Here is a 64,418-nt window from a genome sequence, read left to right as displayed (position 1 = left end):
GGAATGCAAACGATTTTGATAATCAACTATGGGAATACTAAATCTTGTGGTTCAAAAACAACGTTTACAAATACACCTATGATTTCACCAACGTTTTTCGTTGACAGTTTTCTATATGTTTCTCAGGTTCATACTTGGCTATTTGATACATGCTTCCGCGTACACTCATACTTGCTTGGGGTCAAGCATACATGCATACACTCTGATTATTTGCTTGGAGTCAAGATACATACATACATACGCTAGTGATAGCACCTTTGGATTCAAACATATTGTTTACATACTTACGCTATTTATAGCAACGGTGTTTTTCAACTTATATTATGTCGCAAGTTATTTCATTTATACTTTATGACTTTTGTAAACTAAACTTGCAAGTCTTGTACCTTTCAAATGAATGCGACATAATTTTGGTCAAACGAGTCTCATATAGGGACTACGACCACGCAACGGGACCTAAGTTAACGGCGCCGTCAATAACGGTTTTGGTCGGGTCGTTACATGTTCTTCGTGCTCTTGATCATTCTTTGAGTAAATAAGTATGTCATCGATGAAAACAATGACAAACTTGTCAAGATATGGCCCACACACTCGGTTCATAAGGTCCATGAACACAGCTGGTGCGTTAGTCAATCCAAACGGCATAACCATAAACTCGTAATGACCATAACGCGTCCTAAAAGCAGTTTTTGGAATATCATCCTCCTTTACTCGCATTTGATGATATCCAGAACGTAAATCGATTTTCGAATAAACCGACGAGCCTTGTAGTTGATCAAATAAGTCGTCAATTCTCGGCAGTGGATAACGGTTTTTGATGGTAAGTTTATTCAACTCTCTGTAGTCAATACACAATCTAAATGTACCATCCTTCTTCTTGACAAACAAAACAGGAGCTCCCCATGGTGATGTGCTTGGTCTAATGAAACCACGTTCTAATAGTTCTTGCAGTTGGCTTTGCAGTTCTTTCATCTCGCTGGGTGCGAGTCTGTAAGGAGCACGAGCTATTGGTGCAGCTCCTGGTACAAGATCTATTTGAAATTCAGCAGATCGATGTGGAGGTAGTCCCGGTAATTCTTTCGGAAATACATCGGGAAATTCTTTTGCCACGGGAATATCATTGATGCTCTTTTCTTCAGTTTGTACTTTCTCGACGTGTGCTAGAACAGCATAGCAACCTTTTCTTATTAGTTTTTGTGCCTTCAAATTACTAATAAGATGTAGCTTCGTATTGCCCTTTTCTCCGTACACCATTAAGGGTTCTCCTTCTTCTCGTACAATGTGAATTGCATTTTTATAACATACGATCTCTGCTTTCATCTCCTTCAGCCAGTCCATGCCAACTATTACATCAAAACTCCCTAACTCTACTGGTATCAAATCAATCTTAAATATTTAGCTACCCAGTTTAATTTCTCGATTCCGGCATATATAATCTGCTGAAATTAATTTACCGTTTGCTAATTCGAGTAAAAATTTACTATCCAACGGCATCAATGGACAACTTAATTTAGCACAAAAATCTCTACTCATATAGCTTCTATGCGCACCCGAATCAAATAAAACGTAAGCAGATTTATTGTCAATAAGAAACGTACCCGTAACAAGCTCCGGGTCTTCCTGTTCCTCTGTTGCATTAATATTGAAAACTCTTCCGCGGCCTTGTCCATTCGTGTTCTCCTGGTTCGGGCAATTTATAATAATGTGGCCCAGTTTTCCACATTTATAACAAACTACATTGGCATAACTTGCTCCGACACTACTTGCTCCGCCATTACTCGTTCCTACACCATTTGTTCCTTTCGTTCTGTTAACCCCTAGTCCGTAGACCTCACACTTCATCGCGTTATGACCATTTCTTTTACACTTGTTGCAAAATTTGGTGCAGAACCCCGAGTGATACTTTTCACACCTTTGGCATAGCTGCTTCTGATTGTTGTTGTTGTTGTTGCGGTTGTTATTGTTGTTGGGATGATTGTTGTAGTTGTTGTTGTGCCGTTTGTTGTAGTTGCGATTGATGTTGTGATTGTTGGGATAGTTGTTGTTGTTTTGGTGACTCTTATCACCGTTTTCCTCCCACTTTCTTTTGACTAGCTTCACGTTGGCCTCTTCGGCCGCCTGTTCTTTAGTTCTTCCCTCAATCTGGTTCACTAGTTTATGAGCCATTCTACATGCCTTTTGTATGGAGGCAGGCTCGTGTGAACTTATATCTTCTTGGATTCTCTCCGGTAACCCTTTCACAAACGCGTCGATCTTCTCTTCCTCATCTTCGAACGCTCTCGGACACAATAGGCACAATTCTGTGAATCATCTTTCGTACGAAGTAATATTGAATCCCTGTGTTCGTAACCCTCTAAGTTCTGACTTGAGCTTATTGACCTCGGTTCTGGGACGGTACTTCTCGTTCATCAAGTGCTTGAATGCTGACCACAGTAGTGCGTAAGCAGCATCTTGTCCCACTTGCTCTAGATAGGTATTCCACCATGTTAACGCAATACCTGTGAAGGTATGCGTAGCGTACTTCACTTTGTCTCCTTCAGCACATTTACTTATGGCAAACACCGATTCAACTTTCTCAGTCCACCGTTTCAATCCAATTGGTCCTTCGATCCCATCAAATTCTGAAGGTTTGCAGGTAGTGAATTCCTTGTAGGAGCATCCTACACGATTTCTTGCGCCGTTAGCTGTATTGCTAGATTCAGAGTTATTGTTGGTATGTAGCGCGGCCTGTACTGCGGCTATGTTTGAAGCAAGAAAGGCACGAAATTCCTCTTCGCTCATATTCAAGGTGTGTCGAGTAGTCGGTGCCATTTCCTTCAAAATAGTCAAATGAAACAAGTTAATCATACAGAATATTAAGAGTAGTCAATAGTATCTCGTAGCATAATATGAACTCATTTATAAAAGCTTTTTCTTCATATTAGCGTTTTATAAGTTTAAATTCGGGTACTACCTACCCGTTAAGTTCATACTTAGCAGCTAATATACAATTCAACTACTACAATTCCATATGAAAAACTGATTATAATAATATATCACATACAAATATTCTTCAAACTTACAACTTCGCTATATTACATATAACATGAAATATAGTACACTATCATACAGGACAGTTTTGAATATAAATCTAGTTAATACGCAAGTTTTTCAGCAAAGGAAATAAAGACACGTAATTCATAAGTCCAGAAATAAGTCATGCATTCCGGTTTTACTAAGACGACTTCCCATCCTTGGTCTTGTGGAAAATAACCGTTATGACCATTTGCTAGGCAGCATGTTGTAATGTCGTCAAAAGGACGAGGGTTTCGTAATGTCCAACAGCCCCGTAATAATCTAAAAACCTTGTTTCTCACCCCAAATACTGAATCCGTCACTTGTGGAAAGTTTTATTTAAAAGCTGCAATCCAATGTTCTTTTTCTCACTTTGGTAAGAAGCGAACATCACTAACCCGTAAGCATAACATGCTTCTTTATGTTGCATGTTAGAAGCTCTTTCTAATTCACGAAATCCTATGTTGGGATATGTTGAGTCAAAATAGGTTCTTAACCCGTAGCGTAAAATTGCATTTGGGTTCCCCGCATTTAATACTTTAAAGAAAACACGGCGTAACTTACGGTCTCCCCAATGTGATATACCCCACCTATCAAAGGAAAGCCTTTTATAAACTAAGGCATTTCTGGAAAGTCTTTCAAATGTTTGACAAGTTAATTTTGCCATAACTAAATGTGCTGATGAATTCTGACCGACTCTAGACAAGATTTCCTCAATCATATCCTCTGGTAGGTCTTCTAAAATATTCGGTTGTCTACCCTTAACGTCCATTTTGTTTTTATACTGTAAAATAGACAAGGATTAGATTCGTAATAACAAACAATACAAGCAATTTTTACATAGAACATAAAAGTACAAGCACATTACAATACATTTATTACACAACATGCTCACACCCCTCTAATATGAATTACTGGTTTCTTCTTCTTCGAACTTGGTTCTTTTTTCTAATCTTCTAGGGATATATGATGTTCCTCTAATACAAGTCATCGTTTTGCACATTGGTTTAGAAAAACCTGGTGGTTTAGAGGTTCCCGGGTTATTGTCACGATATTGAAAATACGGGTGTTGACGGTACATATAAAGTTCATCGGGGTCGGAATCAGATTTCTCTATTTTGATGCCTTTTCCCTTATTATTTTCTTTTGCCTCATTAAATTGGGTCGGGGTAATTTCTATAACATCATCGGAATCCTCATCAGGATCCGATTCATCGAAAAATTGGTAATTTTCCCAATATTTTGCTTCCTTAGCGGAAACACCATTGACCATTATTAACTTTGGTCCATTGGTTGAGGATTTTTTTTTATTTGACCGGTTTTCTGTGGTTCCTACTATTCCCCCCTCCGGAACCTCTTCTTCTTCCGGTTCCACTTCTTCTGGTTCCTCTTCTTCCGGTTCCGTTTCCTCTTCTTCCGGTTCTTCGGGAACTTGTGAATCTTGCCAATATATATTCGACTCTTCGTTATTATTAGGTGAGTCAATGGGATTTGTGCTAGAGGTAGACATCTATCACACAATATCAAACATGTTAAGAGATTAATATATCACATAATATTTACATGTTAATAATATATAGTTTCCAACAAAAATGTTAAGCAATCATTTTTAAAGAAAACACGGTCGAAGTCCAGACTCACTAATGCATCCTAACAAACTCGATAAGACACACTAATGCAAATTTTATGGTTCTCTAAGACCAACGCTCGGATACCAACTGAAATGTCCCGTTCATATTGATTATAAACGTTCCATATTAATTGATTTCGTTGCGAGGTTTTGACCTCTATATGAGATGTTTTTCAAAGACTGCATTCATTTTTAAAACAACCATAACCTTTATTTTATCAATAAAGGTTTTAAAAACATTACGTAGATTATCAAATAATGATAATCTAAAATATACTGTTTACACACGACCATTACATAATGGTTTACAATAGAAATATATTACATCGACATATGTTTCTTGAATGCAGTTTTTACACAATATCATACAAACATGGACTCCAAATCTTGTCCTTATTTTAGTATGCAACAGCGGAAGCTCTTAGTATTCACCTGAGAATAAACATGCTTTAAACGTCAACAAAAATGTTAGTGAGTTATAGGTTTAACTTATATATATCAAATCGTAACAATAGACCACAAGATTTCATATTTCAATACACATCCCATACATAGAGATAAAAATCATTCATATGGTGAACACCTGGTAACCGACATTAACAAGATGCATATATAAGAATATCCCCATCATTTCAGGACACCCTTCGGATATGATATAAATTTCGAGGTACTAAAGCATTCGGTACTTTGGTTGGGGTTTGTTAAGCCCAATAGATCTATCTTTAGGATTCGCGTCAATTAGGGTGTCTGTTCCCTAATTCTTAGATTACCAGACTTAATAAAAAGGGGCATATTCGATTTCGATAATTCAACCATAGAATGTAGTTTCACGTACTTGTGTCTATTTTGTAAATCATTTATAAAACCTGCATGTATTCTCATCCCAAAAATATTAGATTTTAAAAGTGGGACTATAACTCACTTTCACAGATATTTCCTTCCTCGAAAATAAGACTTGGCCACGGATCGATTCAATAACCTATACAAATATGTACATATATATCAAAGTATGATCAAAATATAATTATAATCATTTTTATTATGTTTTAAAGATTTGAGTGTATTAGGTCAGCTGTCCTCGTTAGTAACCTACAACTAGTTGTCCACAGTTAGATGTACATAAATAAATCGATATATATTATCTTGAATCAATCCACGACCCAGTGTATACACGTCTCAGGCTAGATCACAACTCAAAGTATATATATTTTTGGAATCAACCTCAACCCTGTATAGCTAACTCCAACATTACTGCCTATAGAGTGTCTATGGTTGTTCCAAATAATATATATAGATGGGTCGATATGATATGTCAAAACATTTGCATACGTGTCTATGGTATCCCAAGATTACATAATATATTAGAATACATGTATAATACAATATAAGTTAGCTAAGATATGATTTGTATAGATTTGTTACCAATTTTCACGTAGCTACAACAAGTAAAAATATCCAATCTTGTTTTACCCATAACTTCTTCGTTTTAAATCCGTTTTGAGTGAATCCAATTGCTATGGTTTCATATTGAACTTAAGTTTATGAATATATACATAAAAAGTATAAGTTTATAGTCGGAAATACAGGTTACAAGTCATTTTTTGTAAAGGTAGTCATTTCAGTCGAAAGAACGACGTCTAGATGACCATTTTGGAAAACATACTTCCACTTTGAGTTTAATCATGATTTTTGGATATAGTTTCATGTTCATAAGAAAAATCATTTTCCCAGAAGAACAACTTTTAAATCAAAGGTTATCATAGTTTTTAATTAACTAACCCAAAACAGCTCGCGGTGTTACTACGACGGCGTATATCCAGTTTTACGGTATTTTTCGTGTTTTCATGTTTTAAATCATTAAGTTAGCATATCATATAGATATAGAACATGTGTTTAGTTTATTTTAAAAGTCTAGTTAGAAGGATTAACTTTTGTTTGCGAACAAGTTTAGAATTAACTAAACTATGTTCTAGTGATTACAAGTTTAAACCTCCGAATAAGATAGCTTTACATGTAAGAATCGAATGATGTTATGAACATCATTACTACCTCAAGTTTTCTGGATAAACCTACTGGAAAAGAGAAAAATGGATCTAGCTTCAAAGGATCCTTGGATGGCTTGAAAGTTCTTGAAGCAGAATCATGACACGAAAACAAATTCAAGTAAGATTTCTACTCGAAATAAGATTGTTATAGTTATAGAAATTGAACCAAAGTTTGAATATGAGTATTACCTTGATTTAGAAAGATAACCTACTGTAAATAACAAAGGTTTCTTGATCTTGGATGATTAATTGGATTGGATTAGAAAGCTTGGAAGTAAACTTGCAAACTTGAAAGTATTCTTGATTTTATGAAACTAGAACTTATGTAATTTATGAAGAACACTTAGAACTTGAAGATAGAACTTGAGAGAGATCAATTAGATGAAGAAAATTGATGAATTAAAGTGTTTGTAGGTGTTTTTGGTCATTGGTGTATGGATTAGATATAAAGGATGTGTAATTTTGTTTACATGTAAATAAGTCATGAATGATTACTAATATTTTTGTAATTTTATGAGATATTTCATGCTAGTTGCCAAATGATAGTTCCTACATGTGTTAGGTGACTCACATGAACTGCTAATAGCTGATCATTGGAGTATATATACCAATAGTACATACATCTAAAAGCTGTGTATTGTACGAGTACGAATACGGGTGCATACGAGTAGAATTGTTGATGAAACTGAATGAGGATGTAATTGTAAGCATTTTTGTTAAGTAGAAGTATTTTGATAAGTGTCTTGAAGTCTTTCAAAAGTGTATAAATACATATTAAAACACTACATGTATATACATTTTAACTGAGTCGTTAAGTCATCGTTAGTCGTTACATGTAAATGTTGTTTTGAAGCCTTTAGGTTAACGATCCTGTTAAGTGTTGTTAACCCATTGTTTATTATATCAAATGAGATGTTAAATTATTATATTATCATGATATTATAATATATTAATATATCATAATATGATATATATATATATATATATATATATATATATATATATATATATATATATATATATATATATACAATTAAATGTCGTTACAACGATAATCGTTACATATATGTCTCGTTTCGAAATCATTAAGTTAGTAGTCTTGTTTTTACATATGTAGTTCATTGTTAATATACTTAATGATATGTTTACTTATCATAATACCATGTTAACTATATATATATATATATATATATATATGACATCATATAGTTTTTACAAGTTTTAACGTTCGTGAATCACCGGTCAACTTGGGTGGTCAATTGTCTATATAAAACCTATTTCAATTAATCAAGTCTTAACAAGTTTGATTGCTTAACATGTTGGAAACACTTAATCATATAAATATCAATTTCATTTAATATATATAAACATGGAAAAGTTCGGGTCACTACATACTCTATATTAAGTTAAAATGAATTACACAATACTTCACCATCATAAATCAAAATATGTAGAGGCATGACAAATTTCGCTAAATCTCGATAACTTATATCAGCTTTTATGTACAAACTTGCGAAATCGTTGGTTATAAACTAGTTGTAAGTATAATTAAGGGTAAAATAGATAATTAGATGTACATGAATCAAAAAGTGGTGTGTGAAGATCACCTCCCAAAGATACTTGGATTATCTTTTAACTTTAAAATATATAGTATCACCCTATTTATTTGACTATATAACCCATACTAGTTAAAGACCCGCGATTTCGCGGGATTTTTAAAAGGCGAAATCATTTATTAATACCATATTATATTGTATTTGTTATTTTCCTTTGAATTTGGTTATCCAAATAATCTAACAATAGAAGATGATCAATATGAAGTTGATGTTTCCATAAGAATCATATTTATAACATATTTATATTGGCAATTTTTTTAATATACAAAAGACTAAGATTATACAAACATAAGATCATACATATTAACTGTTAATTGCAACTCGTGTTTAATGATAAGATCTGTAGCAATTAAGCCAGATGCAGTTGATGCTTATTAAGAAAAGCTACCAGTCACCTAACCTGCCCATCTTGCTACCTATAGTTATTAGCGAGATTCGACTGATTTTTCCTATATATATGTTAACATCACTAAATTATGATTGATTGTACATGCTACTGATTTAAAGAGTGTGTTATGCTTACACATCGAGTAACCACATCGATCCATGCATTGATGTTTTCTATATGGTGATCAGTACGAAGTTGAGAAATTAACTCGTCACTTAGTTTCTAATCCAGCATTGAAAATTATAGTTGTTAGGAGTTCAATCAACGCCCGTGAGAAAGTTATCCAACCATCGAACAAGCGACTCTGAAATCTCTCCACAACACTAATCATTATGCTTCTATTTGAGTAAGATATTAAAAAAATAAGTATAATACAACATAAGCATCGTTCGTTCACTATAAATGAAACACAAAAAACAAAATATTAACTTTGTATCTAGACTTCCCTACTGTAGAGAAGATCTAAAACATGGTTCACCTTGATAACCCAAATTAGGTTATGTTTTTATCTAATATGGGTTGCTTGGAGAAGGTTTAATCTTAAATTAGTTTAATGGGTCAATTGGATCATAAGGGTAAAAAACATGAATCAAATGGGTCCAAAGATAACCCAAATTGTACTTTAACTTACAGCTTCATCATCATATCTCGCTCCCTAAACACTAAACACCAAACCCTAAACCTAAACCCTAAATCTAAACCTTAAACCCTAAAACCTAATCCCTATAACCTAAACCCTAAATCATAAATTCTAAAATCTAAAACCTAAACCCTAACCTGTGAACCATAAACCCTAAACACGAAATCATAAACACTATACACTAAACTCAAAACCCTGAACCATATATCTAAACCCTAAACTCTAAAACCTAAACCAACCCTAAACCACCAACGATATACCCTACATACTAAACCCTAAACTCTAAACCCTAAACCCTAAATTGTAAACCCTAAACCTTAAATTTTTAAATCTAAACCCTAAACTATAAGCCTTAAACACTAAACCATATACCCTATACACTAAACCATAAACTCTAAACCTAAACCCTAAATCCTATACACTAAACCCTAAACCCTATATCTATACTCTAAACCATAAATTGTAAAAACAAAACCCGAAACCCTATATCATAAACCTTAAATTCTAAATTCTAAAATCTAAAGCTTAAACCTTAAAGTGTAAACTATAAACCCTAAACACTAAACCCTAAACCCAAAACCCTATACACTAAACTCTAAACCCTAAATCAACCCTAAACCCTAAACCATCAACCCTTAAACTTACACACTAAACCCTAAACCTTAAACCTCAATCTCTTTTAGAAAAATGTGGCTTAACTAACGAAATAAAAAATTGACCCAGATACATTTTTACCTAAACTTTAAACCTTAAACCCAAAACCATATACCCTAAACCCTACACACTAAACCATAAATCCTATACCTAAACCCTAAACCCTAAACACTATATTTATACTCTAAACCATAAATTGTATAAACAAAACCCTAAGCCCTAAACCTTATATCCTAAACCTTAAACCATACATTCTAAATTCTAAACCTTAAACCTTAAAGTCTAAACCATAAACCCTAAAACCTATACACTAAACTCTAAACCCATAAACCCTGTATCTAAACCCTAAATCAACCCTAAACCATTAACCACCAACCCTTAACCTTACACACTAAACCGTAAACCCGAAACTCTAAACTCTAAACTCTAAACCCTAAACCCTAAAACATATACCCTATACACTAAACCCGTAAACCCTAAACCATAAACCATAAAACCCTAAACCCTAAACTCTATACCATAAATTCTAAAAACTAAACCTTAAACTCTAAAGCCTAAACTATAAACCCTAAACCATAAACCCTTAACCCTACACCTTAAACCCTAAACACTAAACTGTAAACCCTATACACTAAATCCTAAATCCTAAACACACAATTAGTTTTCAGTTTCATTTTATAATATTACAACTGTTTTCTAGGATAAAAATATTTTGCAAAGAATAGATTATATAGGTACTTTTGCATCTGTCTACTTCCATAGCAAACTTATCTGTAAAACACAACAATCTCTCATTATTATAATCATATTAATGAGCATAACATAGATATATGAGGATCAATAGTGAAGAGATGGTCAAAGTGATTATTACAATTAACATCAACAACTCCACAAGAATCAAAACTTACCGCTAAACATAGCACACATCAACCCGATCAAAACTTATAGATCAATCTTGATTATTTTTCAGAACATGGCTCATTGTAGAATGCCTTCTAGCTGGGATGTGAGACAAAGAATAGCAGCCAGAGTCATTCTAGGATGCTTTTCATCTTCAATCCGCCTCTGTTTAGATACTCAACAAATGTAAAATATATATCTAAATCATAAATAATGTGGAAAACTTTTCAAATGGAAAAGTTAATCAAACATACATGTAAATCTCAATGACATGGTCTCCTGAAAAGTGAAATGTAGCCAATTGAGCCAGATTTAGTTGATGCTTATTAAGAAAAGCTACCAGTCACCTAACCTGCCCATCTTGCTACCTATAGCTATTAGCGAGATTCAACTTATTTTTCCTAACCCTTAACCTATAAACCATAAACCCTAAACACTAAATCATAAACACTATACACTAAACTCTAAACTAAACCCTATATCTCTAAAACCTAAACCACCAACGATATACCCTACAAGCTAAACCCTAAACGCTAAACCCTAAACTCTTAACCTTAAATTCTAAAATCTAAACCATAAACTATAAACCCTAAACCCTAAACACTAAACTATATACCCGAAACCCTATAAGCTAAACCATAAACCATAAACCCTAAACCTAAACTCTAAATCCTATCTACTAAACCCTACATCTATACTCTAAACCATAAGTTGTAAAAAACAAAACCTTAAACCCGAATCCCTATATCATAAACCTTAAATCATAAATTTTAAAATCTAAATTGTATCACGTGTGTATGATGTATTTTTCATATATATTATATTATTTTACTTACAAATATTGTTGCTACACCCTACACACTAAACCCTAAACTCTAAACCCTAAACCCTAAACCTTAAATTCTAAAATCTAAACCCTAAACCCTAAACACTTAACCATATACCCGAAACCCTATAAACTAAACCATAAACCCTAAATCCTATACACTAAACCCTATATCTATACTCTAAACCATAAATTGTAAAAATAAAACCCTAAATCTTATGTCACAAACCTTAAATCATAAATTCTAAATTCTAAATTGTATCACGTGTGTATGATGTATTTTTCATATATATTATATTATATTACTTACAAATTCAGCCGTTGTATTCAACCAGGTTACACTTTTATTCAACAGTTTGGTGAGTTATGTTTCGAACAAGACAAGCTTTATGTTCCACATCCTGTCTCGAACTCTAATTGTTGCTCTTACACTGTGTTATTTGAATAGAAGTTAGGTGTTATGGTGAGATGATATGACTGTACATCACGACTCAATATACATAAATAAGTTGTGTGGTTTAGTAGTAATTTAGTGTACCTAGGCACTTCTTTGATAGTATAGCAGTTGGCACAGTCAAAGGACGGTTCTTTATCATCCACACACCACTTTGGTACGCATTTGGTGTTGCATCTTTTGGATCGATATCCAAACCAACCATCCTCCTCCATGAACAAGTAAACTGCCTCATACAACACATATTACATCCCGAGTAGAAAAAAATCATACAATACATGATTTACTATGAAGAAAAATTATTAAATCTTGCATATAAACTGCCGATGTTGATAGAGTGTGGTAAATGGATTATACCGACAACCTTTTCCTCAGACTTTTCTATATCACGAAGTTCAGAAAGAGTATAAGCAACTCCAACAGTGAATTTGGAGGCAGTGGTTGACACATTGTTCTCCAACTTGATATTTGCTAGCGGCTTTTCAGGTACCTCATGTGGTAGTATATCTCCTGACAGCCTGGGTACAATGACAATAAAAACACAGTATATAATTAGAGATGTAATTCACAATTTGTATCCTATCAACGAATTTGATTGTTTTGTAGAGATTAAACACAATATAGTCAATAATCACTACATGAATATATAATACACTATAGTAAAAAATTTAGAATAACAGCAAGTGAGAGAAGTTATTCACAATTTGTATCCTATCAATGAATTTGATTGTTTTGTGGAGATTAAACACAATATAGTCAATAATCACTACATGAATATATAATACAGTACACTAAAAATTTCAGAATAACAGCAAGTGATGCTGATCTTTCAGATTCTTGCTTGCTTCTGCTGTTCGCTCATGTACAAGAAACACCTTTGAAAACCAAAGAAGATTGGAAAATAGGAGAAGGTGTATCCAGTTGCATGGTATGATATGTGGGATTTTGTATATTCATTCTATGAGCATATTCAACCAGAATAGACTTGCACAAAGCTTTATCCTGAACAATGACATGATTCTATAGAAAAATACTACCTTAAAAAGAGACTTATATACTTAAAAGTTGTAATCAAGAATGACATATGCACCAAACCTCACAGACAATATGCGATGCTTCATTTTTTAACTTTTACAATGAACTAAATAATGCTACCCGAGAAACATCCATTTCATCCATCTTACAACGCTGCAAAATACCCATAGTAATAAGTTCAAACTATTACAATAAATTGTTCATAAATATCCAAAAGTAAACTTCAATAAACATGTTTCTGCTAACCTATTTAGCAACAAAAAACAAGCAATCATGCCTATCTTCGCCCCCTCATCCTGACTTCAGGGATAGTCATATAGTCTATCCCATACAAACAAATTCATAAATACGTTGAATTTTAAGAAGTTTTGAGTAAGAAAAAGTGGTAAACACAAAAAGCGGCTACCAAATTGGTCCACGTAAACCTAAATGAATATCTTTAGATAGTACAAGCATTTTTTGTTAATGCTTTTCATAACTCAACAACCGCTCAGAGTTTAAGATAAATTTGGATGTACTTTTTGTAACTAACAGAATAAACTAAAATTAATACACTGCATTCATACTAAACTAATTATACAAAAACATAACTTTCTTTGAGGTAATGGAATTGTTCCACAATAAGAGATGATGTGCGTAGATGTGTATATAAAATAGTTATAATTTTTATAAAGAAATACTATTAAATATGATACAATTTTACACAAGATATTTATTTATTTATAGAATTGATATACCTAAACCTTGCTACAACACTTATAGGCAGTGTACCTAATCGTACAGTAGTGTAGTTTTTAGTAAGTCCGGTTCGTCCACTGGGAACTCTTAAACAAGCTTAACGCTATAATTTTAAAAACTATATTTGTAAAAATATAAAAATAAATATAAGTAATATTATTATTATAAAAGGGGGGTTTTTTACCGTTTAATGACCGGTTTGTCGATTTTAAAACTTTAGTCGCAGTTAAAACCTAATGTAAAATATTAAATAAATAAAAGACTTAATTTAAAGAGTAAAGTAAATAACGATAATGAAATTGCGATAAATAAAAATGCGATAAATAAAAAGTACGACAATTAAAGAGTACGATAATTAAAAGTGCAATTAAATACAATGACAATAAATAAAAGTGCGATAATTAAAAGTGAAATTAAATATAAAATAAAGGAAATTAAATATAAAATAAAGGAATTATGCTTATTTAAACTTCCGTAATCATGATGGTTGACGTGTTGATTTCTAGTTTATTCCCATGGGTTAATTGTCCTTTGTCCTGGATTATTCGATATGTCCATACGGATTTGTCCATAATAGTCCATCAGTCATAAATATAAAGTGCGAAAGTCTTCGTCAAATTATTCTTATTCCCGAAGTCAAATATTCCAACTAATTGGGGATTCGAATTGTAACAAGGTCTTAATACTTTGTTTAATGAATACACCAGGTTATCGACTGCGTGTAAACCAAGGTTTTACTACTTTGTTAACAATTACACCAATTACCCTTGAATGTAATCCACCCCTGTTTCAAAAAGTCTATTAACTATTAATCCAGTTCCGTGTCCGGTAAAATGAACAATTATTGGTAATTATAGATATCCCGCCCACCGTACCCAGTCAAGCGTATGTGGTTATATATAAATACGTAAAATTATAAGTCTATATATTAATTTAACGAGGTATCATTTAGTTAATATAAAACCCATTAATAGCCCATAGTCTAATTTCCACAAGTGTCGTTCTTTTATTCAAACCCCAATTATGGTCCAAAACCCAATTACCCAATTTTAATATTCAGCCCAACATCATGATTACTTCGGCATTAAATAAGCATAATAATAACTTAGCTACGAGACATTAATTTAAAAATAACATTAACCATAAATTACAGTGATTAAAAATAGCGTAGCGTTACACGGACAGTATTTCGACTTACACCCTTACAACATTCGCTAACATACCCTTATTATTAGAATTTAAAATTAAAATTAAAATTAAAATATAAATATATATATATATATATATATATATATATATATATATATATATATATATATATATATATATATATACATATACGTTTATAGATAGAGAGATGGATGGATATATGGTTCGTGCAAAGCCTGTCTTTTATAGGCATGTGGCCAGAAAAAGGCCTCCATGCGATCACATGGAAAATATGCCTACAGGCCATGCGATCGCATGGTGGTAGGTAACAGCTCACAATTCTTTGTTTTCTTGTTTGTCGACGTTTTAATAAATAAATATAATATATAAATAATTATAAGAATTATTTAAATATTATATTATATTTATGTGCATAGTTGACTTGTAATTTTTAGTCCATTGCGTCGAGCGTTGAGAGTTGACTTTGGTCCTGGTTCCGGATTTTCGAACGTCCTTGCGTACAATTTAATATCTCGTATTTTGCGTTTCGCTTCTTGTACTCTTGTAATTTTGAGACGTTTCTCATCAATAATTGGAACCACTTTGATTGTACTTTGTACTTTTGAGTTTTTTGGTTGTTTGCGTCTTCAATTTGTCGAATCTGTCTTTTGTCTTCACATTTTATTATTTAAACGAATATCACTTGTAAATAGAACAATTGCAACTAAAAGCTTGTCTTTCTTGAGGGATAATGCTATGAAATATATGTTCTTTTTTAGCATATCAAATATTCCCACACTTGAGCGTTGCTTGTCCTCAAGCAATATAGTCTTGAAATACAAATACTAGAATCACTTCTTTATTTTTCACACTTTGTACATCAGTGATTTCTATACGGCGGTATAAACAATGATAGTAACGATGTGGTTTACAGTCCCACATGACTATAAAAATTTAGATCCTTAAGGAAATTGGATCTTTATGAAAACATTTGATCTTTTGAAAATACAATCTAGTTTTTACCCTAGATAAGTTTTCTAGAATAACCCTTCACCGGTGTTTGCAAATTATTTTTGTGGGTTTAGTGGGTTTCAGATTTGAAAATTTTAGCTCAAAACATGCGGTTTTGTGTCACCCACTTGCTAACCTTGTATTAGGAAAGCAACACGTCCAGAATACTTGCTCCGTATATTACCTTTCGATAAACTACCGTCCGGTTGTAAAGGAAAGCGCTGAACAAGCAACTGTTGAGGCAATGTCCCCTGACATGCTTTTAATTATGGTCTATAACGTGTCGGATGCAATTACTATCCTTTGTAGAAGCAATAGTAAAGCTCACCCTATAGTTTTTCGGTCTGGCACAAGGTCCTGTCTTTGACCATGCTATGCAACCACCGTTCTTACGGTTGACACCCGATTTGGTTCAGGTGACCTAATGAATTTCAGGTGAATTCTTAGGATTTTACGTTCAATGGTAATGAACGCATTAAAAATGGGCTTTTCAGAAAACAAATCGGTTTGTAATTTTGATCAAAATATTTTCTCGTTCAAGCTCGAGTTTAGATATCATTGAATTCCATGAGTTTGTAATTCTCAATCTTTAAGGTCAATCTCAAGGATTGAGTAATATCAGGCTTAAAGGCTGATTTTTGATCTTTAAGGAGATTATCCTTTTCTGAGAATCTGATTCATTACTCTTATCCAGCTAATTTGCACGGCATCCTCCCCATTTTACGAGACAGATCCTTTCATGGTTAGGATAAGTCTGACCACTTGGCGACCCTGTTTGATGCTGAGGTCCGTAGATTTCCTGCTGATTTTAGAGATGACTTTTCTAGGTTTTTCGTCAACCTACAGCTGGTCTGGACGACAACTTCCTGACCTAAATCAAGAAGCGCGTTTCTTTTTCGGAAGACTTTATTTCCTTTTAATGATGGAATTGATTCATCGTGTTGCTCCATCTTTCTTTCAAATATATTACAGTAAATCGGGTGAAACTGATTAGTTTAGTCTAAAGCAAAAGTATCTTCAGTTATTTGTACAAAAATATGTGATATATGTTTTAAATAACTTGGTAAATTTTCCCACACTTGGCTTTTATTTTCCTTTTTATTGTTCTCTATTCCATTTTAAATGAATTCTAACATTTTAGTTTGTTTCTCAATTTATGTCCTTTCCGAGGTAACAATAATTTCGGTGTTAACACCTAGTTTTATCGTTCATAAATATGTATAAACATGATTTTGAGTTCATTTAATTGAAAATTTTGAAAATTTTTACTAGAATTGGGTAGTCAGTATATATGACTAGGGCTGTTCTTTATTATCAGAGAGCACTAGATTCTAATACAACTACTGCGTTACTAGTATTTCTAATGGTAACCGAGTGTTTAAATTTAAAATTTTAAAAATCCGAAAGAATTTAACCCATTCCCACACTTAAGATCTTGAAATGCCCTCATTTGCAAGAAATCAGTAATAATCTAAATTATTGAGGGTGATTAGCGTAGAAAAATGAATAAATGTTACCAAAGTTTCCAAACATATTGGCGTTTGTTTGCTGAATGATAAATGGTGCACATCATTTGTTCATTCCGTCTTGTTGTTACATCACATTTGTTTTTCGTTTTGTCGTCAAAAGTACTAGTTTTTCCTGAACTTAATGCCAGTCTTTGAAAATGCGCTGTTTTACCATGTTGTGTACATGAAATAAAATACATACAATACAAATATAAACATGCATGGTTATTTGAAATGGGACTTAAAATCCCACTTTCAAATCAAATATGAAACATTAGTACAACAATTAAAAATATTAAATATTACAATAAAAGTATCATAATATATTATGTTTAAACATAAATAAACAGAAATAATAAAAATTAAAAATCATATAAATTACCAACCGGAACTAAATCAATCTGGATAGGGGTTCCAGTTCATGTCGTCGTCCGGGTTCCATGGTTGGTGATAGGTGTACTGGTATGCCTGGTTAGGGTCGTAGAGAGTATAAGGTGGTTTCATCTCGGGCTGGTGTTGAGGATAGTAAGCGGGTCGGGTCGGGACATAGTGATCCTGAGGTGACAGCCGGCTCATAATCTGACGCTGATGATAGTCCCATCTATCATGCTGTCATTGCCTGGAATGCTCGTAATCATTCCGGGCTTGCCACTGCTCCATCCGACGAAATCTCTCCGCGTTTGTCATATCTACCTCATCTACACACTGGTAGACATCAGTCATAGCCTCCCGAATGACATCCCTAATGTCACTCGCTTCCTCCATCTCCTCATCTGAGCCTCTCTCTACCTGAGGATGACTACTTTCATAGGGTATTGCCTGGTTGCGTCTACTCTTTAATACCTTAGCACCCGCATAAACCCTCAATCCTAAAAGCTCAACATGCTCCCTACATTCCAAAAGTGGACCCCCTTGGTTCTTATCTACACCTAAATACTCTTCAATGAGAGTAACAAAAATACCTCCTCCTATAATCCCCCCTTCCTGTATTCCTTCAACCATCTTAGATAAATAAAAACCAACACAGTAGGGGATATTAACAAAGCCTCTTGGGTCTCGAATACACTTTAGGTAAAATAAATCATGTAAGGTCAATTTTTCCTTGTTGTGACCTCTCTGTGTAATCGAGTTAGCCAAAAATCTATGAATTATACGAAGCTCGGCTCTGTTAATATGTAAGTAGGTATGTGTTCCTCCCCGCCCAAAAATATTATAATCTGACATACGCCTCCAGACGGTGTTCGCATCAAAATTTCTATCTACCCTTTCACCACGATAAATCAAATTCATACAATCGGGTAGTAGTAATTCAGCGGGCGTATATATCTGCAAAGCCCTGGCCATGTCCAGCATGGACATCCTGTACATCCTACGACCAAGTATAAACCTAAGAAAACTTCTATCATCTAATCTATCTACATCTACATTTAACGCTATAGTACTCATCAGCTCAACACACCATTCCTTATATACACGTCTACGAATGGTGAATAAGCGTTCCCAATCAGTAAAAGAAGAACTGCCATACCTTTGGATCAAATGCTCCCTAACACGGTCAGCAAGTTGAACCCTTTCCAAAGGATTCCAATCAATTACCCTAGGCACCTCTGCATCTTTCGTTATTAATTTGAATTTATTACTTTGATATGCCGGGTAATCTCTCCAGCTTCTATCGAATCTCAGATTAGGATGCAATGTGTGTTCAGGAATCGTTGGGTATTCTAGTGGCGGATGCATCGGTACTACTATGAATTCATTATCAAACTGTAGCGGATCATAGTAAGGTACGTGTTGATCAGGCTGATGTTGTTGTTCCTGTTGTGGTTCTTGTTCGGGTTCTGGCTCGTATTGCGGCTCATATTCTGGTTCAGGCTCCTGTTGTGGTTGTCTAGGTGACGATGAAGCACCAGCAGTATCGGTTTTCTGCAAAACACATTAAACACAAAATTTGTGCATCCAAATATGCATTAGTGTTAGCAAAATAACAACTTAAATTAACCACAATAACATGTTCAATCAAAATTAAACTTATACACATTTTCTCAATTTTTACAATTCTACACTTTTTCAAATAAGCACATATAAAAATGTATACAAAGTTCATAAGCATTTAACTCAAATAACATGTCAAAATAGTCATTACTAGCAATTAAACAAGTCTCAAATGGCAATTATATCAAATTAATCAAGTTCATGAATTTTATACTTAAAAAGTCTACTTTAATCTCCAAAAATCATGTTTAGGATCAATGTTTGGATCATTTAACTACCTAAACATGTTACACTACTTAATTTAGCAACAATTCATGACAAAAATTGGCCATAACCTGTTTATATCAAAAAGCCCCAAATTGCTCAAGAACACAAACCCTAGATTTCTAAAAATTTTGAAGTTTTTGGCTTCAAATCATGTTAAATAGCATCAATCTAGGTTATACATGCATAAAATACTAACAATTTAACACTAATTACACTAGAAATTAACAAAATTGCATTAGGTAAAATATTGGTAATTATCACAAAAACTAGGAAATTTTAGAGTTTAGGGGTGTAATTTTTACCTTTTTGTTGAAGAATCCGAATCTAGGCATGATTAGAGCAAGAAATTTGACGAATTACGGTGGAAAAATGATGAAATTTGAGAGAGTTTTGAGAGATTTTCCTGTATTGTGTGTGTGGTGGTGTGAAGAACACAGCTCTCTGAGCTATTTGTTTTGGCCCGTTTTTCAGCTCCATGCGATCGCATGGAGTTGAAGTTCAAAACCCATGCGATCGCATGGGTTTGGTATTTTTTTTTTTATAAAACCTTATAACTTATAAAACATATAATTAATAAAATTTTAAAAATTTGTTTCTTTTTAGGATGAGGGCGTTTCGGATCGTTGTCCTAGTCCGTCCCTCAACAAAATTTTAAAATTTGTCAATTCAAAGCGCGGTTTTAAAAGTAAAGATTTTTGGGTTTTTTAAATGTTTTTAGCATACTTTAATTCAATAAGATTAAAAATAATGATAATAAAAGTTCTCGTCCCTCCCTTGGGTAGACCAATTTCGGTTTAACGACCTAGTCTTCAACTCACGACGAATTTTTAGAAATCAATTTTTTTAACTTAACGAAATAAAGTAAATTTTTATTTTTAAATTCACACCAAACTTAAATTTAAAATGCAAAAAATTAAAAATTCATATTATTAAAATTTACACCAAACTTAAATTTTATTTTTGTTTTTAAAACATACAAACTTATATTAAAAATATTAATTTTTCAAATATTTACAAACTTAAATATATTGATTTAAAAAAATTACATTAATAATTTAATATTAATTTTAAAAACAAAATAAAAAAAAATCTTTTTGGTCTTTTATCCCACTTTAATCAATCAAATATTATCAAAAATATACGCGCCTCTTTTCGGTAAAGTAATTTCGGCTATTTTACCTATTTTTACTCCTGACGAATTTCTGAAATATTTTGGGTTGATTGATTAAAGATATTTATACCTTAAGAATAAACGGTAAATTTCGCAGTGATGTAATAAATTTTTGTATGATATCAATAATTTCGGTCGCAAAATCTAATTTTATTGAATACCAATTTAATACTTTATAGCGAACAATTTAGCGTTTATTATCAAAAGGTTAAAAATAAAAATAAAAATAAAAACTGAAAACTGTACAAACATACCTGTGAAATATAATTCTTAGTGACCTTCTTTAGCCCACTCATAAGATAGTCGGATGTGACAACCCGGAAATTTTTGACCAAATTTAAACTTTATCTTTAAATGATTTAACGTTTCCGACACGATAAGCAAAGTCTATGAAGTTGAATCTCAAAATTTTAGAACTGTTTCATTACATTTGACTGCTCTCGACGATTCATGAACAATTATATGTATGTATATATATATATGTACAAGTAAAAATGACTTTCCTACAGTAAAACACTATTTGCTACAGTAAAATAACTTGCTACAGTAACACACTATTTGCTACAGTGAAACCGTATTTTGCTACAGCGAAACGACTTTGCTACAGTGATTTGCTACAGTAAACACTCTTTGCTACAGTAAACACTATTTTGCTACATTAAACACTATTTGCTACAGTAAAACACTATTTGATGTCGACGAACTAGCAAACAAAAACGGATAAGGCGGCCATGCGATCGCATGGCAAAAACACTAAAAACTCATGCGATCGCATGAGGTACTGTAGCAGGCCACATACTATAAAAGCTCGATTCATTCCTACGTATTATTATTTTTATTATTATTATTATTATTATTATTATTATTATTATTATTAAGATTAATATTATTATTATTAATCTTATTATAATATTATTATTAGTAGTATATATACCTAAAATACTACGACGAGGTTATGAGCGTGTCACCTTCAAAATGGGTTTTTGAGCGGGATAGAGCTAAGGAAATTATGGGTTATTGCCAAGGAGGTTATGGGTAATGTTCGAGGGTATATTTGTGAATCAAATCTAGTGTTTATCATCTCTGTTGCGTCTACGTACTTTCCTACAATATTGAATCTCAATATTGATACGTAAGCACTCATATTTTATCTTTTATACATTAATTGTGTATCCATGTCTAGTACTCGAGTATATATATTTATGCATGCTTGTATGCTAAATTTTGTCGTTAAACAGTTATGATGAATCACGAAGTAAATACATATATTACTGATAAAAGGTATATGATATGCATGTTTTTGGAAAGCTGGCGAAAAATCAATAGCTTTTCATTTAGAAATCGCGTAATTTCGGTGAACGAATTAAAAGATATGATCAACTGAATTATGATTGACATTGATTGAAATTGCTTTTGAAACTTGTTTGTAAGAATGATAAATTGGATTTTTGAATATTACCAGCCAAGTAAATGAATCCATATATAAGGCACGTCTCGTTTTGTTGAATTATTGTCAAAATTGACTTTTTGAAACGACTTTGGATAACTTTTGTATGTCGATCTCGAGCATTAGGATTGTGATACACTATGACCTGATCTAGCTTGATAGACATTTATTGACCAACATATGTTCTCTAGGTTGAGATCTACGATTATTTGATATTCCAAGTTTCGGTCACATTACGATGAACAACTTTATATGATGCTAAGGTGAGTTTCATTTGCTCCCTTTTTAATTGCTTTTGCAATCTATATTTTTGGGCTGAGAATACATGCACTTTATTTTAAACGCAATGGATACAAGTACATACTAAATTCTACACTGAGTTTGTACCGAAAATCCCTTAGCTTTGGTAACCAGTAACTGCCAGATATAAGAACTGGTGGGCGCGAGTAGTAGTATATGGATCCATAGGGCTTGATATCCCAGTCCGAGCTAGAGCACTAGCCTTTTAACGGACGTATGCTATTTGAGAAGCGTACACGTTGGTTTGCGTGTATTATTAAGATGATTATACAAAGGGTATAAATTATATATACGTTAAGTTTAGTTACCAGGGTGCTCAATTTCGTAGAATATTTTGATAAACGTTTCTGGATGAAACAACTGAAATCTTGTGATCCACCTTTATGTACAGGTTATGCAAAACATTAAAACTATGAACTCACCAACCTTTGTGTTGACACTTTTTAGCATGTTTATTCTCAGGTTTCCTAGAAGTCTTCCGCTGTTTGCTTATATGTTAGACAAGCTATGTGCATGGAGTCTTACATGGCATATTTTTCAAGAAAACGTTGCATTCACCAAATCATCACCATGTATCTTATTTTGACTGCATTGTCAATGAAAGTACTATTGTAAACTATTATTTACGGTGATTGTCTATATGTAGAAATCATCAGATGTCGAAAACCTTTGATTTAAATATTCATTTATGGTGTGCCTTTTCAAAAGAATGCAATGTTTACAAAACGTATCATATAGAGGTCAAATACCTCGCAATGAAATCGATGAATGACGTGTTCGTCCATATGGATTTGGAGCGATCGTCACATCGGACTAATTGGTTTTCCATAGCTACATAGGCGTAACCTCGAGCATTCAATGTTTTTTCTTCGAAACATATGAACGGTCCATCTCTGCATAAAGTAACGAATTCGGTATTGGAATATGTCTGATTCGTCGAACATTTTCCTTCGTGTGACCATTTTTCGCATTTGTGACATCTTTCAAGGTGTCGAGCTCTCCTTTTCGCTGCGGATTTTGATTTTCCTTTACGAAACTGTAACTTATTATTTTCGTTCCTGGATTCTTTTCTTACTCCGTCCAATTTACCTCTGATTAATGATACTATTTCACTTGGAAGGGTGTCATTATTACGTTTAGTGATCAAAGCGTGTAGCATTAGACCATGGTTTAGTTCACAGGAAGTCTTCATCTCGTAAAACCTAAAAAAAAATAAAAATTCAGAATGGGGGGAGAAGACTAGTTCTTTAGGGTCTGCTAGGGAAAGACCATTCGGATTCCATTCTCGAGAACTACACGAAAACAGAATATCTAACTCTAACAGAAATACATATTACCCTAAAAAGATTCGAACCTCCCCACACTTAGTTAGCTGTGGTGTTGAAATTGTGATTAACTTCGTTTTTAATTGGACTATCAACAACTTGTATATCTTTGACTTTTGCTTCAAGCCAATTGTTGATTTCCTCCGTAACTTTCACAAATTCAACTAACCTTGCCTTTTCTTTTGGCGATAAATTGGATATTAATCGGTTACATAACTTAAAGTTTCCCTTAATCTTAGCATCGTGAATCCGTTTATAAAGTTTCTTCGTTGAACTGTTAAAAACGTGTTCATCTAATTTCTTATCATCAACGGGGTTCTTTGTGATCGGATCATCATTAAGTGTTTCTTCATCTTCCACACACTTATGCGTTTTTATTGGTTTAACAGTTTTGGTTGGTGGAGATCTAAACTTTCAGTTCACAAAGGAGATCGATGTATCACCATCCCTAAGTGTCATTCTACCTTCTCTTACATCAATGAATGCCTCGGTGGTTGCTAAAAATGGGCGACCTAAAATTAGAGGAATATCAAGGTTTTCCTCCATATTAATCACTATGAAGTTTGCAACAAAGGTCAAACTTCCCACGTTAACAAGTAAATTATTTGCTATTCCAACCGGGTGTTTAATGGTTAGGTCAAATGATTGAACACCTATTTTGGTTGGTTTTAATTTACCCATACCTAATCTTCTGTATAACGAAAGAGGCATAATATTTGCACTTGCTCCTAAATCTGCGAGTCCATTATATACAGCACCATCATTAAGCAAGCAAGAAATGATAAATTCACCCGGATCTCCTGCTTTAGTAAGTCGAGTTGGTTTGTAAACCTTTTTCGGGTGTTCTTTTCTTGGTTCTTTCACTTCTATTTGAACTTCTTGTTCACATTTTTCTTCGTTTCTTGGAATGGGAGGTTTGTATAAGAATTCTTCTTCATCACTCCAATTTGAATCCTCCCTATTTTCCAATTTCGATTTTTCATATGTTGTTGATAACATATTTATGTTTTCATTTTGAAGGTTTTCTTGGGTGGTGAAATACATATTACCCTTGTTCTTCGACTGTGAACTGCTTTGATCTTGTTCTTCTTTCAATCTGTAGCAGTTCTTCTTCATATGTCCCTCTAATCCACAATGATGACATTTATATGTTGGTTTTCTGCCATCAGCTGACCTGCCCCTGCTCTTGCTTCTGCCTCTCCATTTATTTTTGCTACTCATTCGCTGTCTCCCCCGATTCTCTGTGACAAAGGCATGGATCTGATCTGTGCCCATGTCCTTTCTCCTTGCCTCTTCACTGAATAGGGCATCCTTGATCATTGACATGGTAAGTTTGCCATTCGGAGCTGAGTTGCTGAGTGTTACGACCAGCGTTTCCCAGCTATCGGGAAGAGAACTAAGTAGCAATAGCGCCTGAACTTCATCGCCAAGAGGCATCTCTACAGACGATAACTGGTTGACCAAGCTCTGAAACTCACTGGTATGCTCGGCAACTGAAGTTCCACTTTTGAGCTTCATGTTGACTAAACGCCTCATCAACAAGGCTTTATTCCGAGCAGTCTTGGCCTGGTACATGTCCTCCAACTTTTTCCAGAGGGCATATGCATCTGTCTCTTGTGCAACATGGTGAAAGACACTATGATCAATCAATTGACGGATCTGACCAATAGTTTTTCGGTTTGATTTCTTCCAATCTATCTCTTTGGCGGAATCAGGGTTTATACCCTTCAATTCAATAGGATCGAACAAATCTTTACAGCTGAGGAGATCTTCCATCCGAGGTTTCCACAGCGTGTAGTTTGTGGCTGTGAGCATAATCATAGCTCCGAAAGATGATATTGACTCTTCTGTGGACATTATCACCTTACAAATGATTTTTCAACACTAACGGGGTTGAATTTTAGAAAACAGATATCAGCGTTACGTCCGGAACGGTTGAAAATGGTGGAATAGACACTTCGCGGCTCAAATTTCACTTACGGGGCAAAATTATAATTTGTTATAAACTTCAAGGACCAAAAATGAAATTCTGAAAAATTTCAGGGACCAAACTGTAAAATTTCAGAATTGCTACAGTACTACAGGAACTTGCTACAGTACTGCTACAGGAACTTGCTACAGTGCCGCCAGCTGCTACAGTGGATTGCTACAGGACTGCTACAGTGAATTGTTACATGACTTTCTTCTCCGGCGAAAATTCCGGCACCGGTCGTCTTCTCCGGCGAGATTCCGGCGAGTTGACCAAACTTTGACCGCGTTTTCTGGGCTCGTTATAACTCCGTTTAAGTCGCCGTTTTTTGCGTTGGACTCGGTTCGATGAGACGAATCCAATGGTACACTCAAAATTGAATTTTGAGAAAACTTCAGAAGACCCAAAAACTCAACCAACGTCTCTAATCAAGCTCTTGATACCACTTGTTAGGAAGAGAGGATCGCCTGGACGTTGGGAGATACAAATTTGAGAGAAAAACAACTCTATTACTCACAAGAATAGATTTACAGAGTATTACAAAACTCTTACAAAAAAAACTCTCAAACTCACACACTCTCAAGGTTGTGATTACACTTCTCTGAGTGATTTTGGGATGATTTACATCTGAGGTTTGCACCTCTATTTATAGCTAAGATCTTATAGCGGTAGATAGGTGTGGACGAGGAAGGTTGGCGGAAGTTGGCGGCCGTCATCGTGTTCAAGTTTGCTTCTTCTTCATGAGTTGTTCAAAGATGTCTTACTTTGAACATCTAGAAAGATTAGGCTGGAAACCACTGAAAACCATCATGGTATAGGCTCTGTGTTCTTTTGAGTCCTTGGGTAAATTCTTCAATGTACAATAGTTTGGTGATTGATGATGAATAAAATATGTCTCAACTTTTTTCATAAAAAATTCCTTTTTTATTATTATTTAATAAGTTGGAGGATGTACTTGAGTTGAGTTATGGATATATATTTAAAGATGCATCAGTTTGGTAAATATATTTTACAAAGACATGTATCTAGTCAAAAACTTCTAAGGCAGGGATTGATTTGGGACTTATTTTGGCAATTAAGGATGTATTATGCAGTTTTATGAACACATGGATGATTTGGGTAAAAGTACATAAACACATGAACGATTTTAGCAATTTTGTCAAAAAAAAAAAAAAAACAAGATCGGACATTCCATGAGTTAAAGTTTTTCTAAACAGCTAGATGTCATGGTGCAGCCAAACTTTTTATTTTTAACGACAAAATTATATTAAAAAAGAAAGAAACTCTCTAGCAAGAACTAGAGAAATTACAAAGGCTTTAAAAGCTTTGAATACCAAACTAAAAACAATGTTGCCTCTAAACTTAAGTCAAGAAAAAGAATACGATCTAATTAAATAAATAAATAAATAAAAAAACACATTTCTTCACTGAGGTATGATACAACTAACCTTTTGCTCCCAAACCTCTATATTTCGGAAGCCGGCTAGCTACAAGTGGATCAACAATCCCTTGTGAGTCTCTCCCGAGACCCGTCCCTTCAATATACCCCATTTTCGACATCATCTTTGACCCAAACCCTTTTGTATGCTTTTCAGACGCCCAAAAATGTGCATGACCCGTTTTACCCCTACAACTTTGTCCGGTTGACCCGTTTGACCGTTGTGGTGCGGTCGTATCTATAGGCTCTGTTTCGGGAGCCATGGCTCCTAATCCGAGTGATTTGGGCCGTTGTATCGCTTGAATGGGCTCTGCTATTCCTTTACCATCTTTACCCAATCCACCTCCATCTACATATCCCATTTTTGCCAACATTTTCGAACCGAATCCCGTTGTATGCATCTCAAAAGCACAATAACTTGATGAGCTGGCAGTTTGGTCTCTTGGTTTTAATTCATTGTTTGTAGCGTCGGGTTCAGATTCCATAATACCACATGAGATGAATGACATGGGCTGCATAGCATAAGTGCCGGTTACGTCTTTATCTCTCGCTTTCTTCTTGCTTGAATCATCATTAGTCTTGCATTTGGTCGATCTCGGGTCTAATGGGCTCAAGCCCGAGGTACCATTTGAAGCCTTTTTACTTCTAGTTGAAGCCATTTTTCCTGATGGTGTGTCATTTACTCTAATATCATCTTCTTCGTTGTTGACTCCTAAAAGCTGAAAATTTACACAGCTAAAGTTAATCTTTATAAGTAAAACGAAGCAATTTGGTGTACTTAATCATATAAATGGAATCCGTAGCATGATGGGTAACAGATTCGACCCATCGACTTATAAATGGGTCGACATTATGTCTTATCTTTAACAGACAAATAACCCGTAAGATATAAGTTAAGAAGGACGCGGGTCACATGGGTTACTATAACGCGATAATGAATGATTTGCTTACAAAATGCTTTTTACACAATGAGTTGGCACCATTGAAATAAAGAAGAAAAATCAACCAATCTAATGTTGACATATCATTTTGTAAACATTTGTTTATAACTATAGAATCCTCTTATAATGCATAAAACTTCCAACATATAAAAAGTACTTAAAATAACTTTGGAATATATATTACTCCGTATATATTATCAGCATATTAGACACTAAACTATCTTAATGAAGTTGTGAGTAGAAAGTGTTCCCCATACGCCCAACCCGATCCATGATAAAGTCGCCCGTTTTGATTTGTTACCCACCCCATTTGCTAATGTAACATGTATTTTACTTGCCTTTTCAAGCCGAATTCTATCATTTGATGATGGCATTCGAGTGTGTACTGTTTGAGTCACAGTTACAAACCTGAAGAACATAACATCTAATTAAAAAAACTTGCACTTTTCGAATTAATTAATCTCTATACTAAATAGTGTAAATATAAACATACATGATTGGCTAACAATTGTCATATAGTATGAAACTAATAATAGTAATAAAAGCTAAACTAGATCACTTGGTCATCGTTATAACTTGCGTTGGATTAGATGGGGGGTTCAAACCCCTTTACAATTTTTTTTATTTATGCATTTTTTTAGTTTTACAATTTCCATCCTAATTTTCATTCTCAAGCTTTTTGTTTTCAATTTTTTAATTTCAACACTAAACTTTTTTCCCTTGCCCCAACAACGGGGGCGACCACATACCTAGTTTTCATCAAAATGAAAAATTGCTTAAACAAACAAAAAAATAAAACCCAGAATAAATATCTGAAATTAAATTGAGTAAAAAAAAAAACTTACCAGGCTTGGAGTCTTAAAAAAATATATAGATATTGATCAAGCATCATATGATAGAAGAGGAGTTTTTTTTTAGGCGTCAACGACATTAACCTCCGGTTCGTAAACCGTGGATAACCCTAGCCGAGATGATGATCTCGAGAGGGTGGTTAACGCTTAGCCCGGGCCGATCAACGTGATCGATCAACGGCAACGGGAAAAACCCTACGAGGATCCGTAGGTAAAAACCCTATCACGATAGTAGTCCCATCGAGTTGAGATGATCCAATCGTAAGGAAGCACAAGCTGAAGTGAGCCTTTGATGTTGGTTTTTAGCCCATATTTATAGATGGGAATTAGGGTTTAAGTGACTTGCAAGGCAAGTCAACTTACAAGCCCTAATTGAAAAACCAGGCGTCATCAAATATGATGATATAGAAGCATAAACTACCTTCTCTTGCCTGATCCTTGACTTGAACTACGTAACCGATAGATTGATGCCAATTTCTGAACCTGAAATATCATACAACAAGGTAAAACATAAGTTTGAACAAGACAAGAGTTTATAACCTTATATATAAGGTTTTTATGTGTGAAAAAATACATGTTATCTTTGTTTCTTAATCATTTTTTTTGTAGGTGGGTCCAAAGGGATACCTGTGAACAATCTTTAGAGTGCATCGGTTGAAACGACATAATATCTTCCTCATTCTGTAGCATCTGCTCTAGTTTCTGCATTTCATAACCCAACAAACGTTCATAAATGGGTCAAAACTGTAACTATAGTATGGGTCAAAAACTGTAACTATAGTATGGGTCAAAAACGGGGTTACCATATTTATTTCCTCAAGATCAACACATCGATATGCCAATCGCTCCCTACGTTTCAAAGCAATTGTATCTTGACGTTCCTTCTTCTTCTCACCTGTAAGGATAGACTGAGTATACACAACATAATTCAAGAAAAACAGTTATATTCTGTTAATCAGTATCCTATTTTACATGCAAATTCCAGGCTTCAAGTTAATCTGCACTAACCGTCACTAAATAAAGTTGTAAAGATAATTTTAGTAACTACTTAAACTACTTACCAGGAACTCGGCTAGAACGGTTACTTTTTTCAGCATGCTTCTTTTTTTGTGCATAAAAAATTTGGGGATCCTTTACAAACATAAAATTCTCCATGGCGACCCAATCATCTGTTTCACCTCCAAATTTGATTGACTTTGTTTGACTTTGACTTTTCTTTCTTGACTGAGGTTTCTGCATGCCATACTCCATTGATGCATCAAAAAGTGCAATCCCTCCTATTCTCCTTACAGTATCATCAACATCGACAGCATGAATATCGCCATTTTCTTTACAATTCCCACCAATTCCTTTAATATAATCTTTTGCAATATCATCATCTATATCAGAACAGGAGTCACTATCAGACGAACTAGGTGTATTTTCAGACTCAGATGACTCCAACATTTCTTCATCATTCTCTTTATCATCATCATCATCATCATATGATGAATTTTTCTCTGGAGAAGATATATCGGTTTCTATTTCCTCTGATAATGATGAATCAGAATTGGATCTATCTTCCTTTTCTATAAACGTATCGTCTTCTTCTTCATAACAGAAACCTAATCCTCTATGAAAACCAACACCAACTTCCGAAGTTGAACCATAATCGTATGTATATTCTATAGCTTCTGATTCTTCAACTTTTGTTTGGTCATTGCAAGCACCAATCTTGCTTTCTTTGGTATCAACCAAAACAACAGGTTCTGTTTTTTTGTCCAACTTGTTTTGTTCATCATTACCTCCTTTTAACAGAGGATCGATCTAAAAAAACATCAAATTAGTTTAATCAGCTAAATAATTGGTTGATCTAAGTCATCATTCCACACTCGATGATGGTATCATGTCAACTTAAAGGCTATTTTTTAAGTAGGTTTAATAAAAGAAGCTAACTTTACAACCCGAAAGTGGCAGATTCATTTGCTATACAAGCCCAACGAATCAGATAGGGATTAGCAAAAATCCCGAACAGAAACGAAACCGGTAGTGGTACCGAAAACCGTACCTATAGGGATTCGGTTTCAGTATCGGTTCTTGATATTGAGAAATTTCGGATTTGGTATTTTAGGTATCGGTATCGGTATCGGTATCGGTACCGGTTCGGTACAGGGAACCCGATTTTGGAAACCGAATCTTGGAATACATGGTTTTTAACGAAATTGATGTAACGTTTAGACATTTTGATAACATAACTTTTTAAACCATGAATAGTCCGACGGATCTAAGAATTCAGACCATCGTACTTCCATTATAAATAATAACAATAACAAATAAAGTTTTACAAAGAACGCACCAAAAATATTTTAGTTTTAAGGCTTATAAACTACAAAATAAAGAGTTAGCTTTGTTCTAGACCAGGAGATGCAAATATGCAATACTTATGCATAGCACAATTGATCACTGGTTACATCGGTACAGATGAATGGGTCTATAAACAAGAATTTGTTTCAGGGTCTTGTAGATATATATTACTCTTTCACAATCAAATGTACCCCCATACGATATTACATAATCATGTTTTGTTATTTAATATGGAAAAAGGAACAATAATGACGTCAAGATAGCAGATGAATGTGACCCGCATTTTTAGAACACCAAGCACTCGCACACTTTGGTGCACTAGTTTACCAGGGACAATTTGGTCTACAAATCAGTCCTATACCGAAAATACCGGTACCGCTTTGTTAGTTCGGTACGGTATTCGCTTCTCGATTTTGGACAATTTCGGTTTCAGTACTTTCGGACCAAATAAGGAGCATAAGCACATCACATACATGATAACAATTATCATACAATATTATGCACATTTCTAGCACCACTATCATGCCACACGTTCTTTTCATAGTCAACAACACAACTTGCTCAACAGAGACAAACTAATCATCGCCACATCAGTGGGCGGAAAAAGATAGTGATCGAATGTGTTTCTGCTGTTTAAATTTGTGATAATCAAAACAACCAATTCACAAAAAAAAAAAAAAAAATGTTCCAATTCTTCAATGTATGAGTATCTCTTTCATTTTACAACAAAAAAAAAAAACAAAAAGAGGGTAAATTTGCATAACAGTTCAACTTTACAGAAAAAAAAAAGAATTTTTTTTAACGACTCTTCGTAAGGCCCCGTTTGGCTCACGGAATCCAATGAGATTCCGGCGGAATTGGAATTGAATTTAGACACGCATTTAGACACGCATTGTGTATAAATTCAATTCCAATTCCGCCGGAATCCCATTGAATTAAACGAGACCCAATGCTATTATGTTGTATAGAGCTTAATTTTTTGAATGAAATCCCTCTTCGTTAACAATCAAACACATTTCCCTTTTCCCTTAATCATAACATATAAATATTGTAGATAGAATTCTGAAGGAAAAAAAAAAAAAAAAAAAAAAAAAAAAAAACATTACTTGAGGATAAGTGTAAGCGACCGCATTCAATTTAGGTTTCTTCTGATTATTTTTACCTTTTAATCTCCCACCAAATTTATCCTTCCCTGCACAAATTCCACCAAATTAAAACAACAATAATAACAACAATGATGACCTCAAGATGATAAATGTATTACCTTTTGAAGGAGGTGAATAATCGGATAACAAACCACCATCTATAAATACAGATTGTTTTTGATTTTTTGATTTTTTGTTTTTTTGCTTTTTATTACCGATTCCCGCCATTGCTGTTGTCGTTGATTGAATTGGAGATGCTAACAAAATAAAATAAAATAAAATAAATAATGATTAATGATTTAATTAATTTGGGGATTTCGATCGAAAATTGGGAAAATGCGGTCTGTAACGCGGTGCATCTGTAATCGTGGGATTGTGTGTTTGTGATGACATACGTGGCACTATTCGCTGCTTCGATGAGTCGTTCCGCAGGGATTTAAAAAAAAAAAAAAAAAAAAAAAAAAATACACCTAATTCATAATAAAAGCTTTATAACAACGACCATCGTTAGAAAAATTCTTTAAAAAATATCAGAAATTTAACAAATATAACAAGTATTACAGTTTTAGAGAAACAAATACGGAGTATAACTTACCTTGAAACCTACTGCTTTGCTTTCAGCCGATTATAGCTCAGGCGGTAGCTTTATTCCACAAGAAGGTAGTCCGTACATGACCGGTATATGTTTATACTCGATGCTAAATGAAGCCCAACTAGGTCCGCAAGGCAAGCCCAACTTGGTCGCCAAGGCAAACCCAACTTGGTCACCAAGTAGAGCGAGTATTTTTTTATTGACACGTATCGCATTTATATTGACCCAAAATTAAAACTAGAACGGTCTTTTTTATTATTTTTTTACGGGTTTAACGAAAAATTTATATTTATATTATAAAATTAAATTACATTACATTACAATTACAAATATATTCATGTTGTAAATTTAGTAGTTAAATATGGATGGTAATTAGTCAAATATGGATAGTAAAATTTGTACTATATATATGTGCATAATGTAAGTTACAAAAACACACATATACATTAAATACATCACACCTCTTCAACCTCTTTCTCTCCTATATCTTCTACAACACATCTCTCTTTTATTGGTTCTTTCAATTTGAATATATTGAACCAGGCCACTAAAGGTAGTTATAAGCCTACTGAAATATAACACGTTATCAGCACGAAGTGCTCCGTATAATCAAGGTTTATCTAAGCAAGCACACGTCACTAATCAAGGTAAGAAATTATCTAACTTTTATTAACTTCACTAACATTTATATTTATGTTATTTAAGTTATATATGGTCGGTTATACCGCCTGAATTATATTTCTGTAATCTAACTTTTATTAACTTCACTAACATTTATATTTATGTTATTTAAGTTATATATGGTCGGTTATACCGCCTGAATTATATTTCTGTAATCTAACTTTTATTAACTTCACTAACATTTATATTTATGTTATTTAAGTTATATATGGTCGGTTATACCGCCTGAATTATATTTTCTGTTATCTAACTCTTATTAACTTCACTAACATTTATATTTATGTTAATAAGACCTCATGATTGTACGCAACACGTCATTTGACAGCACGGTACTTTATGTACGCAACACGTCATTTGACAACACGGTACCATGGGTCGAGATTAATTCCGATCAATACGAATACGATGGGGTCTTTATATGTTATCTAACATTTATGATTACTTATGCAATTAATCATTATTTATTTCATGCATACTAATGTTTATTCTTAAAAGTAAATCTTAAAAGTTAAAATAAGAAAAAGTAGTTTGTATTTTTATTAAAAGTAAATCTTAAAAGTTAAAATAAGAAAAAGTAGTTTGTATTTTTATTAAAAGTAAATCTTAAAAGTTAAAATAAGAAAAAATAGTTTGTATTTTTATTAAAAGTAAATCTTAAAAGTTAAAATAAGAAAAAGTAGTTTGTATTTTTATTAAAAGTAAATCTTAAAAGTTAAAATAAGAAAAGTAGTTTGTATTTTTATTAAAAGTAAAACTTAAAAGTTAATAATAAGAAAAAGTAGTTTGTATTTTTATTAAAAGTAAATCTTAAAAGTTAAAATAAGAAGAAAAAAAATCTTGTCCTTTATATTACTCATACGCGTTTTGATATAGTGACTTTATTCGTTAACGTCAACTAACGACGTTACAACGGTCATATATACATAACGGTTGTTAACGTCAACTGACGACGTTGCAACAACTATATTTTTCAAATATAAAATAAACATCTCCGTTTTCACATTTTCACAAATCAATCTTCATTTTTCAGATTACTACTCTCAAAAAGTTTTTGTAAAAATGATTCACACAAGGATGATTTTTCCTATTGTATTGGTCATATTAACTATCATCATTGTTGCTAATATACCACCGGGTGAACCTATATTCTATCCTGCCCTTGTGGTTTTATTATTTGTAATCATACCATTATTCTGTTGTTTGCTACTTATGAATTTAAAATGATTCTAATTTCATTTTATTATTTGTCTATGAATAGAAGTTGATTATGATTATGATTTATGTTATTCATCTTTTTGATAATAGAAAATGTCGAATTTAAAAAGGCTTAAATTTGCTCATTTAGAACAAGTGGGAACAACTACTTAACATGGGTTATGAATGTAGAAAAACATCTCGAATCAAACGGTATTTTAGAAACCCTGAATGAAAATAACAATTATTCCGAACAAGAGAAAGCAATAGTAAGTATTTTTCTTAGCAAACATATTGACGAGTCCTTAGAATCTACATATTATATGATCGAAAATCCAAGTGTATTATGGAAAATACTCAAAGATAGATACGATATTAATTATCAAAAAAAATAATAATAATAATAATAACGGTGATCCATGAAAGAATAAAATTAAATATATTAGTAGACGCTCTTATAAGAATTTCGGAGATTCTTATTAATGATCTGGTAACGTGGATCATCAGTCTAGTATTTCTTGAATACATGAACATCTTGTTTAGCTCTACAAATAAGTCCCAAAAGAAAAGAAAACGAGAGTGAATCTGTTGACAAATCTTGATTAAATTAACCCTGAGCTACCTTGAGACTTGAATGGTTTGAATTTTCTAAGATGCCTAGTTTTTTTATGTATCACTCATAAATAAATGGTTTTAGACCATAACGCATATGTTTTATTAAGTGTTATCTTTTATGTACTTCAGATTATAACTTGTTTGCAGGTAATATAATTTGATTATCTTGCTGAAATATAACTCATTATTTGCTTATCTTATTTGAAGTTTTAGTATGAATCCTGCTGAAATACAACATCAATTAAATGGTAAAGACCTATGTATTGCAGATAGTAGTAACATACACACTATGATCAAATCTAAGAAATATTTCAGTGATTTAAATCAAATGAAGGAATTATAAATACTATATCAGCTCTTGCAAACTTGATATAAGGAACGAAAAAGGCAAAATTTCATATTACCAAATGGTACGAATTTTTTGGTAAACAATGTCTTGTTTTCTCCCAAATCAAAGAGAAATTTGTTAAGTTTCTCTGATATATATCATAATGGATATGATTATCAGTCAATGATAATCGAAAATGAGAAATATCTATGTAGCACCGAAAAGCGCATATGATAAAAAGCGCATATGATGAAAAGCGCAGCGCATAGGATTAAAAGCGCATATGATAAAAAGCGCATATGATGAAAAGCGCAGCACATATGATTAAAAGCGCATATGGTGAAAATGATATATGATGAAAAGCACATATGGTGATTAATGAAAATCACATATGGTGATTAATGAAAAACACATATAGTGATTAATGAAAAGCACATATAGTGATTAACGAAAAACACATATGGTGATTAATGAAAAGCACATATGGCGATTAATGAAAAGCACATTGAGAAATAATCACCAATGTTTCTTGAAAGAATTCAAGGGTATATATATGAACCAATTCATCCATCATGTGGACCATTTTTCTAATAGACGCATCTAACGCATGGTCTCATGTTTGTGTGTTATCAAGCCGTAATATGGCATTTGCAAAGTTTCTTGCACAAATTATTAAATTAAGAACACATTATTCTGATTACACCATTAAAAGGATGAGACTTGATAATGCTGGTGATTTAACATCTCAAGCTTTTAATGATTATTATATGTCTACAAGGATTGTTGTTGAACATCCAGTTGCTCATGTGCATACACAAAATTGGTTTAGCTGAATCAATAGATAAACGCTTACAGCTAATAACAAGACAATTAGAAATGAGTACAAAACTCTCAATATTTATATGAGGACATGTAAATTTACATGATGTGACATTAATTCGCATGAAATCAAGTGCAAGTTATAAATATTCTCTATTACCAACTTAATTTTGGTGGAGACCGAATATTTTCCATCTTAGAACATTTGGTTGTGCAGTGTATTTTTAATTGAACAATCACAACAAATGGTTCCTCAAAGAATGATTGAAATATATGTTAGATATGAAACATCTTCAATCATAAGATATATTGAACCCATGACGGGTGATGTTTTTACAGCAAGTTTTGTCGATTGTCACTTTAATGAAACATTGTTCCCTATATTAGGGGGAGAAATGAAATATAAATAAAATGGTGTTTCATGGTGTGAATATCAATTAAGGAATATTGATCATCGCACAAAAGAATGCGAAAAGAAAGTTCAAATATAATGCATATGCAAGAACTTGCAAATTAATTACTTTATGCATTTAAAGATACAAAAAATAAGTGACTAAATCATATATACCAGCAGTAAATGCTTCAGCTAGAATTGAAATTACAAAAGCTGGCAATAATGTCACTTATGAGTCTTTGCTACGGCAGAAACGTGGGAGACCAATTGGTTCCAAAGATAAAAATGCTCGAAAAAGAAAATCAGCTGATAATGAGGTAAAAGAAAGTGTTCAAGAAGAACCACAAATCAATACTCCTTCTGCAGAGGATATTGATAAATGTAAATACATAAATTGCAATAAATTATGCAATATTATGAAACTGAAATGAAATGAAAAATCTTGATGAGATATTTTCATATAATGTTACAATGACATCATGAATAAAGATGATGATCTGGAACCAAAATCTGTCATTGAATATCAAAATAGACGTGATTGAACTCAACGGAAAGGAGCAATACGAGCTGAATTAGAATCGCTCAATAAAAGAAAAGTTTTTGGATCAATCGTTATCACTTTTAAAGATGTGAAACAATGGGATACAAATGAATTTTTATCCGAAAAGAAATGTGCAAATGAAGTTACAAGGCAAAACTTGACTTGTAACTCAAGATTTCCCACAAAGACCAGAAATGAATTAGGAGAAAAACTTATCCTCCTATAATGAATACAATTACTTATTAGATACTTAATCAACCTGGTAGTTATTTAAATGCATCTCATGGATGTTGTTACTACTTATCTGTATGGATCACTTAATAATGATATATATATATGAATATACCTGAAGGGTTAAGGTATCATAAGCATCTAATGCAAAACCCAATGGAATATATTCTATTAAATCACAAAGATTTCTAAATGGGTTTATACAATCGGGACGTATGTGGTATAATCGATTAAATTACTACTTGATAAGAAAAGGGTATACATATAAACTTATTTGCACGTGTGTTTTATAAAAACAATGTTCGGATATGTGATCATAGCTGTTTATATCAATTATCTTAAATAAAGAAATCTATGAAGACATTCAACTTCTAAAGAAAGATTTTAAAATAAAAAAAAATCAAGTATTACGTTGATTTACATATTGAGCATATAACTAATGACTTACTTATACATCAAACAACTTATACCGAAAAGATTTTAAAATATTTTAATATGGACAAGACAAAAACCATTAAGTACTCATATGGTTGTTAGATCTTAATATTGATACTAATCCATTTCATCCTCTAGAAGATCATGAAGATCTTCTTGGTTCAGAAGTTCCATATTTTAGTGCAATTGGGGCTCTTATGTATCTTACAAATTATACAAGATCTGACATTTCTTTTGCAGTTAATTTGTTGACAAGGTTCAGCTCAGCCCCTACCAAAAGACATTGGAATGGGATCAAACAAATAGTTTGATACCTTCGGGGAACTACTGATTTATAATTATTTTATTCTAACAACTCGAAACAAGATTTGTTTGGTTATACAGATGCAGATTATTTATCTGATCTACATAAAGCTAAATCTCAAACTGGATATGTATTCCTAAATGGAGGCACCGCAATATCATGACGTTCTCAAAACAAACACTTGTTGCAACATCATCAAATCATGCCGAAGTGATTGCATTACATGAAGCTACTCGGGAATGATTTTAGTTAAGATCAATGATACAAATCATTATTGATTCTTGTGGACTAGAACGCTATAAAAGCCCAACAACTATCTATGAAGATAATACAGCTTACATAGTACAAATGAAAGAAGAGTATCAAAAATGACAGAACAAAACATAAATGCTGACGAGGCGCTAAAGCTATAAACGGTCTTAACGGTCATAAGTTTGATGGAAAAGAATGGTATATTGGTAAGGCTCAGAAAAAGACTGAAGGGAATAGGAATTGAAACAACAGTTTGAGCAAACCATGAAGGAGACTGTAGACAAATCACATGGGTCAAACTTGTACATAAAAGATTTAGATGATACAGTTTCAGATGAAAACCTCAGATTCTTCTCATATACTCAAGATCTCGTAAAAGACAACCAGATTAAAATGAGATACGTTCAATCAACAACTCTGCTGATCTTTATACCAAAGCACTGCCAATCGCTGTTTTCAAAACATACGTTCACAATATTGGCATGAGGCATGTTCAAAAGATGTGACGACTCAGCGTTGTCTACTTGAGGGGGAGTCAACTCTATGCTGCACTCTTTTTTCCTTAGCTAAAGTTTTATCCCACTGGGTTTTCTTTAGCAAGGTTTTTAACGAGGCAGTATTAATTGCTCTTTAAAAAAATTACCATCCAAGGGTGAGTGTTGTAAATTTAGTAGTTAAATATAGATGGTAATTAGTCAAATATGGATAGTAAAATTTGTACTATATATATGTGCATAATGTAAGTTACAAAAATACACATATACATTAAATACATCACACCTCTTCAACCTCTTTCTCTCCTATATCTTCTACAACACATCTCTCTTTTATTGGTTCTTTCAATTTGAATATATTGAACCAGGCCACTAAAGGTAGTTATAAGCCTACTGAAATATAACAATTCAGAAATTATGTTTTTACTATTCACACCATTTTTTATTCCAAAAATTCGTCTTTTACTACATAAGATATTTACTACTCCACTAGACTTTCTAAGCTGCTTCCTGCATTTGCTCTAGCGACTTCTATTCCTCTAATTTGTTTGTTTCACTGTACCTTCTAGGGCACAACCACCAAAATTATCACTGCAACCTAGGGATGGCGCCCGCGGGCAACGGGCACGGGTCCTATATACCCGCGACCCGTCCGTCGAGTTTCTTTTTTTGCACGTTGAGACCCGTTACCCGCCCGCGGGTAAAATTGTTTTGCCCATGTCCGTAACCCAAGGATACCCGTGACCCGCGGGTAACCCGCGAGTAATAATATATACAACTTTTTATTAGAAAACTCAAATAATTTTATTAATTATAAAAATATATGTACAAGTTATATCTAAAATGGCGTGAAAATTAAGTTTTTTACTTGGATATAATATTAAATTATTAATCATTAGTCAATTACAAGTAAATTAACTTTCAAAATTAATAATTGTAAGTATAAACTCGCGGGTAAATTAAGAAAAGTCTCATTTATTCACGGGTTGGGTTTTACCCGCGACGGGTAGTATATACCCGCGACCCGCCCGCGACCCGTTGACGGGTATAAATTTTTACCCGTAACCGTGCCCGCGGGTAAGATTTAATGAATTTACCCGCCCGTCACGGATTGGGTACCCGCGGGTCACGGGTTTTTTCTCGCCCATTGCCATCCCTACAGCAACCACCACCGCAACCACCGTCGGAACCACCACCGCAACCATTATTACAGCAACCGCCACCGCACAACCATCTTGAAGTGATTAAGTCCACTTTTTTATTTGATTCTTCCTCTAGATCTTTTCATTGTGATTCTAAATTTTGGTGGTAAAAGCCCTAACTTTAACTCTAGCCTTGAAAGTGTAGCTAAAGTGAAGATGATGATATAAAGAAGAAGCGGATGAATCGACTATAGGGCGGTTCCAATCATCTGTTTCACTCTTTTTGGTCGCCATGCGTGTTGAACAAAAATTCCTTTTACCTGGTCTTCTAAAATCGTTAAAGTAAGAATTTTTTTCTTCACTTTGATTTAGGGATTTGCTATTTTAAGGCTTCTAGGTTTTAAATTCGTAACCTAGATCTTATTATTGCTAGGGTTTTTTGTTATTTAAATTTATTCTTTGTTCTAGGAACCTTGCTGCTTTTCGAATCTGTATTTTGTCGTGAGTAATTTTGGTTCATTTTGAAATTGTTGTTGTTTTCATATGCTTCATGTTTTCGTTACCTTATATTTTGTTTGGTTGTTTTAGGTGATTTTCTGCTTTAAGGTGCTTCAGGTATTTAGCCTTTTAGCTTGATGTTTGAATTTTTATTATACTAGCTACAGTATTTGTTTGACAAAATTTTGATGCATACTAATGATATTGTGTGCATCTAAATGCATTTGTGGATGTGTATGTTGTTAACTGCTCTATTTCGTAGTAACTTTCTTTATAATGATTGCATATTGTTAGTGAAATTAAGTGTAGGGTGGTGATTTTTAAAGGCAACAATTGTTTCGAATTGACAAATTGCATAGTGAGTTGCATACAATAATTGCATTTCAAACTCACTAACTACAGTGACTCTTTTTTGTTGTTTGGTGTTCATATGTGATGAAAACGGCACCGTATTTTTATACTCTATGTTCAATTGAGTTATGGGTCAAAAACGGTTGGATTAAAACAGGTAATAAATTGTTCAAGTTGAAACGGGTCATTTTATCACGGGGTGAAACTGCATCAAGTCCGATTGAACCCCACACTTTGAATTCATTTCTAAAAATAAATGAATTGCTAATGCTTTAGTTAAGATTATAGAAAAAACTCTATAACAATGATTATCAACACTTCTATCAGTATGTTTGTTTGCAAATGTGTTAAAATTACCCACCACTAAATTCAATACTGGAACTAACTGTTGTATCGTTCATTCAACATACAAGAATCACCATCCTTTAACCTTATTGGATGAAATATGGTGGTTGGAAAACAATGCAATAGATGGTGCTTTCACAAACGATCAACAAAACCTCGTATATGCATTGTGAAAGACTTTCTGTAAATGTGTGTTGCCGATCAATCCTTACTACGTGAGGTAAGATAACCATAAATAGTTGAGTTTACAATACGAGATGTTTTTACCTAATATTCCCATACATGTTCCAAAAAGAAATGATATAACTCCACTTATATCTTTTAAATCATGGACGCGATATTTAGCATGCCATAGAATGTGTGCTAGATGACAAGCTGTACATATAACCATGTGGTACGGATTCTGTTTGGTTTGTCGTCGGTGCAACCTTTGATGGGCAGAATCTGCCTTTGGATAAACTCTTCATGTTTCAGCTGGTATATACATCATATCACATATATTATTAGTTCTAATTTGATAGAATGAATACATTTGTTGTATTCGAAACTGATGTCTTTTTTGTACTTTTACAGCCTGTAGTGGAAGATTTAAAGAAACAAGCTTACAAAAGCTTGAACAAGATAGTACCAACTGATGCAGCAACCTTTTTGAAGTGTCGATGCCTACATCTAACCTACACCATGACCATATTATAACCGCAAGTTTAGGTGTTAACATCCCTAATCTGCATCAAGGTATATCATCTTTCAACTGACATGTAAAAACTGGATTGGAGTTTAATAAAAAAATGAAATTTAATTCTCGAATAACCAAAATAAAAAAGGATGTAGTTTTTTGGACAGATTGAACTTTACTTTTTTATATGGGTACTAATTACAGCTTACTTGATCCGGATGAAGTTGAAAACTTGAAATGCCCATGTATGGGTTGGATTATTTTTCCAACGCGTTTAAGGAACAACTTTATAATTAAAGTACTAAGTGCGAAACAGCAAGGTCTAATTATTATCACATCTGTTGTTGCTTACAGTTTTGAACAGAAACTAGACATACGGTAGTAAGTCGATTTTGGGGCAATTGGCTTTTCACACTAGCAAATATCAGTAAGACAGTAACTAACACGTATAATATATTAATCAAAATCAACATTTGGATTAGAGCTTCAATTGGTGTAACTTATATTTAAGATGTGCTTTTTAAGTTGCATGTTTTTCAATATTTGCTAACTTATTGATCTTTGTAACAATCAGCATGTCTAAAGGTTGTTATTCCAGATTGTTTTCCTTTTATCAGGTTGCATTTAGAGCTACATTTGTACTCCAAGTCCGCATTTGTTTTTTTCTTCCTTTTTTTATGATAATTTATTTAACCGTTGTTATTATTTCGGATGACTTACATTTCCTTACGGTTGCTATCTTGCATTTGTATTTCCAGTATGCTACTTTGGGTAGTTAAAAGTTGACCGACATCGACATTGTTGCAGTTGTCAATACTAATACGGCTAATCTATTGTTCATAAATACTATACCCAATGTTGGCTCTTATATTTCGGCTGCTGATTTAGGTGACCATTCGATTTCAAATATGGAAGATATGCATGGCTCAACCAGTTCGTTAACGTCTTCTACTAGGCTGAATTTGTGATTTAGGCATTGCTCTCTAACAAGCCGTATCTTGCTGGCTTTTCCATCATCCAATCAAAAAAGAAAGAGAATGAAACCTGACGAAGACATGAATACGATTTGCGGACATGAATTTGTTATCCAGTATTGCATCATAAAAAAAACAGAGGTCCGCGTTATATTTTTATTTTTATTTTTTAATATTGTTTGTGAATTCTTAGAATTTGTTCTTTGATCAGGTAATGCTTACTATAGAATGCGTTATGTACTGTCCTCTGTTGGAATTGACGAGATAATAGTAGTTGGAAGGGCTATATGGAACCCTGGGATTTAAATTGGTGTTTGTGGTAAGTGGTATTTTGTTACATCTGTTTCCTCTCATTTTTTTTATTTGTTCAACGCACTATCGGATACTATCTTTCTGATCATATAATTTTGTTGTTCATAGGGTTTTGTTTAAAAACCATGGAGATTTATTCAGTACGGTCATCATATATCTAGGTGGCCGCCGCAACGCGCGGCTGACCACCTGCTTGTTACAGTCATTCACACGTAAATTAATATTTATTATTTATATTTATTTATTTACAAAAATAGTATTTGAGTATTTACAGTATTAAAAAAAGGTTTATAATTTAATTTCTTACAAAATAAAATAAATAATAAAAATATTATTAGAGCTTAATTTTTTTTTTTTTGTATTTTCTTACTCATAAACATCATAATAATTAATATCAAATTAATCTTAATGTAACCATAAAAAAAAACTCAATTTATATATTAACATGAAAAGTGAAAAGTAGTTATAACAATAAATATCAATTTATGTAATAGAGTTGTATTCCCTTGAAACCAAAAATTTGCTTGAAATTCAATAGACCAATCAGAGCGCGACATGTGGCGCGACAATCACATGTGATTGGAAAAAAAAATTAAAAAAAAAAATTTTTTAAAATTTTTTTTTTAAATTTTTTTTTCGAAAATTTTTTTTTATGAAATTTTTTTTAAATTTTTTTTTTAAATTTAGCATGTCAATCACATGTGATTGTAAAACCCAATCACATGTGATTGTGGAACTCAATCACATGTGATTCTTCATATCAAATCCAATCACATGTGATTAAAAAAAATTACAATTTTTTTAAAAAAATTTCAACCGAAAACATACTTTAATTCGGTGTTTTGATCAAGTTTGTTAGCGTTTCGTGATCATATCTTCAAAATTTTAGACTTTAATTCGGTGATTTGATCAAGTTTTGATCCAAAACTTGGTGTTTGAAGGTTTTAGCACAAATTTAGTGAAATTCGTTATTATTCGTCATTTTACTGAATTTTATTTTTCAATCACATCTGATTGGATTTGACATGCAATAATCACATGTGATTGGCATGCCCAATCACATGTGATTGGCATGCCCAATCACATGTGATTTACTGCATGTCAAATTTAATCACATGTGATTGTAAAAAAAATTTTGAAAAAAAAATTTCGAAAAAAAAAAATTTTTTGAAAATTTTTTTTTTTCGAAAAAAAAATTTTGAATTTTTTTTTCCCAATCACATGTGATTATCGCGCCACGTGTCGCAATCTGATTGGTCCCTTGAATCTCAACTTAAAAATTGGTCTCATTTGAATATTCCTCTTATGTAATAAGTATTGTTTTAAAGAAAAAACTAAATTTTATTCATCACCAATAAAGGAATAGTTACAATTTTACACCCTTGGTACACGATCACCGAACCAGCTATACACACCAGCATCAAACTAACTAATTACACAATTAGAAATTCTAGTGCTCTTGTTGTCTATCAACCAATCAGCTCCCATGACCCACTTTAATCCTTAAACCATATTATCTGTTACCAGTTCGTAGAGATAAACACTAATCTTTCACATACATCCTCATCTTGGGGGGATCTGTGTGATATCCAGAAAATGGAAAGAAAACGTGCAGCTACTAGAACATCTTCATTGAGAAATCTAGGCCTCCGTTTAGAAACCGAGTGGATAATTTTGTTTCTCCATTTTCATATCGCCCAAAGTAGAATATGTCTGATGATCAAATTCAAAAGACTACACCTTTCTATAATAAATGTTTTTCAACAAAATAACAATAAAGAAATAAAAATGATTAACTTAAAGTAACTTATTATTTTTTTTTTGAGCAAAATAACATTATAGATATAAACTAGTTGTGGAGCCCTCGCTTCGCGCCGGAGGCTCCGTTCTGAATGCGAGTTAAAAAAAAAGTCTTGATATATTTTGTAAAAAAGAATTTTTTCGATATATAACATTGAAGGGTTGTTCCTTTTGTGAAAGTTGTTTCTTTTAGCGTTCATGTTTTTTTTTTTAAGTTAGTTGATCTATTTTGTAAAAAAGAATGTTTTTCGACATATTTTGGTAGCATTGAAGGGTTGTTCGTTTTATGAAAGTTGCCTCTTTTATCGTTGAAAAAAAAAGGTAGTTGATTTTTTTGTAAAAAAGAATTTTTTTCATCTTTTGGTAACATTGAAGTGTTGGTTCTTTTACGAAAGTTGCTTCTTTTATCGTTGGAAATCAAAAAAAAAAAAGGTGAAATGACAGAAATACCCTTAGTTACTATTGATGAATAGTGCTATAGGGTTTTGTCTTATATATAGTATAGTAATAGTAATAGTAATTCAATAAAAAAGATTGCACATGTGAATATTATTTTTATATCAAGACATAAATCTAAAAATCGATATCATTAAGACTTTTCAATCTTCTACAACCATGCAAAAGTTATCATCATTACGTTTTTCTTGAAGAAAAAATAGATATTTTAACAGATAATTTTAAAACATTATAAGAGGTTTTGAATTTTGAATGATGTCAACTTAAGGAAATCAATGAAATTACATGTAAATTCATTATGATATATTATACGGTATAAATTAAAGTTTCGAGAAAAATAATGAAGGTGAAAACTTCTTATATAAGTTTTTATTTACACGATAAATAATAATAATACAAATAATATAATATAGTAGTAATACGGAGTATAATAATAATAATAATAATAATAATAATAATAATAATAATAATAATAATAATAATAATAAAATTGTTAAAACTTGTTTAATATATCATCACATATAATGTAGTAAATTACATATAAGAACACATGATGTCATGCAAAATCATTAACATTTTACTGTTCGATGGTGGGGACGAGACACGAGCCGACACCCGGTCGGCAAACGTCACCGACGTCGATGAGCCAGCGTCGGCTATCCAACGTTGAGAATGGAAGGAAAATGTAGTTTGATTAAATTTTTTTACCGTTAACTTCTTTTTTACTTTTATTTCAACACAACAACAAAAACAAAATTAAGCTCAATTCCACAAAAGTGTGGTATGAGGGAGGTAAGATGTAGACAATCATTCCACTATCCTAGAATAAGGGAAGTCATTTCTCCATCCATAGTGAAACACCCAAGAGTAGAAATAGTCCTCCCTCTCAATGTTCTATGGATCGAGAAATTGCTTTCGAATGGACCTCCGGCTAATATGTAGGTTAAAAAAAAGTGTGAGATGCCATAAAAATGGTAGAATCAAATTTTTATGGGTTTTAAACCTGCTTGAAGTGTAATTTAGCTCTAAGCAACAGTCAGATCACCACTAAATCGACGTTTGTTGTTGACTCAATTAATAAAGTCAATTTTAATTAATTATTTGTATTACCTATATAAATCACATTACACCATTTAACATTTCTACATACACACTCTCATATTTCACTCTCTATTTTTATACAATATCGATACAAAAACATGGTTTTACCATTGTTACTTTCGACGTTCGTACCGGTGGTTTTTTTTACTAACGATATGAAGCAACACTACCATGGAACTGTTCATACGTTGGATGTTGTTGTGTCCGGCATTGACTTCTTTACGTTGAAAGATTATTTATGACAAAACGTTGAATGTGAGGCATCATATTATGGGTATTGGGATGAAGATTTGGAAATATTCGAGTGGCTCAATGACGATAATAAATGGGCCGAAATACTTGAAAAAGCTATAATACGCTCGACACATGTCGCGTTGTATACCAAGGGTATTTGGGACAACATTCCTCACGAGACTAATCATAGTGTGAATGAATATTATACTGATTGACTTGTATTCTATAAGTAATTGTAGTTTAATTTATTAGTTTTAATTTAATGTAATCGTAGTTTAACTTAATGTAATCGTAATTTTAATTCAAGTAATAAATAAATTTCTATTTGTGTAACGATTTAAATAAAATTTACGTAAGTATTCAATTTGTTTATAAAATATAAATAAAATAAATTTATAGTAAAATGTTTAAAAATAATTCAAATGGATTCTAAAAATGAACACTGAACGATACCTCATATTTTCCTCTTCTCAGGAAATAAACACCGAACGATACTCTGTGCTCTAAGTGCCATATTGCATATTGCATGAGAGATTGTCAAATCATCACATTAACATCAGCACAAACTTCATTTTATTAGATAACATAAATAGATAGATTTCATAAGAAATTTCTTTTACACAAATCTTCCTAAAAATTAATTAATTATTATTAATTAATTAATTAACTCTTATATACTAACTTGTTATAAAATATCTAGATTGTGTTATAAAATATCTAGATTGGATGTTAATTTTATTATTATTATATTTCTTGCATAGTAATATTTTATACTATAAATAGACATGTATGGTAACCATTTAAGGTGTACCATTTCTCTTGAAATATCAATATCAATATTTCTTCTCTCTTTCTTCTCTCTTTTTCTCTCCTTGTTCTTATAACCATTAAAGGTAGTTATAAGCCTACTGAATTATAACACGTTATCAGCACGAAGTGCTCCATATAATCAAGGTTTATCTAAGCAAGCACAAGTCACTAATCAAGGTAAGAAATTCTTTAATGATATCTTCTATTATTTATTAGTAAGGTCAATGGCGGAGCTAGTAGGGGGACTTTGGGGTGCCCAGCCTCCGCTAATCGTGTTAAGAATATAGAGTACTAATTATGTATATGGCGAAAAAATATTTGAAGTCCGGTCCTGGGAATTGCAGGTGGGGTTTGGTAAAAGATTTAATAGACACGATGAGTTTTTATTATCTTTTTGTTAAAATCCTTTAACTAGTGTATTCCACACTCTTTTACTCCCTCAAATTTTATAATATAAAAATTAAACCCCAAATGTTAATGTATACATAAGTACTCCGTTTTTGTTATAAATGAAACAGAAATCTAAATGTCAATATATCACATATTTCAACCTCATATACTTTTATGTTGTTTACACTAAAAATCTAAGAGTCAATTTTTATCACTATGTCTCACATGTAAGTTTACACTAAAAATAATTTCTCAATTTTCGCTTTTCAATTATGATACTTTTAATGTTGTTCGATATAATTTTATATTTCTATTTAAAAGTAAATGAAGCCTCCCTTAACGGAAATTCCTGGCTCCGCCTCTGAGTAAGGTAAATATTATTATCATCATAAGTAAAATTATATTTCTCCAATCTAACTTTTACTAACTTCACTAACATTTATATTTATGTTATTTAAGTTATATATATGGTCGGTTATACCACCTGAATTATAATTCCATAATCTAACTTTTACTAACTTCACTAACATTTATATTTATGTTATTTAAGTTATATATATGGTCGGTTATACCACCTGAATTATATTTTCTGTAATCTAACTCTTATTAACTTCACTAACATTTATATTTATGTTAATAAGACCTCATGATTGTACGCAACACGTCATTTGACAATACGGTACTTTATGTACGCAACACGTCATTTGACAACACGGTACCATGGGTCAAGATTAATTCCGATCAATACGAATACGATGGGGTCTTTATATGTTATCTAACATTTATGATTACTTATGCAATTAATCATTATTTATTTCATGCATACTAATATTTATTCTTAAATTTATAATCTTAAAAGTTAAAATAAAATAAAAAGGTAGTTTGTATTTTTATTAAAAGTAAATCTTAAAAGTTAAAATAAGAAAAAGTAGTTTGTACTTTTATTAAAAGTAAATCTTAAAAGTTAAAATACAAAAAGTAGTTTGTATTTTTATTAAAAGTAAATCTTAAAAGTTAAAATAAGAAAAAGTATTTTGTACTTTTATTAAAAGTAAATCTTAAAGGTTAAAATACAAAAAGTAGTTTGTATTTTTATTAAAAGTAAATCTTAAAAGTTAAAATAAAAAAAAGTAGTTTGTATTTTTATTAAAAGTAAATCTTAAAAGTTAAAAAAAAGAGATACAAAACACACATACACAAAATGCTATTTTTCTTTCTCATTTTCAAGTAACCAAAATACTTGAAATCTATAATTGGGTTCGGTTTTGGTGGAAATAAGGAAGAAGAAAAGATCCGTTAAGTAGAAGGTATAGATCGAAGCAAGGTTGGAACTTTGGGTGTCTACCGTTTAGAGGAACTCTTCTTTGAGTTTTCAAATTCGATTTTCAAAAGGCTACAAAGGTTGTATTCTAATCTTCTCTCGTTCGATTTCGTTAATTTGTTTTGTTTACTAAAGTTTTGTACAATGATCCGTGGAAGAGTATGATTTTATAAAGTTTTAAAAAATGCTTCCGCTCGCTTTGAATTAGTATCATACTCCAATAGGTATTTGGTTCACTATCTAAACAAATTTGATTTACATAATCCATTTTCTTAAAAGAATTCACACTATTTATTTTATGATGAGAGATTATATGTGTTAATTAAGATGAAAGAGAAGTATAAAGAAAAGAAACACTGCATATATACTTATAAACAAACCAAATAAAAAGGGTACACAAACAAAGCATAGTAATGTAAAACTATTTTCTAATGCCTAATTGTCTAATAATAAAAGGGACACTAACTTGTCTAATAAAAGGGACTCTGATTTGGCGGTACAGAGCCAAACCTTCTAACCTTGAAGATAATGTTCAAATCTTAGAAATGAGACGAAGATTGTTTCAAAGAATGAGACAAAGATTGCTCGGTGTAATTGTCTTTCAAAAATAGAAAAAATAAGTAAGGAAATGAAAATGGACATAAATTATTTATGTGTATACAAAGAGCCATAAGCATTATATTAGACTGTTTCTAACCGTGACGGTGACATCAAAGGCAAGTGATGTAATTTTTGGTGATGTGGCAAGATCAAGAGACGAAGTTAAATAAATGGGGAGTTAAAAAAAATAGTCAAATTGTTTCAACGAACAAGGGTTCAATTGGATGTCTCTTAAAAAAAAAAAATCCAAATTTTCAGTTATTTGATTTAAAAAAAAATAAAATCCACGGGTACGGGTGATGGATCCAATGGATCCGCATCCACGACCCACGGGTGCTATCCCTAATTGTGACAAGTACGAATCAACTAAAAGTCTAAAAGATAAATGCTCTTATAGGGATCAAATGTTCACAATAATTGCCTAAGCTAGATATGAAACAAATAGTTCATCAAAAAAAAATATGCATCTAAAGCTTCTACTGAAAATTAATGTGCAAGGTACAACATATAACTATATGGTCAAATTCATTTGAGCCTTCGGAGTCACAAGTATATGATGTATATATATTATTCAATTAACAAAATAGTAAATCGAAATTAATTCATATGAATAGTAAAACGAAATTAATTAATTTACTATTCACATAAAAAACGCATATTATAAAAGCGCATATGATGAAAACCGCATATGATGAAAAGCGCAGCGTATATGATAAAAACCGAATATGATGAAAAGCACATCGCATATGATGAAAAGCGCATATGGTAAAAAACACAGCGCATATGGTGAAAAACACAGCGCATATGATTAAAAGCGTATATGGTGAAAAGGATATATGATAAAAAAACACATATGGTGATTTATAAAAATAAAAAAAACACATATGGTGATTAATGGAAAACACATATGGTGATTAATGAAAAGTATATTGTGAAAAAGAATCACAAATATTTCTTGAAAGAATTCAAGGTAAGATATATGAACCAATTCATCCATCATGTGAACCATTTTGATATTTCATGGTTCTAATAGACGCATCTAGCGGATGGTCTCATATTTGTATGTTATCAAGCCGTAATATGGCATTTGCAAAGTTTCTTGCACAAATTATTAAATTGAGAACACATTATTCTGATTACACCATTAAAAGGATGAGACTTGATAATGCTGGTGAGTTAACATCTCAAGCATTTAATGATCATTATATATCTACAGGGATTGTTGTTGAGCATCCAGTTGCTCATGTGCATACACAAAATTGGTTTAGCTAAATCAATAGATAAACGCTTGCAGCTAATAACTAGACAATTGATAATGAGTACAAAACTATCAATATTTATATGTGGACATGTAAATTTACATGCTGCGACATTAATTCGCATTATACCATGTGGAAGTCATAAATATTTTCACTTACTACTTGATTTTGGCCAAGAGCCAAATATTTTCCACCGTAGAACATTGGTTGTACAGTGTATGTTCCAATTGTATCACCACAACACAATAAAATGTTTTTTTCAAAGAAAGATGGTAATATATTTTGGATATAAAACATCTTCAATCATAAGATATACTGAACCCATGATGGGTGATGTTTTTACAGCACGTTTTGCTGATTGTCATTTTAATAAAACATTGTTCCCTAGATTAGGGGGTGAAGTAAAAAAATAATAATAAAATGATGCTTCATGATGTGAACATCAATTAAGGTATATTGAACTCGCACAAAAGAATGTGAAACGAAAGTTCAAAAAATAATGCATATGCAAGAACTTGCAAATTAATTACTTTATGCATTTACAGATAAAAAAAAAAGGTGACTAAATCATATATACCAGCGATAAATGCTTCAGCTCGAACTGAAATTCCAAAAGCTGGCAATAATGTCACTGTTGAGTCTTTGCCACACATCAAACGTGGAAGATCAATTGGTTCCGAAGATAAAAATCCTCGAAAAAGAAAATCAGCTGATAATGAGGTAAAAGAAAGTGTTCAAGAAGAACCACAAATCAATATTCCTTCTGCAGAGGATATTGATAAATATAAATACTAAAATTGCGATAAATTATGCAATATTATGGAACCGAAATGAAATTAAAATCTCTATGAGATATTTTCATATAATGTTACAATGACATCATGAATAAAGATGATGATCTGGAACTAAAATCTGTCATTGAATATACAAAATGGACATGATTGAGCTCAATGAAAAGGAACAATACGAGCTGAATTAGAATCGCTCGATAAAAGAAAAGTTTTCGGATCAATCGTTATCACTTTTAAAGATGTGAAACGTATGGGATACAAATGAATTTTTATCCGAAAAGAAATGTGCAAATGAAGTTACAAGGAAAACTAGACTTGTAACTCAATATTTCCCACAAAGACCATAAATGAATTAGGAGGAAAACTTATCCTCCTGTAATGGATACAATTACTTATTAGATACTTAATCAACCTGGTAGTTATTTAAATGCATCTCATGAATGTTGTTACTACTTATCTGTATGGATCACTTAATAATGATATATATGAATATACCTAAAGAGTTAAGGTATCATAAGCATCTAATGTAAAACCCAAGGGAATATATTCTATTAAATCACAAAGATTTTTAAATGGGTTTATACAAACGGGACGTATGTGGTATAACCGATTAGATGACTACTTGATAAAAAAAGGGTATAAATATAAACTTATTTTGCACGTATGTTTTATAAAAACAATGTTCGGATATGAGATCGTAGTTGTTTATGTCAATGTTCTTAACATCATATGAACAAATAAAGAGATCTATGAAATCATTCAACTTCTAAAGAATTATTTTGAAATGAAAGATCTTGAAAAAACCAAGTATTACCTTGGATTGCAAATTGAGCATATGCCTAATGATTTACTTGTACATCAAACAACTTATACCGAAAAGATTTTAAAACATTTTTTTTAAAGACAAACTCATTGTTGTTAGATCACTCAATATTGACACTGATCTATTTCATCCCCGCGAAGATCATGAAAATCTTAACATATCGGAAGTTCCATATTTTAGTGCAATTGAGGTTCTTATGTATCTTATAGATTGTACAAGACCTGACATTTCTCTTACAGTTAATTTGTTGGCAAGATTCAGCTCAAATGACAATGGAGCGGGATCAAACACATATTTTGATACCCTTGAGAAACTGCTGATTTAAAATTATTTTATTCTAACGTTTCAAAACAAGATTTGGTTGATTATGTATATACAGGTCATTCATCAAATCCTCAAACTCGATATGTATTCCTAAATGGAGGTACCACAAAATCATGGCGTTCTTAAAACTAACACTTGTTGCAACATCATCAAATCATGACGAAGTGATTGCATTATATGAAACTACTCGAAAATGTGTTTGGTTGAGATCAATGACACAAATCATTATTGATTCTTGTGGACTAGAACGCTATAAAAGACTAACAACTATCTTCACCAACAACTATATATGAAGATAATGCAGCTTGCATAATACAAATGAAAGAAGAGTATCAAAAGTGACTGAACAAAATATAAATACTGACGAGGCGCCAAAGTCATAGACGGTCTTAACGGTCATAAGTTTGATGGGAAAGAATGGTATATTGGTAAGGCTCAGAAAAGACTACAAGGGAATAGGAATTGAAACAAGGGTTTGAGCAAACCATGAAGGAGACTGTAGACAAATCACAGGGGCTAAACTTGTACATAAAAGATTTAGATGATACAGTTTCAAATGAAAACCTCAGATTCTTCTCATATACTCAAGATCTCGTAAAAGACAACCAGATTAAAATGAGATACGTTCAATCAACAACTCTGCTGATCTTTATACCAAAGCACTGCCAACTGCTATTTTCAGAACACACGTTCATAATATTGGCATGAGGCATGTTTAGAAGATGTAACAACTCAGGCGTTGCCTACTTGAGGGGGAGTCAACTCTATGCTGCACTCTTTTTCCCTTAGCTAAAGTTTTATCCCAATGGGTTTTCTTTAGCAAGGTTTTTAACGAGGCAGTACTAGTTATTCTCTAATAAAATTGTCATCCAAGGGGGAGTGTTATAAAATATCTAGATTGTGTTATAAAATATCTAGATTGGATGTTAATTTTATTATTATTATATTTCTTGCATAGTAATATTTTATACTATAAATAGACATGTATGGTAACCATTTAAGGTGTACCATTTCTCTTGAAATATCAATATCAATATTTCTTCTCTCTTTCTTCTCTCTTTTTCTCTCCTTGTTCTTATAACCATTAAAGGTAGTTATAAGCCTACTGAATTATAACATAACTCTTATATACTAATTGTGGTGGGAAAAAGTGTAGTTTCAGTTATATCCGATTGTAGCTTTGAGTTTGCGTTCACATTACATCTGATCCCTCAACTTCGGCTACATTTACACAACGACCCCTCAAGTTTACACTTTTTCAGGGGTTAAAATTGTAACTATATATAATTTTATTAAAATAAAAGAAACTAATTCCACCCGAATTTATAACGGGCCCTATCTTCTCGCTCGGTGCGAGTTAAATTTTAACGAGACCACCGTTCAATTCGGAAAAATCTTACGAACCCAATGGGACTAACTATACGTGAAACGGACAATTTTAAAAAAAACACTAAACACAACGACAACCCGTATCTTCCCGTTCGCCACGAGTTAAAATTTTTCGACGGCAGCGTCAGACTCGAAATAATTTTATGAACAAAACGAAACTAACCACTTTCGAAACGGACACTTTTTAAAAAACGCTAAACACAACGACATCCCGTATCTTTCTGTTCGCCGCGCGTTAAATTTTTCCGACAGCACCGTTACACTCAAAAAAATTTATTGAACAAAACAAAACTAACTACGTTCGAAATGGATACTTTTTAAAAAACGCTTAACACAACGACATCTAAAACGGCGCTTAACACATGAGCCGTGTTCCCCTCTGTAAATACACAACGCTACGTTACATATGAATACGCAGCACGAAAGTCCCCGCAGCAACGTGCGGGCCGGGCCGGACTAGTTTAACCTAAATTTTATTGGAAGTTTTTTAGAACTTCAATAAATTAGCTTTGTCATGACCGTCACGTTACTAGTTTGTTAAATCTACTGGGGGCGGGTGCCACCCCTTCCCCTACGTAGCTTCGCCATGACCGTCACGTTACTAGTTTCTAGCTTCAATATAGAATATCCCTCTCCTATACATATCATCTAGAATAGAATCCAAAAACAATGAGGTTTACGTTATTTGGAATTACTAGTTCTAGATGCATGTAGGTAAAGCGACATGATGACAAGGCTTTAGAAGTGGCAATATTCGTAACCTAAATTCACATAAGATACTCATGTAGGCCACTAACCTTTCCTCTCTTTCTAATCAAATTTATCATTATTAAGTTTTGAGGTCCAATTTAAAAAAATATATATTACCCCGTAACTACTAACTACCATTGTCACCCCTACCCTTTATATTAACTATCACAAACAATATTCAACCACAAATTATCACTTCACAATCCATTGGTTTGACACGCGCGAAATCAATTATCATCAAACATCAATTATACTTAAAACAAGAAATCAAGAATAGGACGACGATAACAAATTAACGTGACGATTGACGAATATTAACAGCAAATGGCTACAGAAGGTGCAATGGGGGGCATGTTTTCTAAAGGTGGTACTTTATTTGAAGGATGCATCAATTTCGACGATATGGGAGTTTCTAGAAGACCCTATCATCGTAATTGTAAATGTCGACTTCACAATATGCATGAATATCGTTGTCGCGAATCTCGAGTGAGTAGTGTTTGTACCCTATACGACATGTTTGGACTCAAGGTTCATTAGTGTCGAGAAAAGACCTTCCGCCTTCAACTAAAATAACGAGTTATGAGTGGTTATTATTTGATTTTGAAGGTGATGAAAATTCTGAACATTGACAGAAACAGAACATGGTTATAATATTTTCTTTACAACCTCTTATTTTTGTTTTCTGAACATGATTTAAACCATGGATATAGTAACTTAAAAAAGCTCGCCCAAATGATGTGTCTTCATATCATATTGAAACTACAAAATCTTATCTGCCATATCTGTTATCTATGGTGTTTGAGAGACATATATAGTTTATCAATGCGTTGTAACGTATTTTCGTGGCACACAATAATTTAATTCGTGTAACAATTGAATACCCACATCAAGTGCCTACTAGAATAGCTGACCCCAAACAACCAACCTAAAAACTATACTCCGTATAATATACATAAAATCAATATTTAACCTAACAAATATTGTATTCAACAACCTAAAGTTGTCTCATAATTTCATATATTTTGATGCTAACACTTACAAAAGTAATACAATAACTTATAAATCAAACAACCGTGCGACTCAACTATACCAAGCTCGTTATGCATAGTAATAAAATGAGTTTGTTACATAACTCGGTACAAAATTTGAGACTCACTAACGATATGTAGTAGTAATTAACCCATCAATTAATGTATACGTGTCTTATTATTATTATTATTATTATTATTATTATTATTATTATTATTATTATTATTATTATTATTATTATTATTATTTTATTTTATTTTATTTTATTTTATTTTTATTTTTTTGAAAAGCAAGCAAATTTTATTAATAGCCACGGAAGATACAAGCGTTCAAACGAGAAAACAATAACGACAAAACCCTACAGAACAAAGCTCCACAAAAAGATCAATCAATTCCGGATCTATTATTTGAGGGAACCACATAGAATCTCAGGTTTATGAGCCATTAATGCCAAGCCAACGAAGCTTTCTTGAGTCGTTTTGATATTCATCCGAAGCTAGCCGCTTGAATGTTCGACAAAATCTGACTCGAGTTCTAGCTTTGGTTTTTGAATATAACTTCATTCCTAGCTTTTCACACATAATAACACGTAATCCATTTAACCCCTTGCCAAATAGTTTTACCCAATGATGTAGCCGTGTTATTATATTATTATTATTATTATTATTATTATTATTATTATTATACTTATTATTATTATTATTATTATATTATTACTACTCCTATATACTAAGAGGAGTGCAGAAATTGGTCGTTTAGTGACCCAAAAAAGCCAAAACGACATCTAACAAAAAAAAACATCCCAACTCCCTAAACTTTAACCGATTTTCACTTTCTACCCCTAAACAGGGGATTAAAACGTAAAATTGCTAATTAATTAAAAAAACTTAGATAAACTCCACCTAAATTTTTAACCGGCTGTATCTTCCTGCTCACTTCGAGTTAAACTTTTCCGACATCACCATTCAACTCGAAATAACTTTACGAACACAACGCACCTTACTACTTTCATGACCCGTCCTAATCCATCCGGACAATGTACATATCGATTACAAACGATTCACAATAGTTGTTTACATCGCGAGGTACTTGACCTCTATATGATACATTTTACAAATATTGCATTCGTTTTTAAAAGACAACCTTTCATTTACATCGAATGTTGACGACATGCATACCATTTCATAATATATCCAACTATAATTGACTTAATAATAATCTTGATGAACTCAATGACTCGAATGCAACGTCTTTCGAAATATGCCATGAATGACTTCAAGTAATATCCTTAAAATGAGCTAATGCACAGCGGAGGATTTCTTTCATACCTGAGAATAAACATGCTTTAAAGTGTCAACCAAAAGGTTGGTGATTTCATTAGTTTAACATAAATAATTATTTCCATCATTTTAATAGACCACAAGATTTTCATTTCTCATAAATATACGTCCCATGCATAGAGACAAAAATATCATTCATATGGATTGAACACCTGGTAACCGACATTAACAAGATGCATATAAGAATATCCCCTATCATTCCGGGAAACCCTTCGGACATGATATAAAACAACATCGAAGTACTAAAGCATCCGGTACCTTGGATGGGGTTCGTTAAGCCCAATAGATCTATCTTTAGGATTCACGTCAATTATGGTGTCTGTTCCCTAATTCTTAGATTACCAGACTTAATAAAAAGGGGCATATTCGATTTCGATAATTCAATCATAGAATGTAGTTTCACGTACTTGTGTCTATTTTGTAAATCATTTATAAAAATTGCGCATGTATTCTCAGCCCAAAAATATAAAGGGTAAAAAGGTAAATGAAACTCACAGTACTGTATTTTGTAGTAAAAATACATATGACGACATTTGAACAATGCAGGGTTGGCCTCGGATTCACGAACCTATATCATTTGTATATATATTAAAACGTATAGTTGTAATCGAACAAGTTTATATATATTATTATTAGTAGTATGCTTGTTATTTTATATGTCATATATATATAGATAAATTTAATATATTTTAATTTATATATATTTATATAACTAATATTTATCATTCATTATACATAATAATAATAATAATAATTTATATTAAAGTTTATATATGATAAGATATATCTTTATATTAGTTGTTATATTTGATATATAGCTTAGTTAATATCATTTTAACATTAACAATATGATGATATGTAATATTAATATTTTTGTAATGTATTTTTATGTAAAAATATTTATTTGTAATATTACTAATAATGATAATAATAACAATAGTTTATTTTAGAAAAATGCTAACTTTGATAATAACAATAATACTTAAACAATGGTTTTATTCATATTGGTGCTACAAATATTAACTTTAATGATAACACTAATAATAATACAAATAACAATACTACTGATAATAATAATAACCAAAATAATAATTTTACTGCTGGTGTAGTTTTGATAACAATATTAGTAATAACAATAATAAAAATAATAATCATAACTGTAATTGTATACATGATAAAGATAATAATTGATAACTAATACCTTTTATAGTAAAAATAATAATAACCACAATACTTAATGATAATATTAGCAACCACAATAATGATAATGTTATTAATCAGATTAATGATAATAATAATAATTATACTACCTATATATTTGATAATAATGTAAACTATATTACTATAAATCATAATATCCATAATAATAATCAACATGATAACCATAACTAATAATAATAATAATAATAATAATAATAATAATAATAATAATAATAATAATAATAATAATAATAATAATAAAATTAATAATAATAATAATAATAATAATAATAATAATAATAATAATAATAATAATAATAATAATAATAATAATAATAATAATAAGGAAGTATTAATACTAAAAAAAAATAACTACCTCAAAAAGACTCCTTAAAAATAAAACTGCCGTGTACGGGACTCGAACCCGAGACCTCTCGCTCACCCCTCAACACCTTAGACCATGGCTCCAACACCTCTTTTTTGTTTAATTATTATTCTGATATTTATTTAACCCGATTAATATTCTGTCTCTTTTCTTCTTCCTCTTCATTGCTAAGATCGACCAGAGCTCCATTTGTAATGAACAAAGATTTAAGTTGGTTGCTTTAAGATAAGAAACTAATTCCTAAACATTTCACAAGTGATATATTGAATTAACAAACGCGAAAAAAAAAAAAAAAAAAAATAACAGCGACCTGCTGTTGTCGTAGTAAAGAAAAAAAAATAATTGATTTCGAGATTAGTACATTTTGAGACCTTGATTACAACATGAAATCTCTTCCAAATCAACCTTAGAATACATTAAAATTATCAATTGATACAGAAACATCAATATGATTACGAATTTCTTGATGAACAAAATTGTTGACTTTTTGAAATCGAAGTTTGACTTGAAAATTCGAATTTGTTATGAGAAATTGGAATGTAAGACTTTGCAGATAGTTCGAATGTATGATTCCTAACATATCTGCTTTAATAGAAATTGAAGTTATTTCAAAATCGAATTATGGACAAAAAGCTACTCGTACAGAGGTCGTGAATCAAAAAAAAAAATAGAATTTTTTTGTTTGTTTAATTTATCATATGAATATAAATGTAACTGATGGAAGTAATTGAATGATAGAAGCAGAGATTAAATGTGATCGATTTGCTTTATGTGACATAGATAGAGTTGTCGTCTGGTATCACGAGGAGCACAGAAGACATAAACAATTAAACTGATAATGATATATTTATATAACATACGCATAATTACCTGTATTTATATAATTAAATAATTTGTCTTAATGTTTAAATATATCTCTGTATTTATATAAGTATTTAACTGTATTATATATAAGTATATGTATCGATATATATATATATATATATATATATATATATATATATATATATATATATATATATATATATATATATATATATAATCGCATTATATATATAAATATATAAAATATATATATGAATTTATGTATACTTGATTTTATTTATCTATTTGTATAACTATTTATATATATACTTATTTATATATATATATATTTAAATTTATATATCAATATTTGCATAAATATATATATATATATATATATATATATATATAAGGAACGTAATTTATATTTGTTATACCAACATTAATATTAATTATTAATTTTAATAATAATAATAATAATAATAAAACTACTAATAATTATAATAGAAATAGTAATAATCATATCAATAATATTGATAACACCTGTACACATCAAATTTTACATATTTATATATATTTAACATTTATAATAAAAGTAATGTGAATAATATTAATATAACAATTATATTCAAACTTCATATCTATATATTATATTTTGTCATATACAAATAATAATACTAATATTAATATTAATAAATAATAATGAAAGTAAAGTTAATAATATAACTTTAATATTTTAATTTGTGCTTCAATATTATATAATAACATATAATGAATATTTAATATTTATACACTTATATATATTACAATTTACTCATAATAATAATTATGTATAGAAACCATGTATATATTACATATTTCAATCTACCATTGTTAATATATATTTATTCGTTATTAGTTTAGTTGAGAAAGTAAAACTAGTATTTCTAAATACTGGGTTCAAAGTTTCTAATGTAAATTTGAAATAATAATATACATATATATTTATCACTTAACAAGTTTTTTTATTTTTTTATTTTTTTATTTTTAAATCATAAACTATTTACATTTATAATTTCCACAACTACACCACATAACATTTTATTAATATATAAAAGTTTATAATATATATATATATATATATATATATATATATATATATATATATATATATATATATATATATACATATACATACATACATACACACACACATAAGATTTACATATCTATTTGTATTCAATTGTTCGTGAATCGTCGGGAATAGTTAAGGTCAAATGATTACATGAATATTGTTTCCAAAACTTTTGAGATTCCACATTACAGACTTTGCTTATCGTGTCGAAATCATAATAAGATGAAGTTTAAATCTGGTCAGAAATTCCCGGGTCATCACAGTACCTACCCGTTAAAGAAATTTCGTCCCGAAATTTGAGTGAGGTGGTCATGGCTAACAATAAAAATATTTTCATAACGAATACGAGTTGATAACTTGAGTTTTATCATCATTGAGTAATATGGATAATAATAATTTGATTATTCGAAGAGTACGAATGAAGCTATCACCAAAGAGTGAAATAGGAAAGTAAAGATTCATCTTAACTTTTGACAGAGTCAGGGTTGAATTTCGGAATTCAAGGGATTTAAAGAAAATCTTCGAAATCTAAAAGATTTGATTCTTCGGCGAGTAAGAAAATTAAGATCTCTATAATTAAATACGGTGATCTGCCTCGATTACTCTGTCTAATATTTCCATTACAAATTAAGCTCTTCCGTTCCATTATTCTCACCATTCCTATACTTTCTTTCTTAGTTCATACATCCAAAAGATAGTGATAATGCTTAATCCAGTTCTAATCCTTGATATTTCCCTAATTATCATTTCTGTCATTCTTCTTTTCAATCTCTCATCAGAAAAATCTGTTTACTTCTACTACTACATTGGGGTGATGCTATTCTTAATTATACCGTGTCTTTATATTGCTATTTGTATTAATATCCACGGTCTGTAACCTCCGTGTTGTTATTGGGCTTTATATTTTCTCTTATATTTTGGAGCTCTTTGCCTTTTTATCCTCTTCTCGACCTCTAGTAAAGCGAGTAACAGTCCAGAATTCATAAGTATAAATTTTCGAATGATTCTAATGTTCTATACAGGAAGTAACGTAATAGCACAATTTGATTTGTTAAATTACTAGAATCACTGAGAATAGAACTATCAAGAATATACTTTCTTGATATGTTCTAGAAGTTAAGCAGAATGAAAGAGTTATATAACATGGCACATGATGATGTTATGATCTGTGAATCATCACGTTCCATTAGAAACTCAGCATGACTTACTGTAATATAATCACGTTGATCAAGTGTCATTATATTATACTAATTTATGCATCAATTTCCAACGTCACTTCAAAATTCATTCATAATTTATACTTAGATGTTACAGAATATTGAAAACTAAAACAGTTTTCAATATGATGTAATACAGATAGCACGAAGAGGTATATAATCTCGGACGAAAATATTTATGAAAATATCCTCAGAAATATCGAAGATATTTATGATGATATTTTGGAATTTCTAAGTTCGATGGTTGATGAAGAAAGATTTTCTGCAAGATTTTAACATGAGTACGGAGCAAGATATTCGTTGAAGGTTTCATCGGATCCAGAATTACCTGGATTCTTTTGAATATAGGGTTTCGTCCTTGTATTTGTCCTTGGTCTCCTTCATGGTTAGCTTAATCCATTTTTCAGTACCAAATTTTTTTTTTTATCGAGCGTTCCCAACACTTCATTCTTTATCATCAAACTCTTGGCCATTTAGGCCATCCACAATTTTACTGTTTCCTCTGCATTTAATGCAGCCATATCTAAATCATCGATTATCAATTCGAGGTGGTTTCAAAAGAATTGTGTTTTTAGATGATTAAACGCTGATGGTAATATGGTGGAATGTAAAAGGTTCTCCGGTAACAATAAAAGAGCACGCATATATATCAAGGTTATAGTAAGGCTAGTCTGACTGAAAAGTCGAAGTTGACTTGTTGGAGCTGTGACAAATTTGGCTAATTTGAAAAGAGTTGCAATGTTATTTTCGGTAATAACAATTCTAATGGAGCTAGCACAGACACGTGTTAAATGTTTACACAGGTTCCGAGTATTTTCAGGTGCATAACTATATGCATCAATCTCTTCTTCCGTAGATGAAGCGCGGTTGGTTCATCCTCTCGATTGAGGTGTTTTCAAGAATCATGAAAGGTTTGAACGTAGATTGTAATCGTCAAGATACAAATGAGGTTTAAGATGAAATCAAGTGGCAAGCTTGAAGAATTGTTTAGTTTCATATATTATAATCAATATTTTAATTCATTTTAATTGTCCAATGTTATTAGTCCACAGTCGATAGTCCACAGTTAATAGTCCAATAATTCATATATAATATTCGAAATAATTAATACGTATCGTGACCCGTGTACATGTCTCAGACTCGATCACAACTCAAAGTATATATATTATTATAGAATCAACCTCAACCCTGTATAGAGAACTCGATCATTACTGCATATAGAGTGTCTATGGTTATTCCAAATAATATATATATATATATATATAT

The 64,418-nt window shown here is 31.9% G+C and overlaps 1 protein-coding gene across 1 annotated transcript; it reads right to left on the bottom strand.

Annotated features, from left to right (window-relative positions):
* Nucleotides 1–27,423: 27,423 nt before the first annotated feature.
* On the bottom strand, nucleotides 27,424–33,090 carry LOC139872844 (uncharacterized). The gene is made up of 8 exons (XM_071860775.1): nucleotides 32,957–33,090; nucleotides 32,799–32,884; nucleotides 30,411–31,155; nucleotides 30,153–30,244; nucleotides 29,977–30,051; nucleotides 29,771–29,832; nucleotides 28,837–28,906; nucleotides 27,424–28,276 (listed from the first exon to the last, which is right to left on the bottom strand). Exons 1-8 carry the CDS (start codon nucleotides 33,063–33,065, stop codon nucleotides 27,563–27,565), a joined length of 1,953 nt encoding a protein of 650 aa, XP_071716876.1. The 5' UTR covers nucleotides 33,066–33,090; the 3' UTR covers nucleotides 27,424–27,562.
* Nucleotides 33,091–64,418: the final 31,328 nt, after the last annotated feature.

The sequence above is a fragment of the Rutidosis leptorrhynchoides genome, chromosome 10, assembly GCF_046630445.1.
Source record: "Rutidosis leptorrhynchoides isolate AG116_Rl617_1_P2 chromosome 10, CSIRO_AGI_Rlap_v1, whole genome shotgun sequence".
Lineage (NCBI taxonomy): Eukaryota > Viridiplantae > Streptophyta > Magnoliopsida > Asterales > Asteraceae > Rutidosis > Rutidosis leptorrhynchoides.
This window is presented reverse-complemented; position numbering and strand designations above follow the sequence as displayed.

Coding starts and splice junctions, on each gene's coding strand:
- LOC139872844 (XM_071860775.1), bottom strand. CDS start 33,065: ATGGCGGGAATCGGTAATAAAAAGCAAAAAAACAAAAAATCAAAAAAT. Junction 32,885..32,956: donor TTATTCACCTCCTTCAAAAG/GTAATACATTTA, acceptor GAATTTGTGCAG/GGAAGGATAAATTTGGTGGG. Junction 29,833..29,976: donor ACTCTAAAGATTGTTCACAG/GTATCCCTTTGG, acceptor ATGATATTTCAG/GTTCAGAAATTGGCATCAAT.